Raw genomic sequence first — 71356 nt, 5'->3', positions numbered from 1 at the left:
GAAACAAGACATTCCCTCCACAGGTCCAGCTTAGAATGTTGTACCCCTTGAGATTGCATGGGATGTGTGTAGTTGCATATCTAGTGATGGACATACAACTGACGGACACCCCTCTTACCACTTGTAGTAGCGTGTGTGAGCAGTGAAGTCACTACTGCAATCAAGGACATATATTATGTTGCATGAGCTTTAGCTTTTTTAGCAACTCATGAGCTTTAGCTGATGTTTTTTTTAACACAGCACAGACGTAGACTCTCATACATACGCATATACACTCACCTCAATGAAGGCACGGACACCCTATCCCTATGAGCACCTTCGAGAGACTGAGCCGACACATCATCTTGAGATTGACGAAGTCGCCACATACGCATTCATAGTCGACTGAAACGTCTCCTCCCCTGAACGCACATCGCCGAAAGCCCTGAAATAAATCTAGGAAAATTTGAGCACCAATGTCAAGTCTAGAACTTGAACTTTATTGTGTGGGGATACTACTGTCCTCCTAACCATCTAACCACAGGTTGGTTCACCTTTAGCTGAGATGTTGTTTGGGAGCTATGTTGTTTTCTCATCAAATCCGCCCTTCACCAAAATGAAAAAAATAACCTGCATGAAAGCTTTCTATATTGCAAACAAGAAATATGGTTTAGAGTCTAAGTTTTTTTCCACGACAACACTTTCATGGAGGTGGGGGGGGGGGGGGGACACGTGGTTCCTTTCGAGGCAAGGTCAAAAGAGGGTTCGACTCCTTCGTAATTGCAACCGCGTGGCACCTATGGAAGCAAATGAACGCAAGAGTGTTAAATAGGAATGGCCAAGTTAGATCGGACGCGAGCCTAGTGCAACAAATTTTTTAGGAGATCAAACTTTGGAAGTTGGCGGGAGTAGGTGTCAAGGGATTAGCTAGATTTGTGAGAGAGTGGGCTTTTTACTTTTCGCGGAGTCGGAGGTCCCGTGTAGACGTTCGTCGTCTTGCACGGTCTTTTGTAATCAATATTTCTCTCTTCTATAAAAATAGTACACCTTTGAGTACTCTCGAAAAAAAGTCTAAGTTTTAATCAAATTCCTTTCCGCCTAATCTATCTGGAGAGATAATCCACAAAAATCAAATATGATACAGAAGTATTCGCAATTCCAATAATGGTGAACAAATTAATAAAAAAAGGAAAATGGAATGGTCATGCAATATTTTGATTGAAGATCCAGTTTGGCCTATCCTGAAATATTTCTTCTCACATGGAAAATATTTATTTCGGAATCCAAAGCTATCTATAGGCATGTCAATTTTATTCTCATCCCAATATCAGCGGGATGACATTTAGCTTTCTTGCATTTTAGGTCAACTGTGGACCAGGTTAAATGCTAATTGGAGATAGTACATTGCTATTGTTTAATACAGTACAATTATTTAAATAATCAATTCAGAGGCGACAACCACTCGCAGCCCTACCACAAATCAGCCGCAGCATCCAAACGATGTACACTCCAGCACAAAAATTAGAGAAATACAATGGTCCATACTTATACAAGTTTATTTACACTAGCAATGATGACCAGGCACTATAAATTACATAGGTCATTCGAAAAAGCATACCACCGACAAAATCTAACTAAAGTATCACACAACAACTCTGTTTCTTATCAGAGTGACTGAGGTGAAGCAGGGCTCGCTGCTCAGTAGTAGGAGCAGTAACGCTTCACAAAGCTCCCTTGGTGATGGCCAAAACGGAATCCTCCTCGGAAGGGATGCAGCACATCGGCGTCAAGATAGCACATTTCACATACCCTCTCCACCTTGCTGTCTTCACATCCACATTTCCTCGTCAGACCAGCATGTGGGACATGGAATCGACGGTAGCATGTCTTGCAAACACAGTCCGCTGAAAACGCAGGCCAAACAACAAAGAAAGAGACGATGTAAGAGAGCGATTGGACAGTGCAACTTGATCTGTATATGCATTCAGAGAGAGACATACATTCACCATTACGCCGGGTGCCCCGTCCAAGAGGGATGCCAAGGGAAACGTAGGCTTCAGTAACTGGTTCATCTGAAAATACCATTAAGGAAAATACCATCAATTATCCCTTTCGTAAAATATGTGCATCGTGCCTCTAAGCATGATATAATGCCCAATTCTATGTGCAAAGAGTACACATATAAGGTTAGGCAAAGATGAATAAACAGGCAAGGGAACATCTAAATTACTGGAAACAGTTCAAGAGGGAAGACACACGGTAAACAAAGTTTGATCATTCCCTCTGCTGCTCAACTGATAATGAAATAAGCAATGCAAGATAAGTATGAGACTACAGACTTGAGAACGTAGAATTGCTATAGGAGCTGGAGTGATCAGTCATTAAGTAGGCAATCCAGACTGAAATGACTTAACGAGGTAGAAGAGGGAACCAAAGTGCTATGAATCCTGGTTGGCTGAGGCAAGTAAGGAGACTTAAACTTTCAGTAGGAAGGGTAATACAAAGATCATTTGAATCAAGGAAGAGAATAATATATAGTCTGTTCATTTTTTTCACATTGTTGCTTTGAAATATTCAGGTAATTAGTGTGAAGGTCTAAGAGGTAATCTAAGGAAGATGGACCAGATTACAGAAGACAAATATGGAGAACAAAAGGGAGAAACAGAGGAATTTATATTGCTATTATCTGTACTGTCTTATTGCCAAAACAAACCAGATAAATGCATAGAATACATTGGAAGGGGAAACACAGAAGCATGTGTATAGTATTTACAGTAAAATTAGCTGCACAGATAAACTTCTCAAAGCATTATAGGCGCACAAAGATTGAAATGAAGTAGAATATATATTTCTGGTAGAAGAATGAGCACATGATGCAATATTTTGAAACAACTGACACACAGAAAATTATGGTCAAAACCAGAAAATAGCAACAACAAAAAAACATAACTACTCACCCTCGTAAAAGCACGGGCCACTCATTCTTACTTCACAATTGAATCATGAACCTCACAAATTTACAAAGTCAAAGGCAATCTAAAGAAATTTCAAACAATTGGTTTCCAGAGGGCTTCCTTTGTAGAGTGGTACATTAATTGTGTCTATTAAGGTGAAATGCTGGGCACTAGCAATAGACCTCTCCAGATGATGAAAACCCAATGGTTCTTTAAAGTACATATGGTGCATGCCATGGCAACAGAGAGGTAAGGGTGCATCAAGCTTGCAAGTAGATACCAACCTAGGGGGATGCATGTGAGAACTTCATCGTCATCACCTCTATCAATGAGCTCAAAAAAGAAGAGAGTTCGCGGAGCAGGCAGGAAGGAGAAGCAGCCAGAGCGCTTCCGACGAGCCACAAAGTTACCATGAGTCCAAAAACCGTAATTGTCAAGCTTGCCGCGTCTGGTCACCTTACCAGGAGCAGGTTCGTACTCATCGCCCTAATCAGCCAAAACAGACCAAAGAAGCATCAATGACTGACTTCACTTAATTACTACAACCTTCTATACGCACATTTATTATAATTATCGCTGCGCGAAATCCGTTAGAAAATGTAATGATATAAAAGTAATTTTCATGACAAACCACCAGGATGTACGATGCAAGGTGCTTAGGCAGTGCTAGTAAGAATAAACCGATTTTTGCTTAAGCACCAGTGCTTTTTCATATTGCAGAGGCGCTTATACAAATAAGTGCCGGTGGTTAAGAAAAAAAGGGTTCCTTTTCATAAGCACCTTGCATTGTTAGGCCGAATATAATTTCCAACTTCCAAGTGTCAGCTTTCTATGCATTACTGATCAATGTTTTCTAAGGTTTGTCAGAAGCTAATTGCAAGTAAACTTTGATCGAGTGAGGAAGAACGTATCACCGGATGGGTGGAGTTGTACAGCTCAAGGCATTGCAGCACGGTCTCGTGATTCAGAGCTTTAATCTCCGACCGTGACATCTTAGGCCTAGCATACATACAACATATAGCAAATATTGAGACGGACGGGGTGGGGGCACGCAGATCAATGAATCGATCGAATCGGAAAAGGAGGGGCCGTCGACTAATTACCTGAAGTCGGGGGGAGGATGGAGAGGAGGCGAACGGAGCAGCAGCCGCAGCCAGTTGCACGCGCGGCGGCGGCCAAGCGCCGCCCTCCTTGACTTTGCTTTCTCATCCTCATCAGCCAGACCAGGCAGCACGAAAGGCCTAGCCATTGGTTTGGGTTCAAGGAGGCGACGAGAGTCCTCCGATGCGGCAGCGGCGGCACTGTAGTTGGTCTTGGTCGCCATGTCGTCGGATTCCTCAGACTGCGCGTCCTTGGCCTTCTTAGCACGCGCACCTGCCTCGTAGCACCCAGGCGGCGCTGGTCCGACTCCGACGAGGTGTCGAGTCTCCTCCATCGCCGCGGCCACTGCGGCTACGAGCCGATCCAGTCACAGTCACGGTTGGGGAGGGGGTCAGCTCCGATTGCTTCTTCCCTAAATCGCCCCGAGCCCCCGACTCTGTCCCTCTATTTCTCCCGGCCATGGGACAAATGTTTTTCCTAGGAAAAAGGTTATTTGCCGAACGTTCTCTGGGGTGGGATCCCAGCGAACGCCCCCAGAGCCGTCTGATCTTGATCCGACGGTGCCAGTTTTTGCCAAAAACTCCCTGCAAATTAAACAAACTGTTATGGCAGTTTTATAAAACGACAATGCTAAAATCCTGTCGACTGGTGGTTTGCTACAGATCCGCACGACCAGCGAGTCGTTGGATCTGGATCGCATGATTACGATTTTTAACGGAAACTAACTGCTCCTCCCCGAAATCATGCTAATTATAACCTGCCCGCCCGCACTTTCCTTTTTTTTCGCAGGTGTTAATAACTATCCAAAAATAGAGCAGGTTGGTGGGGTTGGGCAAGAAAGACTGCCCCCAGAGCCGTCTGATCTTGATCCGACGGTGCCAGTTTTTGCCAAAAACTCCCTGCAAATTAAACAAACTGTTATGGCAGTTTTATAAAACGACAATGCTAAAATCCTGTCGACTGGTGGTTTGCTACAGATCCGCACGACCCGCGAGTCGTTGGATCTGGATCGCATGATTACGATTTTTAACGGAAACTAACTGCTCCTCCCCGAAATCATGCTAATTATAACCTGCCCGCCCGCACTTTTCTTTTTTTTCGCAGGTGTTAATAACTATCCAAAAATAGAGCAGGTTGGGCAAGAAAAATTGCATGCGGGGGGCTTGAACTCAGAACTTGTAACATGTAGGTAAGGATGACCTTAATCCACTAACCACTCCACATTGTGTATGTACGTGTTAAGTTTGATAAAGCTAAACTATTTCATCATGATATTTAGTACCGCATCTCCTATTAAACATACATTTCCCCTTTTTAATTCCATGAGTTTTCTCTAGTTTATCTTTGTTGTTCCACTTTATGATGGAAATAGGTATCTCCGCTAACACCTGGATGATGGTGTGGATGATTTTGATGATGTGATCAACGATTCTTCTAAAGAATATTCAGTCCGAGAGGTAGGAGATGTTGATGAAGAGAAGGTGGTAGGTCGTCTCTGAAAGCCGATAATTTTTGGGCCACAAACGTGATAATTTACGTACAAACACCGTGATAATTTTAGCCCGAGGTGAAAAAAGCTGTTGAAATATACCAACCGGTAATCTCTATGTAAATAGCCTGGTAATTTATGCACCCGCGGGCCTGATAACTTACATGCAAACATGATGATAACTTCTAAACTAGAAAAAGTTGATGAAATATACCCCAGTAATTCCTTTGTGAATATCATGATTTACACACCGCAAATATGATACCTTTTCCCTGGGGGGGGGGGGGGGAGGAGGAGTTTTGACGAGATATAACCTTGATAACTTCTCTGTAAATATGATGATAGTTCACGCATCACTGCCCTAATAACTTACGTACAAACATCGCGGTAAGTTTTGATCGGGGTGAGGGGGGTGTTGAAAACACACAACCCGGTAACTTTCAAGTAAATAGCATGATAATATACACACCACATATCCGATAACTTAATTACAAACTCTGTGATAACTTATGGCTCGGGAGGAAAAGTATTTGAAAACATAACAGGTAAGTTCTGTATAAAGAACATGGTAAAGTATGCACAACAAAGTTGATAACTCACATACAAACACCATGGTAACTTTTTTGACCCCAAAAAATCTTCATCAAACACCGTGATTGATGAAATATCCCCTGGTAACTTTTTATGTGAATAACATGGTAATTCAAACATCGCATACCAGATAACTTATGTACCTCAGTACTTACAACTTTGGCATGGGGGAACGGGTTGATGAAATATCCCCTCGGCAACTTTTGTGCAATAGCATGGTAACTCACACACCGCAGACCTGATAACTTATGTGCCTCGGTCCCGATAACTTTAGCGAGGGGCTTGTTTAAAAACATCCCCCTGATAACCTTCGCGTAAATAGTTTGATACCCTACGCATCGTATACGTGATAACTCACGTACAGACACCGCGGTAACTTTAACCTCAGCTAATAAGAAGGTTTTAGAAACCAGGTTATAACCCAGTAATATCTGTGTAAACAACATGGTAATATATGTAGCACATGTGTGATTACTTACGTAGCCTAGTCGTGGTAACTTCTGATCTGAGAAAAAAGTTGTCGGAACATATCAACATGGTATCTAGTCTCAAAGCTCTCGCCGTGATAGATTTTTTATGTGAAAACGATTTTTCGATCGGACTAACTGTTTGATTTACAAAACATTTTGAAGTTTGAAATAGAGGGGGGGGGGATATAAGATCACATCATCTTTTCTGTCCTCTAATTCATTTGCACGTGGGGAAAAGGTTAAAGGACCATTTTTATGCCCCGATAATTTCTATATAAACAAGATGGCAACTTAGTTATCACATATGTGATAACTTACTCAGCTTGGGCCTGGTAACTTTTGACCCCCAAAAAAATCGTCGAAACATATCAACATGGGATCTAGTTTCGAAGGTCTCATCGTCACGAATCTTTTATGTGAAAACGGTTTTTCAATCGAAGCGACGGTTAGAGCTACAAAACATTTTGAATTCTGAATTTAAATGAAATAATTGCTGACATCAGCTATTTCATTTCACATGCATGCATGCATACTCTAATCATCAGAATATAATTGCTTCCTTTGTTTACTCATGCATTGCGCGTTGAATACTGATGCATGTGCATGTGAATAAGAATAGCAGTAGTTGTGCGGATCTGTTGCTAGCGACCAGTCGACTGGTCGTTAGCACAGTCATTTATAAAATGCCACCCCAGCAACACAAACTATCATTCGGAGAGTTCGCGCTTGCCATCCCTGCTGGCGAAAGTTCATCGGGATTGATGTTCGGGCCCTGCTACGCGTCGGTTGGCGGATCTTTTTAATAGATCCGCCGCCCCGCGAGCCGTCCGATTATACAAGGCAAGCCATCCATTTTTCTTCCCTGATTCCTGCAACAATGCTCTTGTTGCAAAACATCTTCTTTAAATTTCTGTAATAAGTGTTATGTTACAAAAATTTCTTCTTAGCTAATTTTCTGCAACAGTCCTCTGTTGCAAAAATTTCTCTTCTCTAATTTTCTGCAATAGGACCTTTATTGCAAAAACTTCTCATCTCTAATTTCCTGCAACAAGACCCCTGTTGCAAAACTTCTTCTCCTCTATTTTTCTGTAACATGACCTTTGTTGCAAAACCTCCATTGCAAATAGTGTTGGGGAACGTAGTAATTTCAAAAAATTCCTACGCACACGCAAGATCATGATGATGCATAGCAACGAGAGGGGAGAGTGTGATCTACGTACCCTTGTATACCGACAGCGGAAGCGTTAGCACAACGCGGTTGATGTAGTCGTACGTCTTCAGGCCCGACCAATCAAGCACCGAAACTACGACACCTCCGAGTTCTAGCACACGTTCAGCTCGATGACGATCCCCGGACTCCGATCCAGCAAAGTGTCGGGGAAGAGTTCCGTCAGCACGACGGCGTGGTGACGATCTTGATGTACTACCGTCGCAGGGCTTCGCCTAAGCACCGCTACAATATTATCGAGGATTATGGTGGAAGGGGGCACCGCACACGGCTAAGAATATGTTAGCCGCCATATATGCTAGTCGCTTGCCGCAGCTCCACATATTACCTTGCCTTACCTATAAGCTTAAATAGTCTTGATCGCGAGGGTGCGAGATTGCTGAGTCCCCGTGACTCACAGTTTACTTCCAAACCAGATGCAGGGACCGATGACACCGTTCCAGACGATGCGCTTGAGCTCAAGTGGGAGTTCGACGAAGACTCTTGCCATCACGTGGATCAACTTGTGTGTCTAGGGGTGCCCCCTGCCCCGTATATAAAGGAGCAGGGGGAGGTGCGGCCGGCCAGGAGGATGGCGCGCCAGGAGGAGTCCTACTCCCACCGGGAGTAGGATTCCCCCCCTTTCCTAGTTGGAATAGGATTCGGGAGGGGGAAAGAGGAGAGAGAGAAGGAAGGGGGGGCGCCGCCCCCCTCTCCTTGTCCTATTCGGACTAGGGGGGAGGGGCGCGCGGCCCAGCCCTGGCCACCTCTCCTCTCTTCCATTAAAGCCCACTAAGGCCCATATACCTCCCGGGGGGGTTCCGATAACCTCCCGGTACTCCGGTAAAATCCCGATTTCACCCGGAACACTTCCGATATCCAAATATAGGCTTCCAATATATCAATCTTTATGTCTCGACCATTTCGAGACTCCTGTCATGTCCGTGATCACATCCGGGACTCCGAACAAACTTTGGTACATCAAAATGCATAAACTCATAATATAATTGTCATCAAAACCTTAAGCGTGCGGACCCTACGGGTTCGAGAACAATGTAGACATGACCGAGACACGTCTCCGGTCAATAGCCAATAGCGGAACCTGGATGCTCATATTGGCTCCCACATATTCTACGAAGATCTTTATCGGTCAGACCGCATAACAACATACGTTGTTCCCTTTGTCATCGGTATGTTACTTGCCCGAGATTCGATCGTCGGTATCTCAATACCTAGTTCAATCTCGTTACCGGCAAGTCTTTTTACTCGTTTCGTAATATATCATCTTGCAACTAACTCATTAGTTGTAATGCTTGCAAGGCTTATGTGATGTGCATTACCGAGAGGGCCCAGAGATACCTCTCCGACAATCGGAGTGACAAATCCTGATCTCGAAATACGCCAACCCAACATGTACCTTTGGAGACACCTGTAGAGCTCCTTTATAATCACCCAGTTACGTTGTGACGTTTGGTAGCACACAAAGTGTTCCTCCCGCAAACGGAAGTTGCATAATCTCATAGTCATAGGAACATGTATAAGTTATGAAGAAAGCAATAGCAACATACTAAACGATCGGGTGCTAAGCTAATGGAATGGGTCATGTCAATCACATCATTCTCCTAATGATGTGATCCCATTAATCAAATGACAACACATGTCTATGGTTAGGAAACATAACCATCTTCGATTAACGAGCTAGTCAAGTAGAGGCATACTAGCTAGTGACGTTTGGTTTGTCTATGTATTCACATAAGTATTATGTTTCCGGATAATACAATTCTAGCATGAATAATAAACATTTATCATGATATAAGGAAATAAAATAATAACATTATTATTGCCTCTAGGGCATATTTCCTTCAAATAGGACCCAGCATCTCCAGCCTCTTCTATTTATTCCTGCAACAAGGCTGTGTCGTCCTCGTCGCCCTCCCTCGTGGTCGGTCTGCAACAGGCCGTTTGTTGCGGTATACCTTTTCGAAACAAGTGTCCAGTTGCAAGAACTGGAGTACAGAGCGCGCATGGTGAGATGAGATCCAAAAAGCGGGATGAAGGAGAGAAGCGGCCTGGTGGCCCATCAAGACGCGTGTAAGAGTAGAACGTGACTGATGCGAGAGGAAAGATCAGCCGGTTGACAACTAGTTTTTTCCCTTTTTTAATACATGTCTAGATTAAATAGAGAGAAAAACAACATACGGGGTACATCCAGATACGAGACAACTGCCCACTTTTGTAGAGAACACCCTAACTAAAACAGAAAAGGCAAAAACAACTCTAGGATATTTTCCGCTACTCCAATTTGTTGCCGTCGAAGCCTGAAGGGGGATGAAGAGCAGGAAGGGGGACGATGTGTCGCCTGTGTAGAACGATAGTAGGCCCAAAGCGATGGCATCGATGGCTTGGAATGAGAGAGAGAGAAAGAGAGAGAGAGAGAGAGAGAGAGAGAGAGAGAGAGAGAGAGAGAGAGAGAGAGAATGGATGAAGATGTCTTTGGAGAAGGAGAAAGAGAAGGGCGAGATAGGGTGGAGAAGTAGCAGTTTGGCTGGTGGAGGGAGGGGGCCGCCAATGGGAGAGCTCCTCAGAGAAGTCAGGCGCAGGTGCGGAGCGAGATGGATAAGACTGAGATGGCAATGGGTACCTGTTACCCGACCATCGACGGATAATTACCCTATTATTATGGGATGGGTTTTGGTCATTGATACGCTGCACACGTATCAATAATATTCTCTTGTTCGTACTGCATTTATATCATAATTGTGCAGCTTTGACATATTTTTTATCAATTAATCCAGTGTTAGTTGTTTTTTTTTCATATCTTTTGACTTTTTATAAGAAAGCATCGCTTTCGGGGCAAAATAATTTGAAAAAAAAGCATTAAACTTTCTAATCAGGATGAAGCCAGGGGCCAGAGCCTAGCCGGGAGGCCACCTGTAGGCTCCATGTGGGCCTCGCACGTGGGGCAGGGCTAGCCGTGGTAAGGGGCATGAGCTCCACAAGAGCCGCCTCCACCTCCTTTCGTTCCATGTGTGACGCCCCCGTTTGTGATCGTGCATGATGTGTGTACGCTTACAAACGGGAGGCATCACGCCCTGCCTTTATATTCTCTGAAAACCCCAGAAATATTTATCAAGGATTTTTTGTCGTTGCCACCTCTGGTTCCGCGAATACCCAATCTGGAGGCATGTTCATGTACTTTGTCGGAAGGGGGAATCCATTGTCGGAGTTTTCTTCATCATCTTTGTTGTCACCATGACCACGCGTGAGTAGTCCTTGCACTATGAATCCATAATGGTAGCTAGATGCTACTTTCTCTCCCTTGTTTTACAATACAAAGATCACATGAGTCGTCCCACATGATTGTGATCCATCTGGTGTAATTAATGGTGTGTTTGTTGCGGTGTGATGGATAATCACTTTTATGATCTTTTGATTTATCTGGTTTCTTTATTACATGATCTATATACATATTTGTGTTATCCCTCTATTAGTTTTGCATTGCAATGTTTAAATGAATGGTCTTCAATAGATAGTTTTATTTATTTGGGTTTAACCTTGCAATGTTTTGTCAGAAAGAGAAAAGGTTGTGTTACTGACTTACTGTCACTATGGAATAAGGATAAAAGAGATAGTTGCATAGTTGTCTGGGTAATGAGCTGGAGGTAAAGATAATATACTATCTACATTAGACATATTGCTTAATTCAATGCTTTTTTTTACTTAATACTTTGGGATGCATGTTCGATAACGATTTTGGGGTGGAGTATTAGTTATAGATACAGTTGGATCACGACCTATAGATATACAATCATAATGACTATATGCAATCATGTCATGTATAATCATGATTATAAAAACTACAATGCAATCGATACGCAAATGTAATTTGTTCGCCACACACATGTAATTTGTAAAGAAATGTCACTAGTGAAATTAAATCAATTCTTTTTTTTCACAACATGAAGTTTATTTAGTTTACTCGTAATTATGAATCCCATCAAGACTATACATTAATACTTGCAAATAGCAAGGCTAGTGAAAGTGAAAACCTCACTGGTTTCGTTGGGGACCAATACAAGTTATGTAATTGTGAGTAGGTCATAGTTTTAAAAATTGGACCAATGATCAAACCGGTTGAAGCAATCGGCTCGGGTTTTTACATGTCGGACCGCATGTTCACTTGTTGATTTTTTGGGTCACGTAAACACATGTCAAATAAGCTAAGTTTCTGACATTTGACAAAAACTCGATGGATGTAAGCTGGTTATTATGCCAAAGTGGTGACCTCGGCTTGTTTCCTTGCCAACCAGAGTTCAATCCCCATAAACACACATTACTTCTGATCATTCGATGTGGTTCAAGCATTCCTATTGGTTCGATAAACATGAACGTCATCCATTTGAGTAAACCTCTGCACTTTGGGGGCAAACAACTTCCTAACTAAGAGGAAGGCTAACCCTAAAAACCTAAATCCTTGAAGCCCCAACCTCCGTTACTAGTTTCCTACAAAGCTCTCTCTCTCTCTCTCTCTCTCTCTCTCTCTCTCTCTCTCAACGCTAACCCTACCCTCCACACGAACGCTCTGCCTTCACTGGACAAGTCCGCCTCCGTTGCCGCTAGCTATTCTTCTAGTGCCCGGACCGGTGACCATCCCTTCTCTGATAATGTGGAACACATATGTCAGAAGCTCCAAAAATTGAATGTGTTGCACGAGCAGCGAGCACCACACTTGTGCTAGTGCAGCTTGTGGGACGGGACAGGGATCCCCGCAAGAATAAATTACTCAATAGGTAGCGGGGACACGGACGAGAATGAGCAGCGGACATAGATGAGTTTCATAGGGACGAGGATGACATGGCAATAACCGATCGGTTTCTGCCTGTTGCCATCTTAAGATGAGACGATGGAGACGAATGGGTGAAGGAAAGCGATTCAGTATGGATAACAGACGAGAAAGAGGGGATGACGCGGTTATTTTACATGTGGGCCCCATGACACAGGGGGTTATCACGACTGATCGATGCCAGCTCCAGATCGGCCGCCTGATTCCAAACTTTTACCATATGATATGCCACTGGATTTGAAAGCTTTGATAGAAAATTATCCTACCCACTTTCACCTTTAGCCGAGCCTCTGCCGAGTACATCCACATTCCAGGTTTTGACATGATCTTCTAGGACTATAGCTCAGATTTTATCGAGCGGTGACTATAGCTCAGCTAGCTACAACATAGGGTCGCCTCAATGGGAGCCCGTAGTGGGTCAGCCCAGTAGAGAGTCGTTGGGATGATTCATTCCCTTGTCTAGTTACTTTCTTCTATTTTCTCTCTCTAAAAAAGTTACTTTGTTCTATTCGTTTTTCTCCTTTTTATTATTTTTAAAAATATTCTAAGTACACATATTTCAAAAGTTAGTTTACTTAAATTTTAAAAATCGTCCACCTCACATTTTAAACATGTTTATGTAGTATAAAATTTTGGTTGGCACATTTTCTGGAAAATATTTGTAGCATTTAAAAAATGTTCATGATTTTTTCTAAATGTTCACAGATTTTAAAAATATGACTATTACATTTTTATGAAATTTATATAATGTTTGCATGCTTAAAATAACGTTTTCCACAATTTTACAAAAATGTTCATGACATTTAAAAATTGTTCCTACCGTTTTATAAAAATGTTCTTAATATATAATAAAAGTTTGTACCATTTAAAAAAATGCTGCAACACCTAACAAAATGTTTGCATGTTTTACAAAAATATTCATGAAATTCTTGAAAAATGTTCACAAGTGTGTTTCATGTGTTTTAAAAAAATGTTCAATGTGCATTTTGCAAAATGTTCAACATGTATGTGAAATACGTTTATGTAAATTGGTCAACGTGTATTTGAAAAAGTCGTTATGTGTTTGAAAAATGGAAAAAATGAAAAGGGGGGAAAAGACAACAAAAATGAAGAAAACAGGAAGAAACCAATAAACCCAAAGAAAAACTGAAAATAAAAAGGGCATTGCTACGCGGCCGTTGGCGGATGTTTTGAAAAGATCCGCCGCCTTGCGGGCCGTTCGATTGTATAACGTGAGCCACCTATTACTTTTTTCTATTTTCCTGCAACAAGACACTTGTTGCAAACTCATTCTTGCAACAAGACCCTTGTTGCGAAATTTTTTTCCTGCAACAAGACCCTTGTTGCAAACCTCATTCTTGCAACAAGACCCATGTTGCGAAATTTGTTCTCTTTTTTCCTGCAACAAGACCCTTGTTGCAAACCTCATTTTTGTAACGAAACCCTTGTTGTGAAATTTGTTCTCTTTTTTCCTGCAACAAGACCCTTGTTGCAAACCTCTTTCCTACGAAAAGTCCCCTCTTGCAAAATTGCCTCTTCTCTGTAGTCCTGCAACAAGACCCATGTTGCAATTTCTTCTGCAAGAAAGATGTTGCCAAGAACGTCACCGCATTGTAGACGCCATTGCAACAACGTCGTTGTCGCAGGAACTATTGTTGCTCGTGGTACCGACGTTTGCGGCTGACCTCGAGGAGGCATCAACCATGGCCATCCATGCCGGTGCTCCTCCAGGATGGCGGTGATGTGCCTCGCAGAGGAAAAAGAGAAAGGAGCGGGGAGGAGAAGAGAAGGGGCGTGGGTGGAGGAGCAACGACTTTTGGATTGATGCGTATTCATGGAAGTGATCTGGAGGTAGGAGACGAGGTTGGGAAAGAAGATGTGAATGGATACGTCCATTGGAGATAAAAAGGAAAAGGAGAGCGGTGGTGCAGGCCCACGTGGGCACGTGGCGCACAGGGAAGGCAGTGGATGGGTGCTCGAAATCCGTCGGTGGAGGAGAGTAAATTGCTATGGGGCGTTCTACTCGTCTGCCGGCTGACTGCCAGCCGTTAGATTTACCGTATCAAGCGGTTGAACGCGCCTCCACTACTGCAACACATGTCTTGTTGTGGAATTATTTCTGCAACACATGTCTTGTTGCAGAATTTTTTTGCAACTAAGGTTTTATTGTAACACTTTTTGCAGCTGAAGTTTGGTTGCAGAAAAATTCACAAGAACAGTTTTGTTGCAAAATGTAGACCCGTCGTACAACATCACAACACCGCGTATGTTTCAGAAGCATCACTCCTATTGCAGAACCGAGTTCAACAAAGGATCGTATGCGGCGCCTGACTTGGATGCGTGTCACGCAGGGGAGGTGGCGGATGCGGCCGCCGTGATCCGCCGGGTGATGATAAGCGTTTCCCAAATAAAAAACAAAAGAATATAGAGAAACACAGAAAAAAAAAACTCAGAAGGTTCTAAAACCGGTCTGAACTTCCAGAACTGTTTGTTGGGCCGATTTTATAGCTATTGCATACCGACCGGTGGGGTTCGAACGTTTAGCTTTGCCGAACCGTGGACTGAACGAGAAAACAAGCCGTACCACCAAGCACCACGGTCCACGACGCCGGCGGCACACCGCCACCGCTCGAAATCCCAGCAAGGTAGCGAGTGCCCCAAATCAGCGGCTTCGGTGTGATGCTTGCGCTCAGATCGGGTATACTCTCGTCAGACCATGCCCAACTCCTTGTGCAGGACTCGGCTCACTATCTGCTCGACGGAATGCCTGGCTGGATACGCCGCATGTAAGTACCCCGCCGCGAACTCTGTCCAGTTACTTCTTTAACTGACAATCGATTACGCGGGACTCCTCTGCTAGTCTGCTGCGACAACGTTCTCTCGAGGAAATTTAAGAGCTCACGCGGGATCGCTTACACACTCTTATTTTTCTCACATCAGAGAGCAGCTTACATAGTGCTAGACTGCTTAGTGTACTAGTACTAGTACATTGCACGACTTAATAATTTTTCCGAATCGCCTGAATAATCTAGCTAGCCCCATCCCATTGTAAATTCCATCGTCTCTTTCTAGGTGGGTTCTGCGCGCGCTTGTCATCTGAAGAAAGTCCGTGTGGTGTGTGTGTGGCCTTTCTACTAAGTTCTGCAGAGCGCCTAGTTGGCATTATGTCGGATTCGCCAGCCGTTCAATTGTTTGTGGTGCTGTCAAAACCCCTTGGATCTCTGTGAGTACTCCTTTATGAGCCTCAAAAATTCAGAGTTTTTGTCCTCCAGTAATCTTGATGGCGTGTCGTATTCTATAATTCTTCCTGCTCAGCACAAAAGAGTACAGATTTTAGCGATGCGGCGCTAGGTCCTAAAATGTGGATAAATATTTTTTGTTAGTCAATGGTGCGGCTTACCTTCGCTGAAGACAAGAATAAGATCACTGTCGATAACTGTGTGAATTCTATGTGCTACTGTCAGCACCGTGCAGTCCCCAAACTCCTCACGGAGTGTTTGCTGGATAATTGCATCCGTAGATGAGTCAACTGAAGCAGTTGCCTCGTCGAGGACAAGGACATTGCTTCGCTTCAGTAGAACCCTTCCCAGGCAAAACAACTGCCTCTGTCCGACACTCCAGTTTTCCCCATTTCCGACAACTGCAGGAGAAATCTCATTTGATCATCTCAATGGAGATACACACTCTGTTAGACAGTCTAGCATATGCGTGCTGTTGTACACAAAAACAAACCTGTTGAGTCCAGCTTCTTTGGGCTTTGACGAACTATGTCACCAAGCTGGCATTTGTCCAATGTCTGGCCAAAATAAATGTATACATCTGGTCAGTAGAGGAAGTACAGTGTTCCATTCTTTTAATCATTACATTTTTTTACAATATCTCCTGTTCTTTTATTCATTATATATATAGATATATCTGAAGAAGGATTTGATCAGGTTGCAATCTGTATGAAACATTACATCATCTTTGGTATTTGCAATAGTAAAAATGACCATCCAAATATTTTTCCTAGGATACTCTGTCAGCAATTTTGACCTTTCATAGATTAGCATAATCATGAGATCATATTTTATCAGCATAAACTGTTAGCAATATTTTCGTTGAAAAAGGTACAATTATCCAGAACTATCTGTTTTGTAACATGGACTATTGGCAATAAAGAACAATAATATGAGGTGTTAGGCTCCCTTTTGCTGCACATTATATATAATTTACTCTCTTATCATTAGAACATGTATAATTGAATTATTTACCTCCCATACATGTTGATCAGAATATTCATTTAGTGGATCAAGATTTCCTCTCACTGTGCCCTCAAACATGGTTGGATCCTGTGGGATGATGCTAAGTCTGCCTCGTAAATCATGCAACCCGATTTTGCTGAGATCAACATTATCAATTTCAATTGTCCCTTGTCTCGGTTCAACAATCCGGAAAAGCGCTTGAATCAAAGTTGACTTTCCACTGCCAGTACGTCCAACAATCCCCACCTTCTTCCGTCCTGGAATTGTACATGATATATTTCTTAAAACAGAGGGGAGATGCTCTGCATATCGAACCTGTAAAAGCAAATAGTCGCATTAGTGGCTTCATTTGAGCATGCACATATTTTATGAGAAAATTGAAAAATAAAAGAGATTACATTTCATTATTCAAAAGTAAGAGCTTTCCTTTTGTGTTACTATAAGTGATAACTCGCAGTAACATCATGCATACCTCCAAGTTTCTTATATTTATAGTACCATCCTTTGGCCAGCTGTTTGGGGGGCGGTGATCATCTACTATTAGAGGAGCCTCACTAGGGATCCTTGAGTACTGCATTATTCTTTCAACTGAAATCATTTTATTCTCTGTGTTGCAAATGTTCCAGGTTACAGATGACAACTGCCCGTTGAGGTTCAACGCATAAGTCACTGCAAGTCCCGCAATGCCTGTGCATACAATTATGCCAGTTTCACAGCCACCAAAAAATAGTGATCAGAGTATAGACTACAAAAATGAATCAACTATAACTTGTCTGCATGAAAAACTTACTTGGATTTATAAATCCTTCGGGAAGACTCACCAACAGAGTCAAAGAAAAGGCAAAGACAAAGTTAGATAGCATGTTTAGCCTGAAGCAAAGCCACTCCACAGCCGAGACGTTATGGAACCATGGTTGTAAGTGGTTGTTAACAAGACTGATGTTTGCTTTGCTGAAGCGGTCTTTCCGTCCATATGCTCTAATACTTGCCGCTCCTGTAAGTGATTCCGCAGAATGGTGGAGTATTGGAGCCCTTTGAATTTGTTGCAGACGAGCCAGCTCTCTTGCTGTTGGTATGTAGTACCGCTGCATGTCATAGGGAGAATATTGGATTCAGTGCTTTGTGAAAAATCATCAAGGAGGAAATATGCACTAATGGCTTCCTGGAAAACAACGCGTACGGAAATAACTTGATGCATACATTGTACTCGGACGAGTTAAATCTAGTGCAAAAATATCACTGCAAGGAGCTCTTACTTGAAACACATAACAGATTGCTGTCACTGGAATAAAGATGACAAAAACCGGCCACGCAACCTGTGACATAACGCCAATGGTCCCCAGAATTTGTATAAAAGAAAACGCGCACCAACCTAGGCTGTCTGCCATTTTCAGATCTAAGACACTTTGGTCATTGGAGACCTGTTACAAAGTACAGTACACAATTATTAATTTCAAGGAGACAGTGCAAATTTTTTTTTTGAGGGAAATAGCAGGACTAGCCAGTGCAAAATGATGTGAGGAGTAATCGAACACCAACCCTGTTTAGGATCCTGCCAGTGGGTGTGGAATCAAAGAAGGACATTGGAGCACGGAGGATGCAATGGAGCATATTCTTGAAGAACTTCTCCGCTGTTAGCAGGCCAACAAGCGAAACAAGCATAGACCGACCAAAAACACATAGTGCACTTCCTATAGATAGCACTATGTATACGAAGAAAAGAAGGCCTAATCCAACCCTTGGGGTGGTTGCAGACGTTGGAGGACACGCCCATGCCATCCAATAGTTGCTTGCGACCTGGAATATTTGGAAGAATGACTGTGCTGCTACTATTATCGGTGCTAATGCGCCACCATGAACAGCCGTCAGGTATGCCCAGTAGATCGTCTTGCCAATCCCTCCCTTTTCTCGTTCCTCATCTTGTGTTAGCCTTCCTTTTTCATTGATACCTTGTGAGACATCGTGTGCAGACTCTTGCTTAATTATACCCTCAACTTGATCATCAATGTGGTTTTCTCTCTCAAACTCATCATCACTATCTGCTAACTTTTGGCTCTCTGTTGACAAAATTCTGCTGGAACTCTCGGCATTTATGACAGACTCAGTTGCCTGGCTATGGGCTCCGACTATGGCTTCAAATCCTATGTTCTGTTGAAGGAGATCATCAAATGTTCCTTTCTGCACAATCTTCCCATTCTGCATCACCTATTATTTTGTACCCCTTTGGTTATTTTGCATATCTTAGCAATGCTAACGTATACTCCCTCCGTCCCAAAATAAATGTCTCAACTTTAGTACAACTTTGTACTAAAGTTAGTACAAAGTTGAGACACTTATTTTGGGACGGAGGGAGTATGCATTATTTGCGGGCGAAAACTTTTTTTTTGCACTTACTAGTATAAGATCTGCGGCTGGAAGAAATTCAACTTGATGTGTCACATACAATATTGTTTTGTCTTTAAGCATCCCCATGAGGCAATCCTGCAGAATAATATAGTAGTTCATTCTATTAGCATTCATGCAGACTGATGCCTCTAAACCGTTGAAGAATAAGCAAAACTGGTGATATTTATCCTGTTTAAATCATATGCGACTAAATTTTGGAAATAAATTGTCAAGTTAACAGCATACGAACATAGATAAACACATTTTATGGGTTTATGGACACTGAATAAACAAACCTTGAAAAGTTGTCCTCCAGTGTGAGCATCTACTGCACTGAAAGGATCATCAAAGAGGTATATATCTGCATCCTCGTACACTGACCTTGCAATCTGAATCCTCTGCTTCTGTCCACCACTCATGTTAATTCCTCTTTCTCCAATCTCCGTCAAATCGCCATTTGCAAATAGCTCAAGATCTTTTGTCAATGCACAAGCTTGTATTACCTTTTGGTACTTTTCCCTGTCATATGGGTTTCCAAACAGAATGTTGTCTCTGATGTTCCCAGATAGGATCCAGGCAGTCTGAGGAACATATGCTCTGCTCCCACTGACCCTCACAGTCCCAGCTAGCTTAGGCATCTCCCCAAGTATGCATGATAATAGACTGGATTTCCCAGAGCCAACTACTCCACAGATTGCTACTTTCATCCCTCTCTTTACTTTTAAATTTACATCTGTTATAGTTGGAGATGTGGTCTCAGGTTCCCAGCTGAATGCTCCATGATCAATCTCCACATCAAAGTCTGTGTCACTCCTTGGTACTTCTGTAATTGCGTCGTCTTTCAATTCTTCTTCCTGGAGGTATTGTGCTACTCGATCAGCTGAAACTTTCCCCTGAGCAAACACCGAAAGTAAATCAGGGAGTGTGAAGATTGGATCTTGTAGCATCCGGAACGTTGCAAGAGCAGACAAAACAGTACCAGCTGTTAGAGGAATCCCCATCAATATACATGTACCGAATGTTATGGAGGATATGAATGCAGGGGACCCCCAAAATATGAATGTTGTTACAGCTGACAACCTTACAGATTTCCACAACCAATTGTGCTCCTCCCTTCGTAAAGCTTCTAGCTTTTGAAGGTACTCTGTATCCCATGCTTGAAGTTTCAGTATTTTCATGCTTCTAAGCACTTCCGTTGTTGCCTTCATTCTGTTGTCTTTAGCAGCCATGATCTCTGATTGCAACCTTTTCTGCAGTCTGGTCAGAGGAATATTGCAAGTCATTATTGCGAGTGTTGCTGCTAAACCAGCCCATGCTCCAGCACCTAGGTTTAGATGGAGAACATAGACTGCTAGAGAAAGCTGTATGGGTAACATCCAAATGTAGTTTGTGTACCACATAACTTCGGTTATCCTTTGTATATCTACACTCATGTAGTTTATGATCTCTCCACTGGAATGCTTCTGCCTTGCGCCGCAGGATAACCGGAGCCCCTTTTGGTAGATGTGGGATATCAAAGCAGCTCGTAGCCGCATCCCGAGCCTTTGAGCTCCAAAAATCCACTGCCTCTCTGCTATTGTCTCCACAACTTTGGCACCTAAAAATGCAACAGCAAGAAGATAACCTTTTTGCAGTCCATTTTTCCTCTCCCCCCCAAGGAATTTCACCAAGTCATTAATCAGTGATGGTCCAACATAGGATGCACATGCACACAGAATTGCAAATACTGCATTGAGTGTTGCTTTTCTTCTAATAAATAGGAACATTGCTCTATAGATTGATAAAGTACTTAAACCATGCCTGTGTTCAACATCTGCTAGGATCCTTTTAAATGAATCAGAGAGTAAATCCGCATAGTCCCTTTCATCAATATCTGGCACATCATTCTTATCTAGAGGTTTCTTATATCCGATAACAAATAGAGGAGTCATCCAGGAGAATGTGACAAGGTTCAGAACGCTTGCTTTGCCATACAGACTTGTTCTTTTGGTTTCTGTCTGCTGTCCTGCAGATGGACTCAATAGTGGCTCTGTTATGCTGCTGTTTATTAAGGTGATTCCTGTTTTTCCTCTGACAGAAATTGCAAACAGATAAGTGCAGATAACAAGTGTGAACAGGTCCATCAATTCCGCAAACCCCATGTATCCATGATCTGATAAGCTGAATCTGAGATCAAATATCACACTGATTATTGATTGCAGAAAGCTAAGTACCAACCATGCCCGAATAATGAGCGGATGCTTTGCAGATTTTGTCTTCTGTAGACTGAATACTGCTAGTGACAATAATATCCAGGAGAGCACCTGTATGCCTTCACCCAGAACAAAAGGTGGGTACTTGCAACCACTTATTCTTCCTTGTAACTGCAAAAAGAATATCCTCAGGACATGAGTGGCTAATATAAGCAGACAACAGACTTTGCTTGCTTGATATGAGAGACCCAGCTTTATGTCTGCATTGTTTTGTTCCTGATTAGAATGCTTATTGCTTTCAGGAGTTGCAGTCTTCAATCTCTGCCTGCAGCATCTGATTCGCTTGAACAGAAACTGAGCCATGATACTCGTGATAAATACCAGCTGTATATATACAAAAGTGCTCGTCCAGAAACAAGGTGAATATATTTCTGGCCATTCTTGCATGTGTTGCGATATAATGGAATCTGCAAGGTTGCATAGCAAATTTGTGTGTCAAGAATCAACAGCAGAATCGGTTATCCAATTTTTATTATGAATAGTAGCTACATCTACGTCATCAACGCTCGAGAAAACAGAAAACAACATGTTTTTTCTTTATGAAAATGGAATTTCCTGAATAAGACATTAGTCGACTTTTGGAAAAATTGGAGTTTATATATGTACATTCTCCAAGCTAGTTCTACCAGCAATGGCAACCCGAGGCTAAAAACACAAGTCATGTTGGTAGGAACTTATGGCTCTGTCTCTCCACCTCAGAAACTTGCAAAAAAGTATTAAGTTTTGGCTGACAGAATGTATTCCATATCATCCTAAGTTTTGACTTCAGTGACTGAGCAACGATCCATGTGGTAAATGCATAGAGGTGGTGCTGATGTTACATCATTTCCACTGCAGTGTTTCAGATTACCGTTAAGAGTGTGCTAATTCCCAGCAAGCACCACTACAACAAATGACACACCACTTGGGTTGCCCGAACTCAAGCCATGAATGGCAAAGAGGTAGAACAGAAGCAAGGCGCCAAGCAAAGCGGCAAGTTGATAGGTAAATGCCAAGTGTTTGAAAGCGTGGGAGAGCTGAGACGGCCGCTCCCACCCCGCTCCCGCTCCCCCGCTAGGGTTTCCCACCGCCGCCACCGCCGTGCCGGCCGCCCGGCTCCTTCCCGCCGCCGCCAGCCGCCCGGCGCAGGCCTCCCCTCCCCCTCCCCTCCCCCATCCCCTCCTCCCCATCCCACCGCCTCCGCCGTCTCCCCAGGAGGCGGCCGGGGCGGCGCACGCTCACCTCCCTCTCGTCCGTCCTCCTCCGCCCTTTCCCCCCGCCGCCGCCAGCAGTCGCCCCCGGGTCCGGCCGGGTGGTGTCGGCGGCGGCGGGTCGTCCCTTACCCGCGCGCTCTCCTCCTTCCCAGGGTGAGGGGAGGCGGCGGTGGTGCTCGGCTGGTGGCGGCCCGGCGTCCTGGTGGCGGAGGCCGGCGGCGCTCGCCGCGGTGGTGCCGCCTCTTGGCGGCGGGGCGCTCCGGTGGTGCTGGATGGCCGGTGGCGCATCCCCGGCCCATATCTGGGCCCGTAGGGCCCCATCTGGGTCCTTGCGGGTCGGCTCCGGCGCGACCGCGACGCTCTCCGTATGGAGAGGGTGGGGAGCTGTGACGCCCGGGTAGTTAAGCTACAGTGATCCTCTGCTAATGGTGCCACGTCACCTCGTTTATAGTTACTAATCTCGAGTTAGTTCGAAACCGATTCAAATTCAAATTCAAAAATAGGCAAACAATAAAAGTTTTCAAATATTAAAACTAAAATGTTCGGAGTGAACCAAATATTGCATAGATAATTATGCTGGAGAAACCACACTTTTATAAAATGTTTAAATACTCTTAAATGAATAAAAGAGTAGCAAAAACAATTATTTTAATGCTTTAAAAATAATAAACATTTTCAAAACTAAATTGTTATAAGTATTAAACTATTTTGGCAGTGGCATAATTTGTAAAATCCTATTTAGGTGCCACTTTGGTAATTTACTAAAACTAAAATAAAAGGAAACTAAAAAAACAGAAAACAAAACTAACAAAAACGTGCGCTATTTAGGGTTTCACCCCACCGCCGCATTAACGGTCCGGTGCGTGCGCGGCGGCTTGGGGGACGGGCGGAGGCCGGTTGGTGGGGAGGAGGGGAATGGGGAGGGAGGGGGAGGGGAGGCCTGCGGGGCCGGGCGGGCCCTACCGCTGGACCGAGCGGCGGGTGAGAGAGCCGGGACCTGGCGGGGGCCCGTGCCGGCCCCGGCTACCGGCGGTGGCCCGGCTCCTTCCCGCCGCCGGGTGGGAAAAGCCTAAGCGGGGGAGCGGCGGACCCGGGCGGGGCTGCGAGGCCGTCGCCCATATCGCCGCCCTGGCGCCCGTCTCCACGCATCTCTCCCCACGTCCCTCCTCTCTCCCACACTTTGCGCGTCCGCACGTCTCCCATGTGAGTGCGAGCCCTGGCGGCCGCGCCACTGCTCTATCGGTCCTCTTTCTCTGGGCGGCGTTCTTTCGCGTCCTCTGTCTCCTGCTTATCCTCTTCCTCGCCCGATCACGCGCGGGTCCAGAGATGTTCTGCGGCCCCGGCGGCCGCGAGTGGAGTTGGCGGTTGCGCGGTCGGTTGTCCCTTAGTATCCGCTGCCGTCGCGTTCTCTTCGCCATTTCTCAGGACGGCTGATGAGGGAGAGATCGGCAAGTGGTTCCTGCGCTAAGGTGGCGTGGATGTGGTGCCGCTCAGGCGACATCCCCATGCGAGTGGCTCGAGAGACCTGCCAGCGCGCACTCCACTCGCTCGCGGTTTGCGTGCACGCGCTCTTGGAGGTCGATGGGTCGCGGCGGTGGTCAGCATAAAGCATTGGGCGGGTGGCGGCAATCCCGGCCAGTATCTGAAGATACCTCGGAGTAGGAGCACCGTCTGTAGCGCAAAAACTTAATAAATTATCCCTTTGGGATCCTTGTTGCGCGCGGATGCCAGGACCACATCGCAGCGGCGGCGCACTTCCAAGTGCTGCACGCTCTTCCGTATGGGAGAGGGATAGGGGCCAGCCATGTGTCGGCCTCGTGTGTAGTTTATAGCTTACACGTCGATCTTCTCCGCCAAGGTTGGTTGTGGCAGTACTTCGTGTACTAGGGTACTTAATACGTCGAGTTACTTTTAGCGAAATCGTCGAGTTCAAAGCGCAATTCAAAAGAGGACAACTAAATAAGTTAATCAAATATAGTAAAACTAAATATGTTCATCAAGGTTTTTAGCTCGAAACCAAGATCAGGAGTAATCCTGAACATATGGGTTCACTATATTTCTCAATGGCTAGATTGCAGAGATATTACCATTCACTTATTAGGAATCCAACACTGTGTATAGTATACTTTCTCGGAAATTGATTATACAATACGAGAGTGAGCGCATTGAAGCAATATGATTATTATAGATCGCTATCTATTAATATAGTAAATAAAACATATTTGTCATAACAACGTAAATTTGGCTGGTTGTAATATCTTGAGTATCTATTTTTAGGAGTGCGAGGCATAAGCTATTTGCTAGAGAATCTTCACCTTCCTAGTTGCACTTTTTGTTAGAGTGCTATAAATACAAACTCACATAAGATAAACGCGAAACTAAAGAAAGGCACAAATCAAGAAATACAAAACTATAACAAAAAAGCGGGATATAGTTTTCTGAGAACGAGCACTTATTGTAATATAAATAACCAGGCTGGTAGTTTTATCACGAGTATCCTATGGCTTCAGTTTCTAGTTCAACCCCCCCCCCACTGGGCCACGGCCCAGCTGGCCTCTGGACCCACTAGGCCGGTCCAGTCGGCCCAGCCGCCGCCCGACCTAACCCTAGACGACCGACGCCCCACTCCCCTCGTTCCCCACTCCCCCTCTCGTTTCCCCGCACGCCTCCCTCTGCTTCCTCGATCTGGATCGGGGGCAACGACCCCGACCCCGATCCCGCATCGCCCCGCTCGTCCCTCGACACCGCCGCTCGCCCTGCACCCGCCCGATGCCGTCCGTCGCTCGCCCGGAGCCCGCGTCGACCGCGCCAAGCCGCCTCCTCGCCGGAGATGGACGGATCCAGGAGGCCCCGTCGCGGATCCGGCCTCCCCTCGCCTTGCTCCATTCGTCCCCGTCGACCTCCCCGACCTCCACCGAGCCCGTTGTGTGCCTGACTCCCCATCCGTTGACTCCGCGCCCACGTATGAGTCATTGCCCACTCCTTCATACATCAATAGGCCAACAAAATACGATACTTTTGCAGCAACGCACGTCAACGCATGCCTGGGTCTCTCCAATGAGCTCGCGACAACGGAGCGACACGCTTCTGTTTGTCTGCTTATATTAGCCACTCACTGTCCCCGCCTGTGCAACGGGAAATATTCTTTTATGCCAGGTTACAAGGGAGGAATAAGGTGGTTGCCCACAGTTGCCGCTGCTACCGTCCTTTGTTCGTGGGTGAAGGCAGTCAGGTGCTCTCCCCTGGAATATATTGTACTAGCCATCAAATTCAGTCTACCAGAAGACAAAAAATCTGCAAAGCATACCTGCTGCCCCCGCCCCCACGGCGCTCGCCTGCACTCCGTGCGTCGTGCCGTGCGTGCCCTAGCTGCTGGTTGGTAGCTATAGCCTTTCTTGCTGCTCGCCCGACGCAGATCGCCTAGAGGCATCCGATGGCTCGCCATATACCTGGATCCTCAGATTCAGCTTATCAGGCATACACGCGCGACCTACAGCTGCGGGGTTTGGCCCTCAGGCGCACACCTCTCGCGGTCTCATGGATTGTTCGCTTGTTCGCTAGACGCCAGTCGTGGTCTCCTATTCGTCCGGCCCACTTATCCTGTTTGCCAAGCTGTCTCCCGTCTGTCCTGCAGCGCGCGCGTGCGGAGCACTTACCACGCATGCACACACGCCACGACCAAGTTGCTAAGCCACGACGCGCATGACCTCTTAGGTGCAGTCTCATGCCCAAGGCTGCCGTCCCAGTGCCAGAGGCGAGACGCGGCAGACAACAGGACGCCCTCGAAGCGTTCCACGCTAAACGCCGCACCGGCCCTCTGTGGGGCCATGACTACATTGGGGTCCAGCCCTAAGATACGTTTCATACAAGGATAGATTAAAACTATAGATATATTATGATTATATATAAAATCAAGTAGATTTAAATTAATGAAATACTCAATTATGCATAGCCATGAAATACTAGTTATTCACACATGAATTTGAGACTTTGCACTATTATGTAATTAAACTCTCTAACAGGTAGATAGAGTCAATAGGGGAACCTACACACGTCAGTTGTGAGATAATACTCTCAGTTCTCAATCGCCCTGATTTGACTGCTGGAACGGTCGAGGAGTCTGACGTGATCGATGAGGTCCACATGGTCTACTAATTCTGCGCACTCAATCGCTTGTGGTCCAAAAGTATAATAGAACTTATATATCTAATTCCATATGGGAAGTGAGTCCATCATTTGTAGAAAATTCATATACTTTTTATAATCAAGATAAGCTCGAAATTACGAGCATATAACTCTTATCTCACACATGTAGAAGCATTGTCTCAGACGATTCGATATCGCAATCTCTCGACTAGACGTGTCAGGCACTGCGTGCTATCCGCGCTATGGTTGGACCAGTCACGTGCATCTCTCGCTCTAATACTCGCCTAACCTATAGCGATGGTGTAAATCACCGCTTCGAGGAGCGTTTCGGGAGGAAAAATGGTACTGCAAAACATATGGTTCAGTTCTTTCTCATTCTGTCCGATTGAAAACTGCGAATACATTTAGGTTGCAAAAGTCTTGGAGACACACCGAGAGCGATGACTTATCCCGTAATGGTTTCCACGCTGCGCGATCTTTTGCAGCCCTCAAGAGGCATGTTTAGGGATGAAGCGGCCTCGAACCTGTCGGCTACGGGCTGCTTTTAGATACTACATTCACCACATCTACAAAAAGGCGGTGCCCCCCCCCTTCCGAGTATCACCTCATACCGCATAGGCACCCCTAGCACCGATACTTGTCATGTCATGACATCGCTATGCATCTGTTTGCTTAAATATTTATTGTTTCTTCCCCCTCTTCTCTCGCTAGACACCGAGACCGACGCCGCTGCTACCCAGTACGACTACGGTGTTGACGACCCCTCTCTCTTGCCAGAGCAACCAGGCAAGCCCCCCCTTTGATCACCAGATATCGCCTACTCTCCTCTATACTGCTTGCATTAGAGTAGTGTAGCATGTTACTGCTTTCCGTTATTCCTATCCTGATGCATAGCCTGTCCTTGCTACTACTGTTGTTACCATTACCTGCTATCCTACTGCTTAGTATAGGATGCTAGTGTTCCATCAGTGGCCCTACACTCTTGTCCGTCTGCCATGCTATACTACTGGGCCGTGATCACTTCGGGAGGTGATCACGGGCATATACTATATACTTTACACAGTTACATTACCTGTGGTACTGTTCGGAGATGGGGGCTGAAGGGGCAGGTGGCTCCATCCCGGTAGAGGTGGGCCTGGGTTCCCGACGGCCCCCGACTGTTACTTTGAGGCGGAGCGACAGGGCAGGTTGAGACCACCTAGGAGAGAGGTGGGCCTGGCCCTGGTCGGTGTTCGCGGATACTTAACACGTTTAACGAGATCTTGGTATTTGATCTGAGTCTGGCTACTGGCCTATACGCACTAACCATCTACGCGGGGACAGTTATGGGCACTCGACGTCGTGGTATCAGCCGAAGCACTTCGTGACGCCAGCGACTGAGCGGCGCGCGCCGGGTTGGACCGCGTAACGTGACTTCCTTTGTAATGGAGGTTGCTAGGTCTGCTCTCCGGCCGCGTACGCAACGTGCAGGTGTGCTATGGGCGATGGGCCCAGACCCCTGTGCGCTTAGGTTTAGACCGGCGTGCTGGCCTCTCTGTTGTGCCTAGGTGGGGCTGCGACGTGTTGATCTTCCGCGGCCGGGCATGACCCAGAAAAGTGTGTCCGGCCAAATGGGATCGAGCGTGTTGGGTTATGTGGTGCACCCCTGCAGGGAAGTTAATCTATTCGAATAGCCGTGATCTTCGGTAACAGGACGACTTGGAGTTGTACCTTGACCTTATGACAACTAGAACCGGATACTTAATAAAACACACCCTTCCAAGTGCCAGATACAACCGGTGATCGCTCTCTCACAGGGCGACGAGGGGAGGATCATCGGTTAGGGTTATGCTATGCGATGCTACTTGGAGGACTTCAGTCTACTCTCTTCTACATGCTGCAAGATGGAGGTGGCCAGAAGCGTAGTCTTCGACAGGATTAGCTATCCCCCTCTTATTCTGGCTTTCTGCAGTTCAGTCCACCGATATGGCCCTTTACACATTTACCCATGCATATGTAGTGTAGCTCCTTGCTTGCGAGTACTTTGGATGAGTACTCACGGTTGCTTTTCTCCTTCTTTTCCCTCTATCCCTTCTACCTGGTTGTCGCAACCAGATGTTGGAGCCCAGGAGCCAGACGCCACCTGTCGACGACGACTCCTACTACACCGGAGGTGTCCTACTACACCGGAGGTGCCTACTACCACGTGATGCCCGCTGACGACGACCAGGAGTAGTTTAGGAGGATCCCAGGCAGGAGGCCTGCGCCTCTTTCGATCTGTATCCCAGTTTGTGCTAGCCTTCTTAAGGCAAACTTGTTTAACTTATGTCTGTACTCAGATATTTTTGCTTCCGCTGACCCGTCTATGATCGAGCTCTTGTATTCGAGCCCTCGAGGCCCCTGGCTTGTAATATGATGCTTGTATGACTTATTTTATTTGTAGAGTTGTGTTGTGATATCTTCCCGTGAGTCCCTGATCTTGATCGTACACGTTTGCGTGTATGATTAGTGTACGATTGAATCGGGGGCGTCACAAGTTGGTATCAGAGCCGACTGCCTGTAGGAATCCCCCTTCCACGCTCCTTGGCCGAAGTTGAGTCTAGACATTACAAAAACTTTTACTAACATGGCTGTGCGGCCCATGGGCCCACGTCGCCATTGGGTGGTATTAGGATCTTTTATTCCTCGTCTATACTCTGGGACTCTGATCTCTCTTCTATTCGGGTTAAATGATTTTGCTAAAATCTAACTTTAGGTTCTCGAAAATACTTCCTCTCGAAGAGCCCCATTCAGGCCAGATGATCGCCTGCTGCACCAGAAGATTTCGTAGTTACTCTCTGCTACTCTTCCGAGACTTGTGCCCATCGCCTTTGCAAATTCCCTACCACTGTTATATCATTATGGATAACTACATCCACTTGCCCTTTCAAATCCCATTGATCTTGTTATTACAAGATACACCGAAAATTCTCTGTATTGTTCCGAGAATATTTTGTGCCTACTGACTTGCAGTTCCTTGCCACCTGAATACCCCTACGGATAATATCTCGCCCTTATCGAGTATCTACTCATCCCTAGTTGTTCATGTGTTTCACAATGGTCATCGAAATACTATTCGATCCTCCAAAAAAATCCTTAGTAGCTTATTGCTCTGCAATACTTGTCTGCTTGCATGATGGGTGCTTTCCATATGTCTGGCAATATTCGTTAGTATCCTTAGGCACCGTCATTTTGATCCCTTTGATTCAACATGAGTGCGAATGCACGCAATCATCAGTTGATCCTTTTAAATTATCTTTCCGGCTCAGACGTCATTTTGAACGTGGGCTGGTTCTCAACAAATCCGATTGTCGTCGATTGTACCCCTAAGGCTATTCAACTTATCCATCCCTAATCAGAACATTGCTTCTGATCCCTTGATTTGAAAATCATAATTCCTTTGCACTTGAGCTCTGGATTAGTCAGTTGTTTCCATAATCCAATGCCTTTGCATTCTTTCTTCTTCTGGTAGAGTACCGATACTCACATCAGCTCCATTGTGTATCGTCAGATCCATTGTTTGATTTCATCCGACATCGTCCTTAATGTTCAATAACCTTGTGAGCCTTTCCACAGGTATATAATGCCTTTGGTAAACTGTATCCTCTGCCTTGTCATCCATGATCTACTTTTGAGCTTGTGTTATTTACTCCTGAAGTTTGTGATATATGTTCCTAAGATACCCGATGGTTTGAACTAATGCCTTCCCTAATCTGTGCAAACCCGGAAGATTTCACGGGTCATACTTATCTGGTATTGCACCAGGTAAAACTTTCAACAACTAATGTCATTTTCAAAATACAAGGGGTGCATGAAAGGTTATGCGTTGAACAAGTGGGAGTCGACCTTGAACCCTGTGTTCATGCCCATGGACGCGATGTATATCTGATCATGGAAGCTTCTCTTAAAATAATTATCCCCTTGTTACAAGATCATCTTGTATCCTTGGATGTGGTTTCGACCAAAATTTCTTCCTTTGATCCATTTCTTGGACAAGTTAAAGTACTTGTCTTCTGCAGTTCATTATACCTGTCCAATCCTTATTCTGATCTACCTTCGAGTATTACCCTCTGGTGTCTCGAGAATAACACGGAACTACATAACTTCTTATGAGTTCTTCATCAACTATTATTCTCGTCGATTCCATTTTTCCAACGGGTTCTGAGTTGTTAGAACCCCTCAAGGACACCGACAAGTGAATCAATTCCGCACTCCGACTCAATAAGTTAATCTCCGTTGCTTATGAGTTTAATAATCCTTCAAGTCAAGTGATCGGCTATATCATTACCATGTTAAATTTTAACTGTGCTACCCGGTCCTTCTTCCCGTAGCACAATTATTTGACAATGAGCTAAGCTTACGTCGATTTTCCTCATCATATCATTTTGCCTTGAACAACAAGCTTGATTTCGAGTTGTGCCGTACCCATGGTTCCAATAACCTTTCGCTTCATCATTCCTTTGAATTGATGTCGTCGCTGGTTGATTACATCTTCATGAAACCTCTCCACAAAAGTGTCGTGATCATCATCAACATTCTGAGTGTTTCCAGGATATCAATTGAATTCTTGATGAGAAATAGCATCCTTTGCCCTCGATGATTTGGGTTATCATCGACAACATTATTGCATTCCCTCCAACACAAAACTTGTTCCTGATTTGTGTTGTACCTTGAGTTCCTTGCTATCCGACTTATGATATGTTCTACCGCGGAGTATTACCATATTTAATGTCAAGAAGGTTGTGAGGATTGCTCCACCTCTTAAGAATTCTTGCTATAATGATACTTCTCACCATCACCATTCTTTCTTGTTCCTCGTGTTGATTCCAACCGGGGTACCCACAAGTGAACGGTGGGGTATGGATTCTGCACTTCTAGCAACCCTATTGCTTTGAAGTTAATGATTGAAATTTCATTCTTAGACTATCGGTTGCTGAACCACCGTTCTAACATTGATCATGCTACATAACCCCATAATTCGGGTGCACCTTTCAACAAATGTTTAATTGTGTATGTTTTCCTCAAGCATACCTCCTTATGTCATCTGATCTGAGAAATGTTATCTCCTTATTCACATAGTTGCGGAAATCCATCCTTTTGGAAATCTCGAGGAATTGACGCTGAGTCCATCAGCCACCTCCTCGTCCTCTCATTGGTTAAATGATGAACTCTTGTTTTGGAACTCGCTTCCATAGTTCATTTCCAAGGATCTTACATTATCATCTAGTCAATGTGTGTTACACCTTTTCTTCTCAGGCACCCTGAGTCTGAGGTATCCTAACACCGACCAGATCTGAATCTCGGTCAGATATGATGGTTGGAATATATTTCCAAGGGTAATAACAATGTTCTTTTATGACCCGGTAAGGTGACGTCTTGCCCAGTACACCTGGACGGAGGACCTATTGTTAATGTTTCCTTTTTAACAAGGTTATCCATTCTTCCCTGAGGAAATTGTAAGACTTATTCTACAAGTTATTCCTGATGGATCCTTTGTGTTTCCAAAGTCTGATCTTCACCTGATGACCATGTCAATGCTATCTCGAAGCATGTCAATGGTACTCCGATTTTCAACAGGAACATTTGAAGCACGATGCTAAATTTTATTTATCATTTATCCTAACACCGTTGTATGGGTAATATCATGATATTCCTCCCCCCTTACCTAAAAGGTTTTCTACTTTATATCCTGTCTTGGATATCATCCTCTGCTTGACTTTGGGGAGGATATACCCCTGATATATGTGTTTAAACACATTTTCCTTTCCATTGTTCTGATTAATTTGATAATCATATTATCCTTTCCATTGTTTGGTTTAACCTTTCTTGAGGTTTATATGATCTAAGCAGTAATATTTTCCTGCTTACGAAAACACCTCGGTGTACCACCTTATCAGTCAGACCCTGTTACTATTGTTGATGACATTTCGGTAGCCACCGATGGACGGGAACCTTGCCTATTGGCCCGCCTCGTTCAACGAGCAGGAAAATGGTTCTCTTCGTCCCTCGCCCTTGGTACCAACGTTGTTGCCGACATAGCTGACATGGTACTCCCTGACATGCCTTGCTATCATGACCGTGCAAGATGTCACTGCTCCTATTAAAAAAAAGAACCACATGGTGGGCCCATAACCCACAGTTTCACAGGATCGAAACCTGACTCTCCTATACACCCTGTTGCCAAAGTTATTCCTAGAGCTTGACTTCGTATGTAATTTGCGAGCCACCTTCCTAGTGATCAATTCTGGTATCGGACACAATACTTATTCCCGTTGCTCTGAACCCCATTCACACTCTGTTTCAGGCAATGAACGATTGCCTATCCGCTTGAAACTTCTTATTGCACCGTCTTACTTTGCTCTCGATGTGTTTCATTTGTTCAACTCGAGAGATACTCATATGTTCATACTTGGGAAACCCCCAGAAGATTTTCCCTTGTAACATCCTATCGTTGTAGAGCTGCCCCTTACCTATTCGTAAGTACGATGGAGATCCCGAAGAAAGGATGACAAATTGATCATGGTGACTTGAAGCAGTGAAATGAAGACATCAACGAAAGGGATCAACCTCTTCGAAAGGGCAGCCAAGACCGAGAAGACTCGTTAGGTTTTTCGCTACCAACACCTTCGCCCCTTACTCCACCGCTTAAATCTCGGGACGAGATTTCTTGTAGTGGAGGAGAATTGTGACGCCCGGGTAATTAAGCTACAGTGATCCTCTGCTAATGGTGCCACGTCACCTCGTTTATAGTTGCTAATCTCGAGTTAGTTCGAAACCGATTCAAATTCAAATTCAAAAATAGGCAAACAATAAAAGTTTTCAAATATTAAAACTAAAATGTTCGGAGTGAACCAAATATTGCATAGATAATTATGGTGGAGAAACCACACTTTTATAAAATGTTTAAATACTCTTAAATGAATAAAAGAGTAGCAAAAACAATTATTTTAATGCTTTAAAAATAATAAACATTTTCAAAACTAAATTGTTATAAGTATTAAACTATTGTGGCAGTGGCATAATTTGTAAAATCCTATTTAGGTGCCACTTTGGTAATTTACTAAAACTAAAATAAAAGGAAACTAAAAAAACAGAAAACAAAACTAACAAAGAAGGGGAAATAGAAGAACCCCCCCCCCCACTGGGCCAACGCCCAGCTGGCCTCTGGACCCACTAGGCCGGTCCAGTCGGCCCAGCCGCCGCCCGACCTAACCCTAGACGACCGACGCCCCCACTCCCTCCTCTCGTTTCCCCGCACGCCTCCCTCTGCTTCCTCGATCTGGATCGGGGGCAACGACCCCGACCCCGATCCCGCATCGCCCCGCTCGTCCCTCGACACCGCCGCTCGCCCTGCACCCGCCCGATGCCGTCCGTCGTCGCCCGGAGCCCGCGTCGACCGCGCCAAGCCGCCTCCTCGCCGGAGATGGACGGATCCCGGAGGCCCCGTCGCGGATCCGGCCTCCCCTCGCCTTGCTCCGCCACTCGTCCCCGTCGACCTCCCCGACCTCCACCGAGCCCGTTGCCCCGTCCCTACTCCGCCCCGTGAGCTTCCCCCTCTCCTCCCCTGTCTTCCACGCGCACGCTGCCGCGCACCACGACTCCCGCCCGCTGCCATCGACCGCAACGCTGCTGCCGCTGCCCCCCCACGGCCTCGCCCCGGCGCGCGCCTCCTCCCCTGCTGCTGCAGCTGCTTGCCCGCGCCGTCGCCTGGGCCGTGCCGCCACCGCCACCGCCGCGCAGCGCCGCGCGTGCCCTGCAGCGCCCCCCCCGCCATCGTTGTTGCTTCGCTGCGCCGACCGCCCCCTCCTCGCCGGCCCCGCTGCTCGCCCGCCTGCGCCGCCGCGCGCCTCCAGCAGCCCCCGTGCTAAGCCCGCCGCCCTGACCTTTGGCCTCGCCCCGCTGCTCCCTGCGGGCGAGCGCTCGCACAGGCGCCCGTAGCGCCCGCTAACCCGCAACGGCCCCCAGGGCCAATGACACCTGGGGCCCAGCCCCAGAACGTTTAATAAAAAAAATATTAAAAAAACTAAATTAACTAACAGTGAATGACATGCGGAACCCACACGTCAGTTGACCCAGTCAACGCCCTGTTGACTGCTGGTGTCATGCTGACGTCAGCATGCACTATTCTGGATAATGTTGTTTTAAAATAATTAATTAAATTCCAGAAATTAGTAAAATCTTTAGAAAATCATATCTTTTAATCCGTAACTCGGATTAAATTATTTTCAACATGAAAGTTGCTCAGAACGACGAGACGAATCCGAATACGCAGCCCGTTCTCATGCCACGCATCCCTAGCATAGCGAACACGCAACTTTCCCCCTCCGTTTCATCTGTCCAAAAACGCGAAACACCGGGGATACTTTCCCGGATGTTTCCCCCCTTCACCGGTATCACCTCATACCGCGATAGGGCACCCCTAGCACCGATACTTGTCATGTCATGCATCGCTATGCATCTGTTTGCTTAAATATTTATTGTTTCTCCCCCCTCTTCTCTCGCTAGACACCGAGACCGACGCCGCTGCTACCCAGTACGACTACGGTGTTGACGACCCCTCTCTCTTGCCAGAGCAACCAGGCAAGCCCCCCCTTTGATCACCAGATATCGCCTACTCTCCTCTATACTGCTTGCATTAGAGTAGTGTAGCATGTTACTGCTTTCCGTTATTCCCATCCTGATGCATAGCCTATCCTTGCTACTACTGTTGTTACCATTACCTGCTATCCTACTGCTTAGTATAGGATGCTAGTGTTCCATTAGTGGCCCTACACTCTTGTCCGTCTGCCAAGCTATACTACTGGGCCGTGATCACTTCCGGAGGTGATCACGGGGCTTATACTATATACTTTACACAGTTACATTACCTGTGGTACTGTTCGGAGATGGGGGCTGAAGGGGCAGGTGGCTCCATCCCGGTAGAGGTGGGCCTGGGTTCCCGACAGCCCCCGACTGTTACTTTGAGGCGGAGCGACAGGGCAGGTTGAGACCACCTAGGAGAGAGGTGGGCCTGGCCCTGGTCGGTGTTCGCGGATACTTAACACGTTAAACGAGATCTTGGTATTTGATCTGAGTCTGGCTACTGGCCTATACGCACTAACCATCTACGCGGGGAAAGTTATGGGCACTCGACGTCGAGGTATCAGCCGAAGCACTTCGTGACGCCAGCGACTGAGCGGCGCGCGCCGGGTTGGACCGCGTAACGTGACTTCCTTTGAAATGGAGGTTGCTAGGTCTGCTCTCCGGCCGTGTATGCAACGTGGAGGTGTGCTATGGGCGATGGGCCCAGACCCCTGTGCGCTATAGGTTTAGACCGGCGTGCTGGCCTCTCTGTTGTGCCTAGGTGGGGTTGCGACATGTTGATCTTCCGCGGTCGGGCATGACCCAGAAAAGTGTGTCCGGCCAAATGGGATCGAGCGTGTTGGGTTATGTGGTGCACCCCTGCAGGGAAGTTAATCTATTCGAATAGCCGTGATCTTCGGTAACAGGACGACTTGGAGTTGTACCTTGACCTTATGACAACTAGAACCGGATACTTAATAAAACACACCCTTCCAAGTGCCAGATACAACCGGTGATCGCTCTCTCACAGGGCGACGAGGGGAGGATCATCGGTTAGGGTTATGCTATGCGATGCTACTTGGAGGACTTCAGTCTACTCTCTTCTACATGCTGCAAGATGGAGGTGGCCAGAAGCGTAGTCTTCGACAGGATTAGCTATCCCCCTCTTATTCTGGCTTTCTGCAGTTCAGTCCATCGATATGGTCCTTTACACATTTACCCATGCATATGTAGTGTAGGCTCCTTGCTTGCGAGTACTTTGGATGAGTACTCACGGTTGCTTTCTCCTTCCTTTCCCTCTATCCCTTCTACCTGGTTGTCGCAACCAGATGTTGGAGACCAGGAGCCAGACGCCACCGTCGACGACGACTCCTACTACACCGGAGGTGCCTACTACTACGTGCCCGCTGACGACGACCAGGAGTAGTTTAGGAGGATCCCAGGCAGGAGGCCTGCGCCTCTTTCGATCTGTATCCCAGTTTGTGCTAGCCTTCTTAAGGCAAACTTGTTTAACTTATGTCTGTACTCAGATATTGTTGCTTCCGCTGACTCGTCTATGATCGAGCTCTTGTATTCGAGCCCTCGAGGCCCCTGGCTTGTAATATGATGCTTGTATGACTTATTTTATTTGTAGAGTTGTGTTGTGATATCTTCCCGTGAGTCCCTGATCTTGATCGTACACGTTTGCGTGTATGATTAGTGTACGATTGAATCGGGGGCGTCACAGGAGCGGCTTGGACTGGGGCAGCGGCGTCGACGGCGTGCCAGCTGCTGCGTGGAGGCGGGAGCTGTCCGGGCCTCTGAGGGCCCAGCCGGGCCTGTGGGGCCACGGGCCCGGTAGGCTCCTGCTTTGGCGCCTGGTCGGCTACCGTCATGGACGGTGGAGGTGGGGCCCTCCCGTATGCTGACGGTGCTGCTGCCCTAGTCCCGGCTCCTCTTCTTCGTTGTGCAGTCCATCTTCGCGGTGCCGTGGTGAGACAGCGCGGGAAGCTTCGTGTCCGTGTTGGCGCAGGGTGGTGGTCGGTTTGGTGGCGAGCTCCGGAGTGCCTGAGGTGGAGGATGGGATCGGGAGAAATCTCTGTTGGCTTGGCCGACACTGACGCGGTGGCGCCTAAGGGTGCCCTCGGACCTTCCTAGAGGGCATCGGGGCTACCCTTCCTCTCTCCTCGCCGTGTACCGGGGGAAACCCTTAGCAGCAGCGTCACCATCGTCGTGTCCCTTCTTGGAGGTGTTGATTGGTACCGGCGCTTCGGAGTCTCGGAGCTTGGTGGGCGATCTCCGGTGGACGCAGCGGTCGCGAGGCTTCGTCATTTTTGTCGATCCACCGTTATCGGCATTTGTTTCTTTTCTTTTTCTCTTTCTTTCTTTTGGGCGTGCTTGTGCTGTTTCCGCCCCAGCACCTATCGTTGGCTGTATCGGATGGTTGCTTTGGAATACAAAGCGGGGGGAAACCCTTTTTCTCAAATGCCAAGTGTTTTGACACTTTGATTGTGTTGGTAGCTTGGTGCATATGGAAGCATAGTAATTGATGTGTTTTTGAGGGGGTTATTTTACACTCTTTCCTCTTCTTAATTGAATGACACATTTGAGAAAGAAAAAACATACATACATTCTCCTAGTGTTCCCCGTATTGACATATTCCTTATTTCTTAAAGATTGAATGACTAATACTTGAAGGGAAAAAGTCTAGAAAAGATATACTAGCCCTTGTTTTTTTTTTTTGACAGCAAGCCCTTGGTTTCTTTTAGACAGTTGTATGCATAGGAGTGTTTGTTAGTCAGAGTGATATTATATTTTTGCAGAAAGGATGCTAGGATGAAAACGGAAAGCTGATCATTGCACATGATCTGACTGTCATCGGCCCAGTTTGCTAAATTTTCTTCATGACCATGTTTGAAACCATAAGTAAATTTATAAAACTATTTCTTGGTCACTGAAAATTAATCTTGAACTTTGTGACTATTACTTCAGTTAGTTAGTTATACAAAAGGACAAAACCATCGAGGCTAACTAACTAAATTTACAGGTCATGGGCTACAAATGCTGCCATGTTTGTATGCACATTCTTGTGCGGTTTCTGCTCCATGTCGGAATACAAAAAGAAAACCAAGCAGACCCTTATTAACAGGACCTGAAATTTGTCAAGACTTACTCGGCGAATCATGGAGCAAGCCCGCCGTGTGGGCGAGGAACATCTCCTGCACCCTCTGGGGAAGAAGAAGAAGAAGAGGCGAGTGCAGCTGGCTCTTCCCTCCCTCCATGGCGCGGTGAGGCCAAATGCGAGTGAGAGACAGAGTTGAGGGGTGGTGATCGACGGTGAGATATATATCGGAGGTGGAGCGACCCGAGGACCCGATGGTGACGGGCACTTGGGCAGGCAAGGTTAGAGAGTGCAACAACAACAAAAATGCTGAGCAGAGAATTCAAAATGAATCAACGAGGCGACAAACTGACAGAGAATTGCATATCAAATTAAGGCAGCTGATCCAAGCACATGACGTTGGACGCCACCTAACCTAACGTGGATGAATGACGCACGAGGCCTTGGCCGTGATCAGGTCAGATTAAAACTAAGCGAGCGAGAGCCAGGTGGGGCAAGAAGATACTCCCTCCGACCCATAATATAAGAGCGTTTTTGACATTATGGCGACGGCGCAAGTGAAGTCTAGTCTCCTCAATGATTACACAATAATGCTTCCATTTTCTATTGGAGAAGGGCGTTTGCGTTGTACGTATAATACGTAAGGACGAACGTGGTACCTTGGTTGCTACTCCATCAACTCTTCATGGTCAGTCAATGCATGCTCTTTTTTCTGCAGTTTATGGCTGTTCTATAAGCATTGTCGTTTTCTCTTGACCTCTATTGCTGGGAATCAATGATTGGCCAGACTTGCTTTTGGGGAAAATTGTTGGCTAGATGTCCAAGTCGAGATTGCAGTGCTGGACTGCCTTAATATTAAACCCTATCTGCCGCATTTTGCAGCAGATTGCCGCTGTATCGCGCAGGATACAGATCGATCAAACTGCGTTGAGCCGGCCCATTTTGATAGATATAAGACATGCTACAGCCTACAGAACTCGTTCAGGGAACCTTCTGGAATGCGGCATTTTTTTAGCAAACTGGAATGCAGCAAAAAGGAGCTCCCCTGCAAGGGCGCGCCTATCTCTCGCTTGAAGCGAGGCAGTAGGGCGTCCCGCTTCAGGCAACCGCCCAATTGGCCCTGCCCAGCACAGAAACAGGCATTCATCGCTTTTTTCTTCCTCTTTTCACATTTTTGTATTCGTTTTTTGTTTTATTTTTTTTACTTTTACTTGATTTTCAAAATATTATGAATATGTCCACTATAAAAATCATTTTATATACAGTATTTGAAAAACCATGCATTAAAAAATGTTAAATATTTGTAGAAAACAAATGTTTCTGATGTATACAAAAAATGTACAATGTGTATGGAAAAAGTTGAAAATAAAAACACAAGTTTTCAAACAAATTGAAAAATGTTAATCATGCATTAAAAATGTTAAATATGTATAGAATTTTATTTCCCGATGTATACGAAAAATTACAATATGTAAAAAGGTAGACATAAAAAGATTTTCAAAAATATTAATCATGTATTTGTGCATTGTTAAATGTGTACATAAGAAAATTCTGATCTATACAAAAAAATGTACAATGTGTATGGAAAAGGTAGACATAAAAAATATGTGTTTTATAAAATTTTAATCATGTACCTATCAAATGGTAAACATGTATGTATATAGAATACTTCTGATGTATACAGAAAATTTACAATGTTTATGAAGAAAATAGACATAAAAATATATGTTTAAAAAATTTAATCATGTACTTTCAAAATGCTAAATTGTATATAAAAATGTTCCTAGTGTATTAAAAATTGTACAACGTGTATGAAAAAAGAAGACATACAAAATATAAGTTGCCAAAAATGCTAAACCTGTATTTGAAAAATGTTAAACGTATATACAAAAAATGTTCCTAGTGTATACGTACAAAGAAAAAGAAGAAAACCAATAAAAACCAAAAAAGGAGCACAAATAAACAAAAAAAACAGAGGAAAATGAAGAAAGAAAAGCAAAAAGAATCAGTAAAAACAAAAATGAAGAAAGAAAGAAAGAAAAAACCTGTAAAACTGTAAAATAAACAATGAAAACCAATGAAGAAAAAAGATAAAAACCAAAAGCAAAAAAGAAAAGGAAAAAAGGAAAAGGACCGGACATTACCTATTTCATTGCAATGATGCCCTAGAGTCAGAAGTTAGTGCGGTGCTAGGAGGACTATCAATGAGTATGCAACAGTCATTCCAATTGTGAGTCAGTCTGACAGCTCGTGTGTCGTTGCGACTCTATCAGATGATTCATTGGACCGCCGCCTATGGGCATCTTATGTTAGAGATCAAGAAACTTATGGAGTTGCGTGGATTTATTCCAATTGTGAGTCAGTCTGACAGTTCGTGTGTCGTTGCGGCTTTATTAGATAATTCATTGGACTTGCATGGATTTATTTCAATTGTGAGTCAGTCTGACAGCTCGTGTGTCATTGCGACTTTATCAGATGATTTATTGGATCGCTCCGCCTATGGACATCTTATGTTAGAGATCAAGAAACTTATGGAGTTGCATGGATTTATTGCACAGAAAGTCAAGCGTCATCATCTTGCTAATATTTGTCGTTCTGATGGTAGCACGGCTTGTGGGTCGCGCCGTGTGTGGCTGAAGATGTATTAGGGTATGTACAATGGTGGCATATAGTTACATATGCCTCATAACAAAAAGTAATTTGAAGCACCTACATTTTTTTTCTTCCCAATGCAAGCTTTACTTTTTACTCCAATTCTATTATCGAGGAATAAAACACACGCTCTTTCCAAGAATAAAACAGAACGTACAGTGGCTAGCATTCAGGCGAATCCTATTGTGAGTCATTCCAATTGTGAGTCAGTCTGACAGCTCGTGTGTCGTTGCGACTCTATCAGATGATTCATTGGACCGCCGCCTATGGGCATCTTATGTTAGAGATCAAGAAACTTATGGAGTTGCGTGGATTTATTCCAATTGTGAGTCAGTCTGACAGTTCGTGTGTCGTTGCGGCTTTATTAGATAATTCATTGGACTTGCATGAATTTATTCCAATTTTAAGTCAGTCTGACAGCTCGTGTGTCGTTGCGACTTTATCAGATGATTTATTGGATCGCTCCGCCTATGGACATCTTATGTTAGAGATCAAGAAACTTATGGAGTTGCATGGATTTATTGCACAGAAAGTCAAGCGTCATCATCTTGCTAATATTTGTCGTTCTGATGGTAGCACGGCTTGTGGGTCGCGCCGTGTGTAGCTGAAGATGTATTAGGGTATGTACAATGGTGGCATATAGTTACATATGCCTCATAACAAAAAGTAATTTGAAGCACTTATATTTTTTTTCTTCCCAATGCAAGCTTTACTTTTTACTCCAATTCTATTATCGAGGAATAAAACACACGCTCTTCCCAAGAATAAAACATTCTTCCCAATGCAAGCTTTACTTTTTACTCCAATTCTATTATCGAGGAATAAAACACACGCTCTTCCCAAGAATAAAACAAAACGTACAGTGGCTAGCATTCAGGCGAATCCTATTTGGGGGAGTCGAACTCGGATCCCAGCCCCCTAAGATAGCAGTTGGAACCACTACGCCAGCCTCCTTGAATTGTACAAATTGCGTTTTTCTTTCTTTAATTATTACTTTCATTGTTTTTTTTCAAAGCTCACTGTTTAGGCCCCACACCTTTTTAATTTTTTTTCTTTTTTCTTATTTCTTGTTCTTTTTCTTTGTTTTTCCTTTTTTCTTCCTAAACACGCGGAGTATTTTTCAAATGTTTTGAACTTGTTTTCAAACTCGATGATCTTTTTCTAATTTGATGAACATTTTTTCAAAATCAGCGAACTTTTCTTAAATTTGGTGATTTTTTTTCAAATCCAGTGAACTATTTTATCAAATTCGATGAGTTTTTTCAAATTCGGTGAACTATTATTTCAAATTTGATGTACTTTTTAAATTTTTTCCCAAATTCGGTGAATTTTTTTAATGCTACTTGGCAACATTTTTTCGATAAAAGAAATATATTAATATCACGAAAATACCAATTACATCCAGTCTCTGCACCAATAAAATGTCCGAAAACATCAAGAATGCACTACTTGGCAACATATATACTTACCACCGCGAATGAACGGAGACAAAAACAACCCCAAATCAAATAGTACTTCACACAAGTTGCTGGCTAGAGCACAAGCGCCAGAGTAACGATGGAGACGAAACAGCTCGCGAGTAGCACGGCGTGCGCGCTCATGGCGGCAGGCGCCAAGGAGGAGGCCGACGGCGGGTTGACGGCGGAGCACTGCCTCCTTATCTCGCCCTTGTGGTGCGACAGCACGCCGATCTTGCTCATGTTGACGAAGGACGCGGCGAAATCGGCGAAGAACTCGTCGGGCGCGGTGGCATTGGCCTGGCGCATCACATAGGCCCTGGTGTCCCCGTCGAGGAGCAGCGCGGCGTCGGTGGAGAGGAGGCCCCTGCTCGCCGCGACGTCCCCGTAGTACCCGAGGTCGAACGTGGCGCCGCTGCCAGGGTCGAGGTCGACCAGGGTAGCGAGGTCGCCGGCCTTGCACTGCCCGCGGAGCGTCGCCGTGTAGTTGGCGTCAAGCGTGGGGTCGGAGGCGCTGCTGTTGGCGGTGAAGTTGTAGAGGCGAGGGGAGAAGGCGGAGCAGTGAGCCTTGCCGATGGTGTGCGCGCCGGAGAGCACGGCGAGGTCCTTGGCGGTGAGGTTGAACCTGGCGAAGAGCGCGATGAGGTCGGTGATGTTGGCGCCCGGCTTGGGGGTGTTGGGGGCGACGTCGGCGGCGGACGACCTGTTCCCGTCCTGCCGCCCCGTCGGCATCGGGATGTACGGCCCCTTGGTCTAGCAGATACAGATGATTAAGATCAATGCAATGCAAGGTCGATGATGCAACCGATACTGAAGGAAGTAGGTGGGTGAGACGACGTACGATCCGCACGGAGTCGCGCGCGGCGAGGGCGAGGACGTCGGCGCAGGAGACGACGCCGGGGCAGGCGGCCTCGAGCTTAGCCTTGATGGAGTCGACGACGTCGTAGCCGCGGAGACCCTTGTTGAGCGGCGAGTCCTTCTCCGCCGTGTTGTTGGCCGTGGAGTCGAGAAGAATCGACCCCTCGCACCCCTGCGCGCAGTGAATTCGTTCACCATTGTGAACTTGACTTGCCTAGCTGGGTTTATAGTGTGAGGTTTACTTACTCCGAGCAAGCAGTCGACGGAGAAGAGCCTGAGCAGGGAGCCGGCGAGGCCGGGCGACTTGGCGAGGACGGCGGTCATCTCCTTGAACACGATGTCCTCCGCCTGCGGGCACGTCTTGTTGTACGCCCCGAGCTGCGTGTGGGCCTCCGTCGAGCCACACAGGGCAAGGAGCGTCGCCGCCACAGCGACGACCGCTAGAGCTGCTGACCTCGGCGCCATGTCTGGCTTATGATCGTTAGCTTGAGTATATATGCAGTACACCACACACGCTACCTATATGTATATAGGCTTCTGAAATAATGTCAATACGTCTCGACCCATTTCAATTTCAAGTACTCCTTGCGCTTGTGTACTTGCACGCAGTGTGTACTACGTACTACGTACTGCTCTGTACTGCGAGATAGGAGAATGTCAACGGCTATCTAGTTGACATGTATAGTTACAGATTATCATAAGTGGAGATAACGTTGTTTACTCCATTTCTAGCAGCTGAAAGCGCCATTTCAACTAATTAATACTGCATAATGGAGCTCAACTGATCAAATCCATTTCCAATGTTGGCTCTCCCCACTCTCATTCTTGTTTGTCCAGCCTCTTGGTTAGAACTATGTGGCGGTGGCAATGCCCCTTAGTAGGAATAATGAATCCCACGCTCAATCCCCATTCCGATGGTGCATCTAGTGTCGTCGAACGGTGTGTGGAGGTGTGTCTTCATCGTATCTCACGGAAGTCGTTCGGTGCTGGTCTTCGGCGGGTCTATTTGGATCTAGCCTTTGTTCGTCTTTGTTTGAGTGCTTACATATTTGATCCTTCCGATCTACAAACGCTTTTCATCGGCGATGGTCGTTGCTTTGGTGCGCTTGTCCTGTGGGGTCTTAACCCGATGACTCACCGACTGTCTACTACAATAAGGTTGATCGGCCTTAGTGAGGGAGGGGTAATGCTGGCAACATGCCTTCAACTCGTTCCAATGGTTGTAGTCGTCGCCGGATGATCCATTGACCTGGATATAATTTTTCTTACCTATTGTGTTTTATATATTGTCATAATTGATTATGAATAGATTAATAAAAACATGTGCTAGAGTTGAGTTCTTGTCCGTTTGCATGGGCCTTTAGGACAATTCCGACGGTAGTCATCAAATTGACGGAAACACCGCGGACAATGAGTCTAGCACAACCCATCCAACCGTGGGCATTAAATGTTTGGCTCAGTTCAAACGTTCAAACACAAACACCGACAAAATTCATGCTAAAGAAATGAAATTTGTAAAAATTTAATATATTTACCATCAAACGGACAAAATTTAACAAGTTCAAACTAATTTAAATCTAAACTAAACGAGGTACTGATGACCTCTTAGGCATGGTCGCCTTGGCCACAGGGACCTCCGTTCATTTACGTGCAGTCGCGTGAGCCGCCATCCTCGCTGTTCTTGCAGTCGTGATTGTTGTCGTCTTTCTGGTGGAGGAAGGCCCGTCGGGCGTCAAAGCAACCCTCTGCGGCCGCCGCAACATGCTTGCGGCACAGCCGCTTGGCTGCCTCCGCCTCGCGGCGATGGTTGGCCGTGGACTCTGCCTTGCACCATCTACCTTTGCCTTGGAGCCAGGAGAAGCGTTCGGACTCAGCCAGCCCCACTTGGTGGAGCGAATTGCTGAATCGGCGTTGGCGGCCAGCGGAGGTTTGTCGTGCTCCTAGAATGATCCAAGGCCCATTTCTCTGTGAGTACCTGGCCGGTGCGAAGTCCGACTTCGCGAGTGACGCCTGGCGCGCTGCGTTGCGCCACTCCCGGAGGTCCACCTCCACGAGACATTTGTTGGCCACAAAGAAGGAACTTGTGTAGTAGTGCAGGCACAGGGGGCGTCTTGGAGGACCTTGGGAAGGAGGGCGCCTCCTTCTTCGCGACGACCGGGCACCACTCGTTGCCCAACTGCCAACACAGCAGGATGGCTACGCCTGCTCCTTGTCACGTCGTCCGACCTGAACATTGTTATTGTGTGGCAGAGATCGATGGATCATGTTTATCAACTCTGAACGGGCATGATCAGTGGATTAATGGCAGAAGTGGGATTGACATTAGCCCCAATCTATTCTCTTTTATCAGGGCCTCAGGGGTGTTCGTTCGATTTCTTTCTTCTTCACTTCTTTGTTTGTTCGTTCTTTTATATATTTTACTTACTCCATTTTCCTTATATTTTCAAATATTCAAAATACAAATATTACAAAAATTAATTTACTTAAATTTTAAAAACTTTTCTCGAGTATTTTAAAAATATTAACTCCAGTCTAAAATTCTTATTTTCGCAATTTGTAGAAACTGCTTGGACCATAAAAGCAATGTTGGTGACATTCAAAAAATGTTCACATGTTTCAAACAACAATATTCATGATATTTAAGAAGAATAAAATTATGCAATGTAAAAAACAGTTCTCATATTTTTTTAAATGTTTCATGCCATTTATATTTTTGTTACATTTTAAAACTTTCACACATCTTCAAAAATATGTTGATGACATTTAAAGAAAATATTTATACAATGTAAAAAAGAATCCGCATACTCTAAACAAATGTTTCTACCAGGACCATGCAAAAAAAATTTAACGTCTATTCAACATGTATCATGTATTCCAAAAAATGTTCAAACATGTATTTGAAAAAAAAATATCAACTATATGGAAAATAATCAACGTATATAAAAAAAAAGGTTCCCGTGCATACGAAGAATGATCGAGGTGTGTTTAAAAATAATGACCAACATATATTTTAAAAGATGTTTAATGTGTATCTGAAAATGTTTCAGATGTATTGATAAAATGTTTAACATCTATTCAAAAAATGTTCAAATATGTTCATGGTGTATTTAAAATACGTGCAACATGTATATGAAAAATATACAAGGTGTATTTAAAAAGTAGATATTTATTTTTAAAAAGAAAAGGAATAAATATGAAAAACAAAAAATAGGTAAAGAAAAACACAGACAAAAAGAGTGAAAATTCGTCGAACCTTCGTAAAGGCGGTCAAAAACGATGGAAGGTTCCAACTAAGTGTTCAGAACCTTTGCAGGTACTGTTTCATTTAGTCCACTCGGTCGACACAGCAACTCGCACAATTTTTCCACCGTAAAACGGTGTGCCAATGGAAGAACCACTCGGCTTATAGGCTTTGTTGAAACCCATCCACTTATGTACAAATCCATAAGCATCGCTTCCATATGCCCAGCAGGAACCGGGACGGGCGTGTCTCGTCTAGAGCTATGTGTCGCCCGTCCCGATTCCTTTTTGAAAACAATCATTTGTTTGTTTTTCCTTTTCCTTTTCCTTTTTCCTTTTTATTTTTCTTTTTCCTTTTCTCTTTTTGTTTTTTCACCATTTTTCTTTTAGTTTGGTTTTGTTAGTTTTTCATTGTTTTTTTTTCTATTTTTCGTAGCTACACTTTGTTTCTCTTTTTGGTTTTATTTGTTTTCTTTCATTCTCATTTTGTTTCTTTGTCGGTTTTATTGGTTATCTTTTTTTAATACATGTATTTTTTTCTCAGTACCAAATTTACATTTTTACAGTACACTCGAAACACTTTTTGATACACATTGGACATTTTTCAAATACATGATGTAATTATAGAAACATAAATGTTTTAACACATTTCTGAATACACAGTAATTTTTTTCAAATACACAATTAACTTTTTTTAATGGCAATATTATTTTGAAACTACACGAACGTTGTTATTGCATTTTAGAAACATTTTTGAACAATTTCACGGAAATATTTTAGAAGCATGTGCTTATTTATTAAAAATGTCACACACATTTTTTAATTAAGGGAAATAATTTTTTAAGATGTGTGATGTCTTTACAATGTTTTTTTAGTGTCACGAACATACTTTTTGTAACGAGGGAATATTTCCATAAAATGTCACATACAGTTCTTAATGGTACAAAACATTTGTTTACATTATGCAAACATTATTTTTACAATGTATACACATTTTGAAAAAAAATCGCATTCATTTTTTGAAATGTGGCAACATTGTTCATTGGCATGAAAAGTTTTTTGAAAATTGCGCTAACATATTTTTTTATATTATAGTAACATTTTTAAAATTTGTGGTTTATTTATTTATTTATTTTAAGTATTTTTTTGAGCTATATGCATTTGAATATAAAAAAATGATTGACGTCGGCATCACGAGCCATGTCCTGCTGGGCCCGGCCACCACGTCGCCTGTGAAGGCGAGTATTGGTACGCACGTGCATCAATTCAAAGCGTTCGTTCTTCCTGGAGCTATGCGCCATGGCGATTAGGCATTTGGGGAACTAGAGTTTCAGTTTTTTGCCAAGGCAAAGGTGAAGAGCCGAGAGGATGGGGATTTGGATGAGAAGGCAGACTAGGGACGAGGAAGAGAGCAAGGGCTGAGGATTTCGACAGCAACGACCGCTATGGTGTCGTCCTCGACGCCATCTACCACGGCGGCGACCTTGCTAATGGAGAATGAAGGGAGCGACTAGTGAAGGAATCGAGCGACTTGTCTGGTCCAGTGTAACCAAGAAAAGCGCTGGGTGCCATGCCAAAAATGTCATCCCTTATCATCTTCCAAAACCGCCTAAAATCTGACAAATTAGCAACAAAATCACCCGAGGGGAAGATTTATCCGCTTTTCAGAATTTTGGGGTCAAAATCATACCAAATTAGAGTTTTGGAGGTTATTTGTCCATGGGGCCACATTTAAGGGTAAAAAATGGACTTCCTTTCTTGCAATAAGGGGAACATAGCCGCAGTCTCTTTGTCTTACCTGCAGCAAGACGAAAGAACTGTGAAATCATTAATTAGAAGCACTCTTTGTAAAGGTCACTTTTACCTTCCCAGGGTGCGACAAGTGACGAAAGTGCATCACTTGTCGCAACGAGAGAGTTTTCCCTTTTTTCTAGAGCCGATTATTGAAAATGTTTTACTCTTAAACCATGCGTAGAAATTTTGAAACGTTTTCATCATTGGATTCCTCGCATTGAGATCTTTAAAATTAGATCTTACTAGTTAAATGCCCATGCGTTGCTACGGGCAAATGATTGTAAATAAATTAAAGGGGCACCTAACGTTAGGTGCCTGAAAAATTCTTCGTGTCAATCACTATTTTTTGCCATCAAATATCCAATGGTTAGGAGCACGCCCCCACATGTTCATCTTTTTACTCCTCACCCGCGATGATTTCTCCTCCGCCGTGGCCTACCCAGGCCTAACCGCCTGCATCCAACCACTCACGCCAGCTATCACCGGCTCGCCCTCGTCGTGGTCAGCGCTCCTCATGTCGTCCACATCTTCGGCCTCGTGCAAAGCAAAAAGTTGCTCACGTAACAAAATAATTCATGCCCATGAGATTTAGCAAAACCGATAAATCAAAGATTAAGCGGATAATACTTGATTCAGACACATACTTCATCACAAATTTACCATACATCAATCATAGAATAGTCCCTTGTCATTTTCTTTATCAAATCAATTACATCCAATGTTCCTAGAAAAAATGAAAGTGATTGTACAGATCCAGTTATCCCTTCTAGTTCACTCTGTCTAATGCGTGTGCACGACGTATTGTTCCTTCATTCAACGTAAGTAGTGAATTTGATCTTGGTCTATCTTCTTTCTTCGTTTGACTTGATGGGACGAAAAAATGAAAGTGATTATACAAATCTAGTATACCTATGAGACTCATCTCCACTATCTATTTATCTTAACATGCACCCTATCCACCTCAGCATAGTTGCCACATCACCGGTCCTGTTTGCAATGGACCATTTCCTTTCCAACCCTAAAAAACATAACGACCAATCTTTCTCCCGTGGGAAAAATCTACCTCGCGAGGCGCAACCATCTCACCGCGATTCACTTCCTTCCCCACTTCATTTTCTCCAGCAGATCTGCTCCCAAGCATGGATGATCGTTCACTTCATTCCTTACAAGAATGAGCGCTAAAAAATATCATGGCTTATAGTACCAATTCAACAACTCCAAATGTTTTTTATCATTCTCTTCTTAATTAATTTTTGTCTTACTCGTTTCTGCTTTTGATTTTTAAGCAATTACTTTTAGTTCAGTCCTCTCATGTTATATTATGCTTATCCTGCACCTATTATCTTTATTATGTACTTACTTGTTAAGCTCATCGTCATGCCCACTAAGAAAGTAAAATTTATCAGCATTAACCTATGTTTATTTCTCCATTTTTTGATTGTAGGAATATTGCTATCAGTGTCATACAAAGAAATAAGATAGACCAAGATATCTCTCCAAATGTACTGACCCATTTCTATTTCTCAATTTTCTAATTTTTGGATGTACAACAAGTCAAGTGGTATTATAGCAATGCAGTTTACTGTATTTGTTGGCTCATAATTCAATTGTTTCCTCTAACCTTTCTCTGCTTGACCTATTTCGTGCAGGTATGTGATATTCGGAGACAAGGGTGTCAAATTTAGTCTTTTTTTGAGCTCATGAGATATAAATCTCCTTTTCATGTGCATTTATCTCTCGAAGTGGTGTGTTACACATTCAGATTCTACTATTTTACTATGGGCTTTATCATGAGACATATAATTTTTATATGCCTTGATTTTCTGAAAACTGGCGTTTATTTTGTTTTGCATGATTTAGACTACTCTTTTTGTATGAATTGATCGGGGAAATTACCAGGTAACTTCCTTTCATTATCCTCGGTTAATTATTGTCAAGGGCGGAGCCAGAACTTTTGCGGAGCCTGGGCAAGTTGAGCCTAAGTTTATAATCTAGAAATCAAAAATTGTCTATTCGGATACGCAACATATAATATACCATCAAGTGAAAACATAAACATAATAGTCACTCAAAATGTAATTTTAAAATGAACGAATATATGATATATCAATAATTCAATATCCATTTCATAGAACAAACAAAGTTGAGACTTGGCAACAAAAGATACATAACCAGCCGTCCATAGAGGCAAACTGTCATGTTGCTACTTGCTAACAAAAGTAAAGCTATCCATACCATATGTGATTGAGCAATTTCTTCCACCACGGTCAAAAGCATCACTCAACTTTTCATTTTTTTTCCAAAAGAAAGACATACAACCAACTCGCATAGAGGCAAACTCACCATGTTGCCAAAGTCCTAGAAGGCATTACAAGATAAAAATGGATTTGTAATTAAAATAAATTTAGTTGTGAGATGTAAATATATTGAAAATCGAAAGCAAGAATAGAGATGGTCAGATGGAACGTACCAACATTGCATTAAAGAAAATCACGAGGCAAATGCCCTTTCCGATAACTCACTGCAATAAATGTTCGAACAGGTATTACTTCATCTGTGTTTGGCACTGTGTTATGTGGGGCCAGACTTATAGCCGTAGGGCCCACAACAATAAAGCAAAGGAACCACCATAGGAGGAGTGAGTAGCAGGGAGACTCTGTTCCCGTGCCTTTCAGTTTGAGTCAGAATACAATTAGCTTTCAGAGTTCGTTTAGATAAAGAGAGAAAGAGTCCAGATTGTAATCAGTTTAGTTTTTCCTTGAGGGCCAGCTCTGGATCCCTCCTGATCTGCAGAAATGGATAATTTAGATCGCTTATAAGAAGGGACTTAATCCCGATGAATAAAGGAAGTCAATACAGAGTATTTTCTTACCATAGCTGCCTAGAGTAATTAGAAATTATAGTTCTTCCACACTAGCACCGGTTGGAGTTTCTGGCACCCACGTAGCACCTGGTATGGGCCAGCCCATCACGAGGCAATTCAGTGAATCGCTCGCCAGCTCACGCTTGCGTAAGCTTCGTTCTCTTTAAAAAAACTATGCTTCGTTCTTTTACTAAAAAAAACGTACCCTTCATCCTCCACTCAAAAAAACGTACGAAAAAAAGTTCATCTGTTTCCAAAAATAAGTTCATCAGTTTTTATAATAGTTCAACAAATTTGAAAAAAGTTCATCAATTTTGAAAAAAAGTTCACCAATTTTGAAAAAAGTTCATCGATTTTCAAAAAACGTTCACAAGTAAAAAAATCATCGGCTTTCTAAACTAGTTCATCAAATTTGAAAAAAGTTCATCGATTTTCAAAAAACGTTCACAAGTAAAACAAATCATCGGTTTTCTAAAAATACTTCATCAAATTTGAAAAAAGTTCATCGATTTTGAAAAAAAGTTCATCTATTTTCAAAAAGCGTTCACAAGTAAAAAAAATCATCGGTTTTCTAAAATAGTTCATCAAATTTGAAAAAAGTTCATCGATTTTGAAAAGAATTTCACCGATTTTGAAAAAAGTTCATCGATTTTTAGAAAATGTTCACAACTAAAAAATAGTTCACCAAATTTGAAAAAAAAGAGTTCACCGATATCGGGTTTGAAAAAAGTGCATCGAAAATGAAAAGGTTCATCGATTTTTGAAAAAGTTTAACAGATTTGAAAAAAGGTTCATCAAATTCGATGAACTTTTTCCGTTGAATCAGAAAAAGGAAAGAGAAAAATAAAAAATAAAAAACAGAAGAAAGAACAAAATGATAAAAAGGTTGCAGATCACCACATCGGTGGGATTGGTGTAGTTGGCTATTGAAGCTAGCTTGCACGATGACGTGGGGGGTTCGAATCCTACCGATCGCTCTTTTTTGCGCCAGTTTAAAACAGAAAAGGAAGGGAATATGGGCCAGCCCAGCTCGGCGTGGGGGGTGTGCGCCCGTTTGCATAGATCGAAGGAACGGCCGCAGAGGGCGCCTTTTAGGGTTCGCCTTCCCTCGCGTCCTGCACTCGTCAAACAGAGGTTGTTTCGTTCTGGGCTGCAGATTGCAGTACGTACTGTTGTCTATTGGGTTGTGAACGTGTGAAAAAAGGCCCAATTTTGTTTTGCCCGGGTAAAGCCAGCTACCAAACAGGTTTAGCACTTTATTATCGATCGGATCGCCATTGTCGAGGAGCCAGCCAGCCCGGGTAAGTGCCCAGGGTCGCTGGGCGGTGCCTCCGCCACTGATTATTGTGTTGTTCTATTCTAAGTCGCATTGTAGCCTACTTGGAAACAACTGCCCTCCTTAGTGGAAGTCACAATGTAATTCTTAAATCCCCTAAATGAGATATAAATGTACGCTGCAGTTTCACTTTCATGAGACTGATTTTAGAAGATGCCACAATTTGACTCTTGTGCTTTGAAATGTGTCACTCGGAGCAACTATCAGACAATACAATTTTCCAAAAGAATCATATCTTTCCAAGTCATTGTTAAATTTCCCGCTGCAATGCGCGGGGAATCCTTTAGTTTACCAGTTATTTCATGTCTCATGGCTTGTCCTCCATGTCGCGAGACTACTCCACCAAACAGTTAGCTTCGCAATAACCCCAATGATCATCCTCAATGAGTTTACTATCTTCCTCGACAACACCCGGCATAGACACACCAATTTCTGTCTAAATAGTACTTTTCTTTCATCATGTACATCTCAAAGAAGACTTAGAATTAGACATACATCGATTAAAAAATCGAGTCTTTACCGAAGAAGCCTGTGCTCAAAATAATCGAGCACGAGCTTTTCTGGTCAAAACGTATCTTGTCTTTATCATGACTTATTTTCCTTGGTTAACAATACTTGTTGTTTTGTCGATATTTCAGGTTCATTAATTTTCTTTTTACCTAGATCTTCAATGGCAAGAATAAAAATAAGTAGTTGCCTCATAGTATTTAAGTAAAAATGGACAAAAGGGCACAAGATAGCTGACTCGTATATATTCTTGAAACTATCATGTTCTTGAGATATAAATAAAATACACTCAAGGGCTTGCCGTAGAGGAAGACATGGAAAAATCCATTGGCTCACACTGTTCTCCTAATCCACGTACACCTGCAGTACACACAATTGTGGAACATCCATAGCCGCAATTGCCACTGGTGACCTACTGTAACTCGAAAGATGTATAATGCTGCTACTCCTATTACGTAATTGTACAAGCACCAATCATACCAGGTCCATTATTCACATCCAATGAACCCAAAGATTAACATACCCAATAGTTAAATAATATATAAAATGGCGTTTTATCGATTACAGTTTAACGAAAAAATTCACCATTGCTTTTATTTCAGAATTAGCCCGCGGTTGTGATAAATGATAATTCAGTTGCTTTAGTACTATGCTAAATTTCTACAAGAAACATTTGAAATCGTCACGATAGAATTGCTTCTGTTTTGGAACTAATCAAACAAATAGGAAGAACACAATATTCTTGCTATGATTTGCATCAAGAAACTTATAAAAATGGCAATACATGAGATCGGTTCTTACCACAAGAAGTGGATGCCTTCAGTTTTGACTCGTTGAGGTAAGGAAGCAGCATCACCTGCCAGCAGGGATTCGAGGATGGGCGAGATCGGAGGAAGCTGCGCCATGCGTGGAGGAGGGTTAATGGCATGACCTATCCACCTCGAGAATAACAGCAAGCAAGCACGCACAACCGTTACCCCTGCCCTCGACCAAACCTCATTGCCTACTGGAAGGAGCGGCTATGGTGGCTCGATGGCATGGTCGTGCTGCATGTCATCCAGCAGATCGGCGGCGGCGCGACGCCAGTTCTCCCCAACCCTCACTTCGATGTAACTCTTCCACGAACTGTGTTATCTGGGAGCAGCACACAACCTGTTGAAGATACTCGGGGACGGGGGCCAGCTTGCACACGACCTCCAATGACGCAGGTGCGGCACTGAGAGGAGGAGGGCGTTGGATTATGCAGGGACGACATCGGAGAAGGACTGCAAGGTCAGGAGGATCCGTGATCTGAGGCCTACCATGCTCGTTGCCTCTCAATGTCCACCTCTTTAAGGAGAACATGAGCAAGGGAGAAAATCGGCGGCTACATCCTAGGAAAGGAAAGAGAGCGGGAGAGCTGAAGGGGATTGACGTCCATGCATATGTTTCCTTTTCCTGGTTTGTTTTCTTTTCCTTTTTTTACCTTTTACGTGTGTACCGAAGAATCTCTAATCAATCTCTGAAAAATCAAATCTAAATTAATCAACTATACCATAAGTTCCTCAATCACATTAATTAATATTTTGGGCAAGGTATGGAAACGTTAATTAATGTAATTTTTGAGACGTATGGAAATATTAATTAATGTGATTGAGGAACTTATGGTATAGTTGATTAATTTAAATTTGATTTTTCAGAGACTGATTAGAGATGAATCATAATTGATTTTTTCACATAAATACATTACGAATAAATTGAAGGAGTATCAGACGCAATTCGGTTTTAGCATGGGAGGGGTGGTGGGAGGTGAGACGAAAATAAACCGGGACTATTCAACCAACTCGTCCATTAGGAGTAGAGATGTTTATAGGTTTTGACGAAAAAACCGAACCGGGAGCATGTCTTTTTTCCTTTCCGAAAGAGGCACGGCTGTGCCTCTCACAGAAAGCAAATCTGTGCTTCTACGAGAAGTAAACCCGTGCCTCTTGTGAAAGGAAAAAAATGTGTTTTTTTCGTTTTCAAGAGGTATGGCCGTGCCCCTCGCCGGAGCAAATCCATGCCTCTCGCGAAAGCAAAACCGTACCTCACGAAAGGAAAAAAATATTTTTTTTATATTTCCAAGAGTGCCTTTCGCGGAAGCAAAATTGTGCTTCTCATGGAAGGAAAAAAAAAATGTTTTTTTTGTTTTCAAGAGGCACGGCCGTGCCTCTAACGGAAGCAAATTCGTGCCTCTCGCGAAAGCAAAACCGTGCCTCTTGCGGAAGGAAAAAATAAAAAAATAAAAAAATTCGCACTTTTTTAAAAAGGATTGTCCAAAAGCTAAGAAAGACCCATGGAAAATCGAAAAGTCAAAAAAAAACCCGGAAGAAACAATCTAAAAAGCTGAAAACGCATGTGGAAAATAAAAAAACGAAGGGAGCACCCAGAACACGACACGTGGAGGCGGCTGAGAGCATGCCAAGTGACGTGCTCTCAGCCCACCCGAGGTGATTGTTGGAGAGGCTCCCGAAGGAGCGCGGCTCCTCGGTTAGTTGCTCCCTAAATGGGCCGGCCCAGTATGGCAGAAGTGCTGGCTCATTAGCACACATGTTGTTCTGCTATTTTTCTTTTCTTTTTTGATATTTTTTATTTCTATAAATGGGCAATATTTTCATGAAATTTTTAAAAATGTTCACCACATATTTAAAAATATTCTCTCAAATTTAATAAGTTTGTGGAATTTTTAAGAATTTCTCACATTTCAAAAATATGTTTGTGACATTAAAAAATACAATATTTTTTTTGTAATTTGTAAAAATGCTTTGTACTATTCAAAAACATGCTCAAAATGTATTTGATTTTTTAATCTTTTAAAGAAATTAAAATATATATTTAAAAATATGTTTCATGTGTATCAAAAATATTAATATGTATACAGAAAATGTATAACGTGCATTGAAAAAGTCAATATGTATTTGAGAAAAAAAATATACCCAATGAAAATCGATGAAAACCGATAATAAAACTCATAGAAACAAAGAAAGTTATATCTCACGGATTTTTTTTAGGAAAAAAAATTACTCCCATAGTACCTTGCCAAAATCGCTTGAGGGAGCTACAGTGTTACACCGGCCCGTTAACAGACTGAAGGGTACTCTTTGTGCATTCCCGTCTGGATAACAAACCTAAAGCGACTTTGAATTCCAAGCGAAGGAAGCCCTGTAAACATTGGTGACGTTTGAATAAAAAAAGCTCCGGAGTTTGCCTAAAAAATCAAATCTTCAATTTCTCAAAAAAATAAAATCTTTAATCTTGTATTAAAAAGAAGAAACTCTTGCCGAAAAATGTGCCTAAGCTTTGTAAAAGAAAACGTGCGTAAGAAAAATCTGGCCAACAGATCCACTAAAACCGAATTTCTGGCCACCCATTGATTCCCAGCAAGTACAGGTCAAGAGAAAAAAGACAATGCTTACAGTCATACTCCAGCAAAGAACGGTATCCATTGACTGACCAGGACGAGTTGATGGAGTAGCAACCAAGGTGCTACGTACTGTGCTTATGCAGCGGAAAAAGAAAGGGGGAAAGGCGGCACGTCGGACCGCACTCACGTCGATCTCCCACAACACCTCACACGAAAACGATCGACCAATCAAGCATTATTATTGTGGAATCATTGAGGAGACTAGACTTCTCAGTCGGGTCGAGCTGGATCGACTTGCGCCGCACGGATCTCTAATCCTCCTCGGCCAACCACTTTGTCCCGTCCTGTGTACCGACCTATTTTTTCCCGCCCGATCGAGCTGGTTACGTGGCACCCAAGGTAAGGTGATTAAGCATGAGATATAAGAAGTTTCCCCGATGATTCCTTGTTTGTTGTTACCGGCGGCAAGTACGTACGTGATCGAGATTCGAAAGTGACAAGAGTGGAAAGTGCGACGACGCGTGTACGTACAAAACGCTGCTTATTTGGTTGTGGCGGTGCATTCTCCTTGGTGGCCAGTGCAGACTTCTCAACCTATGGTGACGGGGCTCCAATAATTGCACACGGCGCCTGTCAGGGAAAGGAATGACGCGGTCACTGTCTTAAGGCCTTGTACAATGAGAGATACTTAGGGGGAGGTGCTTAAAGAAACAAATCAGACTTTTTTTAAGCACCGGTGCTTATTTATATATGATAGACGCTTAATTAAGCGTCTCTTCTGTAGAAATAGAAAACGGTGCTTTAGAAAAACCAGATTTATTTTTTTAAGCATCTCTCTAAGCACCTTTCATTGTACAAGGCCTAACGGTACTACAACTTGTGGATCTCGGCCACCTAACCGCTGCAGATCGTGGCTGCATCCATCGATCGACCACCACGCGCAGCAAAAGCGAGCAGGAACCAATGTGCGCTTTCCGATGTCCGATCCATCGCATATGCTCTCAGTCATATCTGCACCAGTAGTTGTTTAACTCTTGTACTTTCAAAAAAAAAAGTTGTTTAACTCTTGTAGTGTCGCCCTATGCTATAAGCGGGCAGCGCAATTAGAGCATCTACAGCGGCATATCATAAAATATCACCTCTTAAACACCTGCGGACGCGCCCGAGCACGCTCGCAGGCTGTAACGTCAGTGCTCAAATTCGCACAACTACATCCGGACACGTCATACTAGAATTCATAAATCCATACAAAAGCACGCAAAGATAAAAAGCTATGTATCATATAGATCATCTAAGGTACTCCTGGTCGAAGATGTCAACTATCTTCATGCCCGGCTCCGGGCACATGGGTGGCAGCTCCAGCTCCGTCTCCTCCTACTGTTCCGTCCGGCCTCCTCCTCTATCTCCGCATCAAGTTCGGCGAAGAGCACGTCGGTTGCCGCCCGCTCCTGCCGGAGAAACTACGGTTGGCCTTCACATAGGCATCATCCTGGATGGACTCCAGGATGGTCTGCTGCTCTGCCATTTCCGCGGCTTGGGTTACAGCAAACTCTGCCTTCGCATCCTCCATGTTGAAGCTCAGATCCGCCACCTTCATCAGTTCCGGCAGCTGCTCTCCCTCCTCCTCCTCCGGCTCCGGCAAGTCCGGAGGCAGCCCGGCAGCGATGCGACCAGCGTGCCTCGCCTGAATCTCCTCCATGATCTGGTACCGGTGCTCCAGCGTGTGCGTAGCGTACGTGTGATCTTCCGCCAGACCATAGCGATGCCGGAGAGCGTAGGGAGAGGGAGGAAGAGGAGGCGGATTGGGCTCGGATTACGGCGCAGAGAGGGAGGAGGTGTGTGGGCTAGGGTTGGGGGACGCCGGCCGAATTTGGCACCGGGCGGCGAGCCGGGGCGACGCCACGCGACGTTCACACCGCGGCGAAGGAGGAGATGTCCGTCGAACCGCTTGTTTTCCGAACGATTCTGCAAGGGGCCCCATTGTCAGTCCTACCTGGTGGACACGCCCAGACGCCCCCATATCCACTTCATATTTGGATTGTATATGAGGGTGCCGGTAAGCACGGACGTTTGAGACTCATCTGAGACGTCCATCCAGATCACATTTTTGTGACCGGTCAGTGACCAGGCGAATTGCTCGGATGTTTGAGACTTGTTTGGGGCGCCCGGCCGTAGATGCTCTTAGTCAATTGTGTTGCATCTCACCTTAGTCTTGGCGCTTCAAACTTGTTACCGAGCACTAATTAACTTAGCACTGAGAGAAACTCGAGGAGCTACGTACGTAGGTTAAACTGATCTGGCTGGTTCATTGGAATATTCGAAGTGCAATAGTTGTCTGACAAAGCTCGAGTATTTCTCTCTGTACAAAGTTTGTACTGTACTAGCAAAAGAGTCCGTGCGTTGCAACGGAAGAGAAAACATAACACACTCTCTTAACTCAACAACCATCGCTCAAGACCACAATAGGTCCATCTCCTTTATTTTTACGAGGCATCATATTTGTGTTGCCGCTTACCCTCCTTCTCACTCTCGCTGGCGATGGCTTCGGTGTTCACACAAAACAACAAAAAACATGTGTTGAATATGGTTAATCCTAATGCGTCTCTTTCTCCCTCTCTCTCGCTCGCTTTCTCTCACTCTCGCGATGAGAAATTTGTTCTTTTTTCCTGCGACATTTTTTAGAGGTATGCATGTGTAGTTATCGATGTTTCTTTTTGTATGGTTATAGTGGTGTGTTTATTTGTAATCCGGATCGCCGCCGGTATGAAAAAAAAACAAATCTTGCGCTATAAATTATAAGTTTGCTTCCATAAAAATATTTTAAAAATATTTAACAGGTAAAAGTAACATCATATTTAGATTCCACACATTTTTCTAATAAAATTTCATATATAATATGTTAAAATCGAAGTTACGGTTTAAAAGATACATATAATTTAGAAAATCATTTGGTTTGACTCAAATATATATTCCAAAATAATATTTAAAAGTACTTAACATGTAAAATAATCTCATAATCATATTCTACATATTTTTCTAATCAAATTTCATATATAACATGTTCAAATCGGAGTTACGGTTTAAAAGATATGGATGATTTTAAAAAGCATTTGTTTGACTTAAATATGATCCGCGGATGAATTACTTAAAACATCAGAGGGGTTTTCGATGGTTTTAAAAAGCATTTGTTTGACTTAAATATGATCTGAATTACTTAAAAGATATGGATGATTTTAAAAAGCATTTGTTTGACTTAAATATGATCCGCGGATGAATTACTTAAAACATCAGAGGGGTTTTCGATGGTTTTAAAAAGCATTTGTTTGACTTAAATATGATCTGAATTACTTAAAAGATATGGATGATTTTAAAAAGCATTTGTTTGACTTAAATATGATCCGCGGGATGAATTACTTAAAACATCAGAGGGGTTTTCGATGGTTTTAAAAAAGCATTTGTTTGACTTAAATATGATCTGAATTACTTAAAAGATATGGATGATTTTAAAAAGCATTTGTTTGACTTAAATATGATCCGCGGATGAATTACTTAAAACATCAGAGGGGTTTTCGATGGTTTTAAAAAGTATTTGTTTGACTTAAATATGATCTGAATTACTTAAAAGATATGGATGATTTTAAAAAGCATTTGTTTGACTTAAATATGATCCGCGGATGAATTACTTAAAACATCAGAGGGGTTTTCGATGGTTTTAAAAAGTATTTGTTTGACTTAAATATGATCTGAATTACTTAAAAGATATGGATGATTTTAAAAAGCATTTGTTTGACTTAAATATGATCCGCGGATGAATTACTTAAAACATCAGAGGGGTTTTCGATGGTTTTAAAAAGTATTTGTTTGACTTAAATATGATCTGAATTACTTAAAAGATATGGATGATTTTAAAAAGCATTTGTTTGACTTAAATATGATCCGCGGATGAATTACTTTGACTTAAACGGTTTGAGTGTGACTTAAATCCGGATGGCGGGTTGATTTCAAAAAAAAGACAGGGACTTTTGTGTAAAATACAAAAATAACGATTCGTTTTAACTTAAAACAGAACTGCGGGTTAAATTATCTAAAATCGAGGAACTTTTCTGAAAAATGCCATGACGGATGAAAAAAACCCAATTTATTTTATTATTATTAGGTAAAGATAAAGATAAAGATAAATATAAAGATTCATACCGATGGACGCCACATGAAGCCACACACGTACAGCTTGCCTACTGTAGCCAGGCTCTACAGTTTGTACAGCACTAGTACGTGTGGTCTTCTAGAACGTATACAGACGTACGTACGTGCGGACACTCGTTTGTCGCAGAGAGACGCACGTGTACGTACGTACGTACGGTGTGATCTGCAGTGCAGTTTTCTGTTGTCGCATGCTAGCTGGCCATGCCTATATTGCTGTATAAAGTTTGGGCAGTGATGGTGGATGCATGGCAGCATGGACCGTCGCTTCGCTTGGCCAGGTCGCTCTCAGGCACTCCTTTCGTCTGAAAAAGGCTTGTTCTTTAGGGTAGTAGTGCGATCGAATTAATGCTAAATACATTCGTTTAAGGAACAAATTTAAGACAAGCTTTTTCGAACAGGGAAAGTATATCATAATTATTTGCTGAAAGAAAGCGGGAGTTCATTTAAATCGAAGCCAAAACGACCTAATTAAGGTGAGTAGTGCAGCGATGGAGCCCGCGCTTGTCACCATTAACCAATGAAACGGGCTAGTAGTACATAGTACACGTCGCCACGACACGAGGCTGTGACTGTGAGCGATCGAACGCGGCTCGTGAGGCGTGACTGGACTGGAGCTAGCGCCCACAGGACATGAAGCAAGAAGCCGAGCATTACCGGCCGGCCGTGCACTGGCAATGGCACCGCAGCGAATCGAGCGGCATCACGGCTTAGACTGGTCATAGTGGGGAGTAATTTATACTAGTGTCATATACATAACACTAGTCTAAGTTACTATCTTCATAGTGCAAAGTAACATAGTACTAGTGTCATAGATGGTCTTATTTATATTAGCTTGTAGATTCATCTTTTTTGGAAGCGTTATGTTACAGTAACATATTATGTTACTATAAACACATCTCTCCTTATTAACTACATGTTACATAAGTAAAATTTTCTTGAAGTGCGTTATGTTACTATCTAAGTTACTCCCATTATGACTAGCCTTAGACTACCCACAATGAGAGTAACATAGGTGGTAACATCACATTTATCTAGGCAAAATAGACGATGTGGCATGTAATTAATGAAGAAAAAAAGGCATGTGGTAACATAGCTAGTTACTGTAACATCACACATATCAAGAAAAAATAAGTCTACAACCTAATAAATGAAATGATGCATGACACAACAAATATATTGCTACCCACTGTGAAAGTAGTAACATATGCATGTTACTACTTTAAGTTACTCCCCGTTGTGACTGGTCTTAGGCCAAAGCCAAAGCCAAACCAGGCGCATGCGCTGGCGCCGTCACCTTCCCGGAACTCCGCGCGCGCGGCCGTTGCGTTGGGGCCTCGGTTCCTACGCCGAGCGCGCGCCGATCAAGTGGCCCGCGGCCCGCCGCTCCCCCGCCCTACCACCACTCGGCCGTGTCCCCCTTTTCGCCGTGGCCTCCTTTTGCATAGAGGAGGAGCAGACGTGGCCGTCCACCCAGCACGAGCACGTCGGATGGCCGGCCGGCCGGTCCATCGGATAGAAAACGACGACGACGGCGTAAAGCCTGGCCGAGCCCACGCAGCTTTGCCACGCTCGCTAGTGCGCCGTCGCCATCCTGCGTCGCATATAACCTACCACGTACTACCACGTAGTAGTATTCACGTTGGTTTCTGTCTGCTTGTCTCGCACGCGCAACACCGGTGGTAAAAGCCCTCCCTCGCTCGGTTCTGTTTTAAGAATCTGAGTCGACTTGTCACGGCCAAGACCTCGTCATTCACCACTTGCAGCAGCAGCTTGGCGCGCCATGCGTTTGCGTCAGGTGACGACGTTGGGCAGCATGTGCTTGGATTAAGTATATTTATAGTAGTATTTGATGTGCAACCTTTTCTATCTGATTGATTAATTAATTTTGAAGCCAGCCCTTTTCTGCTCAAGTTTCGTCGCACTCTCCGGCCTCTAGCTAGCTCTGCACGGCGGCCATGCCATATGATGCAGGCGAGTTAACAAAACCGGCATAGCTTTTCGCCGCGACGGCACGGCACGGCACGGCACCACGTGAGGCCCTTCTCCCGTGGACACCAGACAAATATAAATGTACTTCCGTGCTCAGATTTTCTGGCGCCGTTGCCGTTTTGCGCGCCGATGCATCAGCATATGCGATCGTGCTGCCGGGTCAGAATCAGGAGATGGGGAATATATATAGGGGAGATTTGTTTTGTTTATCATACTGCTACTAATCTCGGCACTGTCCTTGCTCTCTTGTCGTCCGTGGTTAAAGCTGTTCTGCACGTACCTGTCGCGATGGCTACGGCTGCCGTTTGATCGCGTTAACCTCGCCTGGCCGTCCAGTGCGCCGCTGCGCATTGGACGGAAAGCTAGTGATGATGTGCGCCTTCACTTGAATCACAAGGGATGGGATGGAACTGCTGATAATATAAACTCGTGTGGGTTGTGGAAAGGGTGCCTATATCAGGCATAATATTCGCTTTACCACGCTGATTCAGATCATCTATTACAAAGAACTCCATTCGGTACGTAAGACTATATACATATACTACTCCCTCCGTAAAGAAACATAAGAGCGTTTAGATCACTAATTCCATTCGTAAAGAAATATAAAAACGTTTAGATCACTAATTCCCTCCGTAAAGAAATATAAGAGCATCAGGGGGGAGTACCAATATACTAAAATCCACACGATTCAGTTGAATAGTCACCGCACCCTAAACAGTTTGCCATACCAAATTGACGATTCTCCTTACCAAGCAAGCATCAAATCGCTAGGACATGGACATGCATACAGATCCACTATGCATGCATGGTGCACCAGACCAGAGCAGCCGGGTGAAAACCGCACCGCATTTCTTTTCATTTCTGGATCCTCTGACACGGCATGCTCTGCATTACACGCCAAAGCTGCGCCCATCAGGGCCAAAGGGTCTCTCCGCCTCCTCCGTATATCACCGTCGCCACCTCTCCCTCCCTCCCTCGTTCCCTTCTCTCCCTCCCTCTCTCTCTCTCTCACTCGCATTTTGCCACAGACCCTCAGTGCGCCATGGACGAAGGAGGAGGGGGCCTGCACTCGCCTCCTCTCGCGAGGGTGCAGGAGATGTTCCTCCTCCGCGCCGCGGCTTTGCTCGGCGATTCGCCAAGTAAGTCTTGATCCATCCCCATCCCGCCTGCATGCACACGGCAGGTTCATCCATCCATGCATCCGATTCTTCTCCTCTCCTCGAGTCGATTGCACTGCATGGCTTTCCTCAGCCCCCGCTCCTTTGGTATTGCTTTTCTGGGCCTGCAAACGAATGGATTCTGCAAGAAATTTCGAGTCTTATTAGTAAGGGTTTGTTTGTTTGGTTGTTTTTTTGTGTTCCAACGAGGGTATAACTGCAGAAGAATGTGCCCGTAATTTAGTTGGCACTCGGTGGTTTGTGTGGAATGTGTTCATTTGTTATGTAACTAAGTGAGGCTCAATTTTGCTTCCCCGAAAAAAATCGCTGCATTAATTAATTTACCTACAGGAATGTTTGGCTGGGCCAATCAACTTGTAGGTTCAAAACATGCTCCTCAAAGGAAATTTTGCAAACTGGAGCGATAACAGCCAGGTCAAGGGCAATGATCAGCGTTCCGTTTTAATCCTAAAATCCTTTCTGCAAAAAGATGATATCACTCTGACTAACAAACACTCCTATGCAGCTCTCTAAAAGAAACCAAGGATGATAGTACATCTTTTCTAGACCTTTTTGCCCCTGCCACTATCAGTCTCTTTTAACATGACATTTATACTGACATTAAGGAATGAGGAATATTCATGTGAATAAGTAAGTGGAATAATAGAAGAATATACTATGGTTTTTAATCTTGTGGGGTTCCACTGTTGCTGGTAGAACTAGCTTGGACAAAATATATCAACAAATCAAGTCTTTGCCAAAGTGGACCAGTGTCTTACTCAGGGGATTCCAGTTTTCCTAAAAAGCATGGGATTCCAGTTTTCATAAAAAAGCATGTTGTTTATTGTTTTCTTGAACATTCATGACATAACTGCAGCTACTATGTTATATTCATAAAGTTGGATAACTTATTCTGTTGTCGATTCTTGACACACAAATTTGCTATACAACATTGCAGGTTCCATTGTATCGCAATACCTGCGAGAATGGCCAGAAGTATATTCACCTTGTTTCTGGACGAGCACTTTTGTATTGATACAACTGGCATTTATCTCGAGTATCGCGGCTCAGTATCTGTTCAAGAGAATCAGATGGTGCAGGCAGAGATTGAAGACTGCAACTCCTGAAAGCAATAAGCATTCTAATCAGGAACAACAGAATGCAGACATAAAGCTGGGCGTCTCATATCAAGCAAGCAAAGTCTGCTGCCTCCTTATATTAGCCACTCATGTCCTGAGGATATTCTTTCTGCAGTTACAAGGAAGAATAAGTGGTTGCAGGTACCCACCTTTTGTTCTGGGTGAAGGCATACAGGTGCTCTCCTGGATAATATTGTCACTAGCAGTATTCAGTCTACAGAAGACAAATTCTGCAAAGCATCCGCTCATTATTCGGGCATGGTTGATACTTAGCTTTCTGCAATCAGTAATCAGTGTGATATTTGATCTCAGGTTCAGTTTATCAGATCATGGATATGTGGGGTTTGCCGAATTGATGGACCTGTTCACACTTGTTATCTGCTCTTATTTGTTTGCAATTTCTGCCAGAGGAAAAACAGGAATCATCTCAATAAACAGCGGCATAACAGAGCCACTATTGAGTCCATCTGCAGGACAGCAGACAGAAACCAAAAGGACATGTCTGTATGGCAGGGCAAGCGTTCTGGACCTCGTCACCTTCTCGTGGATGGGTCCTCTATTTGCTACTGGATATAAGAAACCTCTAGATAAGAATGATGTGCCAGATATTGATGAAAGGGACTATGCCGATTTGCTCTCTGATTCATTTAAAAGGATCCTGGCAGATGTTGAACGCAGGCATGGTTTGAGTACTTTATCAATCTATAGAGCAATGTTCCTATTTATTAGAAGAAAAGCAATAATCAACGCAGTATTTGCGATCCTATGTGCATGTGCGTCCTATGTTGGACCATCACTGATTAATGACTTGGTGAGGTTCCTCGGGAGAGAGAGGAAGTATGGACTGAAAAAAGGTTATATTCTTGCTGCTGCATTTTTAAGTGCCAAAGTTGTGGAGACAGTAGCTCAGAGGCAGTGGATTTTTGGGGCTCGACGGCTCGGGATGCGGCTACGAGCTGCTTTGATATCCCACATCTATCAAAAGGGGCTCCGGTTATCCTGCAGTGCAAGGCAAAAGCATACCAGTGGAGAGATCATAAACTACATGAGTGTAGATATACAGAGGATAACCGATGTTATATGGTACACAAACTACATTTGGATGTTACCCATACAGCTTTCTCTAGCAGTCTATGTTCTCTATCTAAACCTAGGGGCTGGAGCATGGGCTGGTTTAGCAGCAACACTGGTAATAATGGCTTGCAATATTCCTCTGACCAGACTGCAGAAAAGGTTGCAATCAGAGATCATGGCTGCTAAAGACAACAGAATGAAGGCAACAACGGAAGTACTTAGAAGCATGAAAATACTGAAACTTCAAGCATGGGATACAGAGTACCTTCAAAAGCTAGAAGCTTTGCGAAGGGAGGAGCACAATTGGTTGTGGAAATCTGTGAGGTTGACAGCTTTCACAACATTCATATTTTGGGGGTCCCCTGCATTCATATCCTCCATAACATTCGGTACATGTATATTGATGGGGATTCCTCTAACAGCTGGTACTGTTTTGTCTGCTCTTGCAACGTTCCGGATGCTACAAGATCCAATCTTCACACTTCCCGATTTACTTTCGGTGTTTGCTCAAGGAAAAGTTTCAGCTGATCGAGTAGCACAATACCTCCAGGAAGAAGAATTGAAAGACGATGCAATTACAGAAGTACCAAGGAGTGCCACAGACTATGATGTGGAGATTGATCATGGAGCATTCAGCTGGGAACTTGAAACCACATCTCCAACTATAACAGATGTAAATTTAAAAGTAAAGAGAGGGATGAAAGTAGCAATCTGTGGAATGGTCGGCTCTGGGAAATCCAGTCTATTATCATGCATACTTGGGGAGATGCCTAAGCTAGCCGGGGCCGTGAGGGTCAGTGGGAGCAGAGCATATGTTCCTCAGACTGCCTGGATCCTGTCTGGGAACATCAGAGACAACATTCTGTTTGGAAACCCATATGACAAGGAAAAGTACGAAAAGATAATACAAGCTTGTGCATTGACTAAAGATCTTGAGCTATTTGCAAATGGTGATTTGACAGAGATTGGAGAAAGAGGAATTAACATGAGTGGTGGACAGAAGCAGCGGATTCAGATTGCAAGGTCAGTGTACGAGGATGCAGATATATATCTCTTTGATGATCCCTTCAGTGCAGTAGATGCTCACACCGGAGCCCAACTTTTCAAGGTTTGTTTATTTAGTGTCCATAAACCCATAAATGTGTCCATAATTTAGTCGCATATGATTCAAACACGATAAATATCACTACTTTTCCTTATTATTCAATGGTTTAGAGACATCAGTCTGCATAAATGCTAACAGAATGAACTACTATATTATTCTACAGGATTGCCTGATGGGGATGCTTAAAGATAAAACGATATTGTATGTGACCCATCAAGTTGAATTTCTTCCAGCTGCAGACCTTATACTAGTAAGTATATAACAAAATGCTTTTGTTCGTAAATAATACATGTATGTTCGTGTTAATATGTAAAATAACCAAGAGGGGTACAAAATAATAGGTGATGCAGGATGGGAAGATTGTGCAGAAAGGAAGATTTGATGATCTTCTTAAACAGAACATAGGATTTGAAGCCATAGTCGGAGCCCATAGTCAGGCAATTGACTCTGTTATAAATGCCGAGAGTTCCAGCAGAATTTTGTCAACAGAGAGCCAAAAGTTAGCAGATAGTGATGATGAGTTTGAGAGAGAAAACGACACTGATGATCAAGTTCAGGGCATAATTAAGCAAGAGTCTGAACACGATGTCTCGCAAGGTCTCAATGAAAAAGGAAGGCTGACACAAGAGGAAGAACGAGAAAAGGGAGGAATTGGCAAGACGGTCTACTGGGCATACCTGACGGCTATTCATGGTGGCGCATTAGCACCAGTAATAGTGGCGGCACAGTCATTCTTCCAAATATTCCAAGTAGCAAGCAACTATTGGATGGCATGGGCGTGTCCTCCAATATCTGCAACCACTCCAAGAGTTGGATTAGGCCTTCTTTTGTCTGTATACTTAGTGCTATCTATAGGAAGTGCACTATGTGTTTTTGGTCGGTCTATGCTTGTGTCACTTGTTGGCCTGTTAACAGCAGAGAAGTTCTTCAAGAATATGCTCCATTGCATTCTCCGAGCTCCCATGTCCTTCTTTGATTCCACACCCACTGGCAGGATCCTAAACAGGGTTGGTGTTCAATTACTCCTCACATCAATTCTGTACTGCCTTGTTCCCACGCACCTTAAAATTAATAACTGTGTACTGTACATTGTAACAGGTCTCCAGTGACCAAAGTGTTTTAGATCTGGAAATAGCAAGCAAGCTTGGTTGGTGCGCGTTTTCAGTTATACAAATTCTGGGGACCATTGGAGTTATGTCACAAGTTGCGTGGCCAGTTTTTGCCATCTTTATTCCAGTGACAGCAATCTGTTATGTGTTTCAAGTAAGAGCTCCCCATTATGATATTCTTGCACTAGATTTAACTTGTCCTAGTACATTGTCTGCACCAATTTACTTCTGTGCACGATGAATTCCAGGAAGCCATAAGTGAAAATTTCCTCCTTGATAGATTCTTTTAACAAAGCACTGAATCCAATATTTTCCTGTGACATGCAGAGGTACTACATACCAACAGCGAGAGAGCTGGCTCGTCTCTCACAAATTCAAAGGGCTCCAATCCTCCATCATTTCGCGGAATCACTTACAGGAGCGGCAAGTATTAGAGCATATGGACAGAAAGACCGTTTCAGAAAAGCAAACATCAGTCTTGTTAACAACCACTCACGACCATGGTTCCATAACATCTCAGCTATCGAGTGGCTTTGCTTCAGGCTAAACATGCTATCTAACTTTGTCTTTGCCTTTTCTTTGACTCTGTTGGTGAGTCTTCCCGAAGGTTTTATAAATCCAAGTAAGTTTTTTCATGCAGACAAGTTATAGTTGATTCATTTTTGCAGTCTATACTCCGATCACTGATTTTTGGTGGCTGCAAAACTGACATAATTGTATGTACAGGCATCGCTGGACTTGCAGTGACTTATGCACTGAACCTCAATGGGCAGTTGTCATCTATAACCTGGAACATTTGCAACACAGAGAATAAAATGATTTCAGTTGAAAGAATAATGCAGTACTCAAGGATCCCTAGTGAGGCTCCTCTAATAGTTGACGATCACCGGCCCCCAAACAGCTGGCCAAAGGATGGGACTATTAATATAAGAAATTTGGAGGTATGCATGATGTTACTGCGAGTTATCACTTATGGCTAACCACCCTAAATAAGCACGCGTATGCATATGTATATGACATAATATTTATTCTATCGCTGGGGTATATTAGCCTACAAACACAACTTATTAAGTTTGAATAAACATTTGCTCTATAGCAGGCTAAACCAGCTTGCAGAAATATCTTCCCAAGCAACACTCATATTAGAAAAGCTCATAGTTCATAACAGTTTAATGTTCTATCAGAAAAAGAGAATAGTTGGATAATCCAGGACAGACTAATCATGACTTGTATGGAACGATACAAAATTACATGGTACATGTTGAAAAATAAAAAGACATATGAGAAAATGAACAACAAAAGTGGCAGATAAAAGAATGCTTGCTGAGTTATTGACATATAAGCAAACCCTTACATTCTCTACAATATAGTAGAAGGGAAGCTCGTACTTTTTAATAAAATATAATCTCTTTTATTTTTGTATTTTCTTGTAAAATATGTGCATGCTCAGATGAGGCCACCTAATGTAACTATTTGCTTTTACAGGTTCGATATGCAGAGCATCTCCCATCTGTTTTAAGAAATATATCATGTACAATTCCAGGACGGAAGAAGGTGGGGATTGTTGGACGTACCGGAAGTGGAAAGTCAACTTTGATTCAAGCACTTTTCCGGATTGTTGAACCAAGGGTAGGAACAATAGAAATTGACGATGTTGATCTCAGCAAAATCGGGTTGCATGATTTACGAGGCAGACTTAGCATCATCCCACAAGATCCAACCATGTTTGAGGGCACAGTGAGAGGAAATCTTGATCCACTGAATGAATATTCTGACCAACATATATGGGAGGTAAATAAGTCAATTATACATGTTTTAATTATAAGAGAGTAAATTATATAGCATGTGCAGCAAAAGAGAGCCTAACACCTCGTATCATTGCTCATTATTGCCAATAGTCCATGTTGCAAAACAATAGTTCTGGATAATGGTATCTTTTCAACGTAAATATCAATAACCGTTTATGCTGATAAAATATGATCTCGTGATTATGTTAATCTATGAAAGGTCAAAATTTCTGACAGCGTACTCTAGGAAACATATTTGGATGGTCACTTTTACAATTGCAAATACCGAAGCTGATGCAATGTTTCATACAGATTGCAACCTTATCAAATCTATTCTTCAAATATATCTATATAATGAACAAAAAGAACAGGAGAAATTGTCGAAAAATTGTAATGGTTAAAAGAACGGAAAGATGTAATTCCTCTACTGAACACAAGTGTACATTTCTTTTGGCCAGACATTGGACAAATGCCAGCTTGGTGACATAGTTCGTCAAAGCCCAAAGAAGCTGGACTCAACAGGTTTGTTTTTGTGTACAATAGCACACATATGCTAGATTGGCTAAGAGATTATGTATATCTCCATTGAGATGATCAAATAAGATTTCTCCTGCAGTTGTCGAAAATGGGGAAAACTGGAGTGTCGGACAGAGGCAGTTGTTTTGCCTGGGAAGGGTTCTACTGAAGCGAAGCAATGTCCTTGTCCTCGATGAGGCAACGGCTTCAGTTGACTCATCTACAGATGCAATTATCCAGCAAACACTCCGTGAGGAGTTTGGGGACTGCACGGTGCTGACAGTAGCACATAGAATTCACACAGTTATCGACAGTGATCTTATTCTCGTCTTCAGCGAAGGTAAGCCAGGTCATCGAAGAACCCAAAATATTTATCCACATTTTAGGACCTAGCTGCTGCAGTGCTAAGATCTGTACTCGTTTGTGCTGAGCAGGAAGAATTATAGAATACGACACGCCGTCGAGATTACTGGAGGACGAGAACTCTGAATTCTCCAGGCTCATCAAGGAGTACTCACGGAGATCCAAGGGGTTCTAAAGCACCACAAACAATTGAACGGCGGCGAAATCGGCATGAACCCAACTAGGCGCACAGCAGAGCCCGGCAGAAAGACCGCTCACACACACCACACGGCCTTTCTCCAGACGACAAGC

The 71356-nt window shown here is 43.8% G+C and overlaps 4 protein-coding genes and 1 long non-coding RNA gene across 5 annotated transcripts in view; 2 read left to right on the top strand and 3 right to left on the bottom strand.

Annotated features, from left to right (window-relative positions):
* Positions 1 to 1457: 1457 nt before the first annotated feature.
* On the bottom strand, positions 1458 to 4478 carry LOC125534037. The gene is made up of 5 exons (XM_048697345.1): positions 4037 to 4478; positions 3848 to 3932; positions 3218 to 3419; positions 1980 to 2051; positions 1458 to 1883 (listed from the first exon to the last, which is right to left on the bottom strand). The coding sequence occupies exons 1-5, from the start codon at positions 4366 to 4368 to the stop codon at positions 1678 to 1680; spliced, it is 897 nt and encodes a 298-aa protein (XP_048553302.1). The 5' UTR covers positions 4369 to 4478; the 3' UTR covers positions 1458 to 1677.
* Positions 4479 to 15174: 10696 nt separating this feature from the next.
* On the top strand, positions 15175 to 17635 carry LOC125539656. The gene is made up of 3 exons (XR_007296925.1): positions 15175 to 15420; positions 16908 to 17104; positions 17505 to 17635. It is a non-coding gene; the product is annotated as an uncharacterized LOC125539656 (long non-coding RNA).
* LOC125539655 (putative ABC transporter C family member 15) lies at positions 15545 to 38741 on the bottom strand. Its single transcript, XM_048703157.1, has 11 exons — positions 38586 to 38741; positions 19560 to 21922; positions 19273 to 19359; positions 18418 to 19083; positions 18135 to 18299; positions 17669 to 17963; positions 17351 to 17565; positions 16888 to 17193; positions 16367 to 16430; positions 16035 to 16274; positions 15545 to 15941 (listed from the first exon to the last, which is right to left on the bottom strand). The coding sequence occupies exons 1-11, from the start codon at positions 38692 to 38694 to the stop codon at positions 15838 to 15840; spliced, it is 4614 nt and encodes a 1537-aa protein (XP_048559114.1). The 5' UTR covers positions 38695 to 38741; the 3' UTR covers positions 15545 to 15837.
* Positions 38742 to 42586: 3845 nt separating this feature from the next.
* On the bottom strand, positions 42587 to 44038 carry LOC125534036 (peroxidase 1-like). The gene is made up of 3 exons (XM_048697344.1): positions 43748 to 44038; positions 43485 to 43673; positions 42587 to 43396 (listed from the first exon to the last, which is right to left on the bottom strand). Exons 1-3 carry the CDS (start codon positions 43964 to 43966, stop codon positions 42719 to 42721), a joined length of 1086 nt encoding a protein of 361 aa, XP_048553301.1. The 5' UTR covers positions 43967 to 44038; the 3' UTR covers positions 42587 to 42718.
* A 19454-nt stretch (positions 44039 to 63492) lies between these two features.
* LOC125539654 (putative ABC transporter C family member 15) overlaps positions 63493 to 71356 on the top strand; it is an 8072-nt gene continuing 208 nt past the window's right edge. Inside the window, exons 1-11 of the mRNA XM_048703155.1 lie at positions 63493 to 63954; positions 64931 to 67293; positions 67454 to 67540; positions 67632 to 68297; positions 68389 to 68553; positions 68727 to 69021; positions 69126 to 69340; positions 69885 to 70190; positions 70645 to 70708; positions 70803 to 71042; positions 71137 to 71356. The exon at positions 71137 to 71356 is cut by the window's right edge and continues 208 nt beyond it. Coding sequence (XP_048559112.1) covers positions 63696 to 63954; positions 64931 to 67293; positions 67454 to 67540; positions 67632 to 68297; positions 68389 to 68553; positions 68727 to 69021; positions 69126 to 69340; positions 69885 to 70190; positions 70645 to 70708; positions 70803 to 71042; positions 71137 to 71240 — 4764 coding nt within the window. The 5' untranslated portion in view covers positions 63493 to 63695 and the 3' untranslated portion in view covers positions 71241 to 71356. The remainder of the gene's footprint in view (positions 63955 to 64930; positions 67294 to 67453; positions 67541 to 67631; positions 68298 to 68388; positions 68554 to 68726; positions 69022 to 69125; positions 69341 to 69884; positions 70191 to 70644; positions 70709 to 70802; positions 71043 to 71136) is intronic.

Source organism: Triticum urartu, chromosome 2 (assembly GCF_003073215.2).
Source record: "Triticum urartu cultivar G1812 chromosome 2, Tu2.1, whole genome shotgun sequence".
NCBI lineage: Eukaryota > Viridiplantae > Streptophyta > Magnoliopsida > Poales > Poaceae > Triticum > Triticum urartu.
This window is presented reverse-complemented; position numbering and strand designations above follow the sequence as displayed.

Bases quoted from the DNA above. Each gene is read 5' to 3' on its own strand.
- LOC125534037 (XM_048697345.1), bottom strand. From the start codon at position 4,368: ATGGAGGAGACTCGACACCTCGTCGGAGTCGGACCAGCGCCGCCTGGG. The intron at 3,933-4,036 runs GTAATTAGTCGA...TATGTATGCTAG, and splicing joins CATCCTCCCCCCGACTTCAG to GCCTAAGATGTCACGGTCGG. The intron at 1,884-1,979 runs GTATGTCTCTCT...CTGCGTTTTCAG, and splicing joins CACCCGGCGTAATGGTGAAT to CGGACTGTGTTTGCAAGACA.
- LOC125539655 (XM_048703157.1), bottom strand. From the start codon at position 38,694: ATGGAGGGAGGGAAGAGCCAGCTGCACTCGCCTCTTCTTCTTCTTCTT. The intron at 21,923-38,585 runs GTAAGTCTTGAC...GCAACCTTGCAG, and splicing joins CTTGCTCCATGATTCGCCGA to ATTCCATTATATCGCAACAC. The intron at 17,964-18,134 runs GTAAGAGCTCCT...TATGACATGCAG, and splicing joins CAATCTGTTATGTGTTTCAA to CGGTACTACATACCAACAGC.
- LOC125534036 (XM_048697344.1), bottom strand. From the start codon at position 43,966: ATGGCGCCGAGGTCAGCAGCTCTAGCGGTCGTCGCTGTGGCGGCGACG. The intron at 43,674-43,747 runs GTAAGTAAACCT...CACTGCGCGCAG, and splicing joins CCGTCGACTGCTTGCTCGGA to GGGTGCGAGGGGTCGATTCT. The intron at 43,397-43,484 runs GTACGTCGTCTC...TGTATCTGCTAG, and splicing joins CGCGCGACTCCGTGCGGATC to ACCAAGGGGCCGTACATCCC.